Source organism: Manacus candei, unplaced genomic scaffold (genome assembly GCF_025592945.1).
Source record: "Manacus candei isolate 608988 ecotype Guabito, Panama unplaced genomic scaffold, ASM2559294v1 h1tg000214l, whole genome shotgun sequence".
In the NCBI taxonomy this organism is placed as follows: Eukaryota; Metazoa; Chordata; class Aves; order Passeriformes; family Pipridae; genus Manacus; species Manacus candei.
The window spans coordinates 111,777-164,578 of record NW_026138262.1 but is presented as its reverse complement, the minus strand read 5'-3'; the positions used below and the strand labels follow the sequence as shown (position 1 = coordinate 164,578).

Here is a 52,802-nt window from a genome sequence, read left to right as displayed (position 1 = left end):
GGGGCTGTGGGACCCCCGGGGCACAGGCGAAGGGAGGGGGCACAGGGGGGGCACCTGGGGGGACCTGGGGTCTCCCCCTGCGTGTGGGGACACTGGGGGGGCACTGGGGGGGCACGGGGAGCTCGGGGTGTCCCTGGTGGTCCCTGACTGAGCCCCCTCCCCTCACTGCAGGCTGCCCCAGGCCCTGCTGCTGGTGCTGACCCCTGGGGTGTCCCTGTTCCTGGGGGTCTCTGGGTGGTCTCAGGGGTCTCTGGGTGTCCCTGGGTGGTCTCTGACCCCCCCAATCCATTCCAGGCTGCCCCAGGCCGTGCTGCTGGTGCTGACCTCCCCAGGGGTGTCCCTGTTCCTGGGGGTCTCTGGGGGTCTGTAGGTGGTCTCAGAGGGTCTGTAGGGGTCCCTGGGTGGTCTCTGACCCCCTCCCCAATCCCTTGCAGGCTCCCCAGGCCCTGCTGTTGGTGCTGACCTCCCCGGGGGTGTCCCTGTTCTTGAGGGGTCTCAGGGGATTTGGGGGAGTCTCAGATGATCTCTGGGTGTCCCTGGGTGGTCTCTGACCCCCTCCCCAATCCATTCCAGGCTGCCCCAGGCCGTGCTGCTGGTGCTGACCTCCCCAGGAGTGTCCCTGTTCCTGGGGGTCTCTGGGGGTCTCTGGGTGGTCTCAGGGGTCTCTGGGTGTCCCTGGGTGGTCTCTGACCCCCCCAATCCATTCCAGGCTGCCCCAGGTGGTGCTGCTGGTGCTGACCTCCCCGGGGGTGTCCCTGTTCCTGGGTGGGCTCTGGGGGTCTGTAGGTGGTCTCAGAGGGTCTGTAGGGGTCCCTGGGTGGTCTCTGACCCCCTCCCCAATCCATTCCAGGCTGCCCCAGGTGGTGCTGCTGGTGCTGACCTCCCCGGGAGTGTCCCTGTTCCTGGGGGTCTCTGGGTGGTCTCAGGGGATTTGGGAGGATCTCTGGGTGGTCTCTGACCCCCCCAATCCCTTGCAGGCTGCCCCAGGCGGTGCTACTGGTGCTGACCTCCCCGGGGGTGTCCCTGTTCCTGGGGGGTCTCTGGGTGGTCTCAGGGGATTTGGGAGGATCTCTGGGTGGTCTCTGACCCCCCCAATCCCTTGCAGGCTCCCCCAGGCCCTGCTGCTGGTGCTGACCTCCCCGGGGGTGTCCCTGTTCGTGGGTGGGCTCTGGGGGTCTGTAGGTGGTCTCAGGGGTCTCTGGGGGTCCCTAGGTGGTCTCTGACCCCCTCCCCTCATTTCAGGCTGCCCCAGGCCCTGCTGCTGGTGCTGACCTCCCCGGGGGTGTCCCTGTTCTTGGGGGGTCTCAGGGGATTTGGGGGAGTCTCAGATGATCTCTGGGTGTCCCTGGGTGGTCTCTGACCCCCTCCCCAATCCATTCCAGGCTGCCTCAGGCCGTGCTGCTGGTGCTGACCTCCCCAGGAGTGTCCCTGTTCCTGGGGGTCTCTGGGGGTCTCTGGGTGGTCTCAGGGGTCTCTGGGTGTCCCTGGGTGGTCTCTGACCCCCCCAATCCATTCCAGGCTGCCCCAGGTGGTGCTGCTGGTGCTGACCTCCCCGGGGGTGTCCCTGTTCCTGGGTGGGCTCTGGGGGTCTGTAGGTGGTCTCAGAGGGTCTGTAGGGGTCCCTGGGTGGTCTCTGACCCCCTCCCCAATCCATTCCAGGCTGCCCCAGGCCGTGTTGCTGGTGCTGACCTCCCCGGGAGTGTCCCTGTTCCTGGGGGGTCTCTGGGTGCCCTGGGGGTCTCTGGGTGGTCTCAGGGGTCTGTGGGGGTCCCTAGGTGGTCTCTGACCCCCTCCCCTCATTTCAGGCTGCCCCAGGCGGTGCTGCTGGTGCTGACCTCCCCGGGGGTGTCCCTGTTCCTGGGGGTCTCAGGGGATCTCTGGGGGGTCTCAGATGATCTCTGGGTGTCCCTGGGTGGTCTCTGACCCCCTCCCCAATCCATTCCAGGCTGCCCCAGGCCGTGCTGCTGGTGCTGACCTCCCCAGGAGTGTCCCTGTTCCTGGGGGTCTCTGGGGGTCTGTAGGTGGTCTCAGGGGGTCTGTGGGGGTCTCTAGGTGGTCTCTGACCCCCCCAATCCCTTGCAGGCTGCCCCAGGCGGTGCTGCTGGTGCTGACCTCCCCGGGGGTGTCCCTGTTCCTGGGGGTCTCTGGGTGGTCTCAGGGGATTTGGGAGGATCTCTGGGTGGTCTCTGACCCCCCCAATCCCTTGCAGGCTGCCCCAGGCGGTGCTGCTGGTGCTGACCTCCCCGGGGGTGTCCCTGTTCGTGGCCGTGCTGCTGGAGCGGGAGCTGCTGGAGGCCCCGGCGGGGCTGGGCGAGGCCTGGCAGCGCTTCCTGGGGGTGCTGGGCCAGGGGCTGCTGCAGGACCACCTGCACGGGGCCCTCCTGAGCCCCCTGCTCGCCCTGGGGGCCTATCCCTGCTGGCTGCTGCTCTGGAACGTGCTCTTCTGGAAGTGAGGGACGGACACACGGATGTGGGATGGACACACGGACACGGGATGGACGCATGGACGGGGCCCCCCCCAGACCCCTCCTGAGCCCCCCCTGCTCACCCTGGGGGCCCTTCCCTGCCGGCTGCTGCTCTGGGAGGGGCTGTGCTGGGAGTGAGGGACCCATGGACGGACATGGGATGGACACACGGACACACCCACGGACACACCCAGGACAGACTCAGGGATTCCTGGGGTGACACCCCTGATCCCCTCCAGTTCCAGGACCCCAAACTGGGGTTGGGGGGACACTGTTGGGACCCCCTCGGGGAGGAGGCGGGGCCTGAGGAAGGGGCGTGGCTTTTCTCCGTGAACGTGGGGCGTGTCCCTCGCTTCGTCTCGGTCCTCCCGGCCGCCAGGGGGCGCCGCAATAAACGGGCTCTCCGGCGATCGCGCGTGCTCCGTGACGTCGCTCCCCCACGCGGCTACGTCATTTCCGGCCGGTGCGGCGCGTCCCCTCGACCTCGGCGATGGCGGCGCTGCGGGGCCTGCGGGGCCTGCCGGGGCTGCGGCGGCTCCCGGCGCCGGGCGCGGCCCCTCGCCCGCCGCTGCTGCTGCCGCGGGGCCGCCCCGCCGCCGCCCCGAGCGCCGTGAGTCACCCAAAGCCCGGCCGCCGCGGGAAGGTCACGGGGGCGGGCGGGGGGAGCCGCCCCCTCAGCGCCCGGCGAGGGCCGCGGGGACCCCCCTCAGGCCCGCCCGGTGCTCCCGCTGCCCTCCTCGGGCCGTCCCCGCCCTGCCCCGCGGTGTCCCGGGTTCCCGGTGTCCCCCATCCCTCCCCGGGCCCTCCCCGCCCTGCCCCGCGGTGTCCCGGGTTCCCGGTGTCCCCCGTCCTTCCCCCGTTCCCCTCCGGCCCCGTGTCCCGGTGCCCGTCCCTGCCCGGGTTCCCCTGCCCTGCTCGGCCCGGTGCCCCCCGCTTCCCTCCCCGGTTCTTCCCCGTCCTGCCCCCCGATGTCCCCCGTATCCCGCCGGTTCCCGGTGTCCCTGCCCGGGTTCCCCTGCCCGGGTTCCCCTGCCCTGCTCGGCCCCGTGTCCCCGCTTTCCCCCCCCCGGCCCCGGTGTCCTTTGCCCGGTGCCGCCGGTCCCGCCCGTGCCCGGCGGGTGCGCTCCCGGCCTTCCCTCTTCCCGAATTCCCGGTGCCCTCTCGGTGTCCCCGGGGTCTCCAGCCCCCCCCCGAGTACCCCCTGACCCCCGTGTCCCCCCCAGGTGTCCCTGTCCTCGGCCCCCCCCGGCTCCGGGGGCCGTTCCCGGCGGGCTCTGGCTGCTCTGGGGGTCCTGGCAGCGGCGGCGGGGGGGTCCCTGACCCTGGCCCTGTCGCTGGGGGGGAGCCCCCTCAGCGCGGGGGAGCTGGAGCTGCACCCCCCGGCCTTCCCCTGGAGCCACGGGGGGCCCCTGCAGGCCCTCGACCACGCCAGGTACGGGGGGGGGGACATGAGGGGGGCACACGGGGGGGCTCCTGCAGGCCCTGGACCACCCCAGGTACATGGGGGGCACATGGGGGGGCTCTGGTAGCCCTGGAGCACCCCAGGTATGGGGGGGGACATGAGAGGGGGGCCCGGAGGGGACATGGGGGGCACACGGGGGGGCTCCTGCAGGCCCTGGAGCACCCCGTGTATGGGGGGGGACATGGGGCAGTCCTGGGGGGACTCGGGGGGACCCCGGACCACCCCAGGTATGGGGAGGGGGTTCTGGGGGTCTCCAGGGTGTTCTTGGGGGGCCGCAGCTTCCAGCCCCCACCCCTCAGTCCTGAGCCCCCTCTGCAGGGGCTGGAGGGGGTTCCAGGGGTCCCACCAGGCATTCTGGGGGGTTTTGGGGGTCCCTGAGCCCCCCTTGCCCCCGCAGTGTGTGCAGGGGGTTCCAGGTCTACAGGGGGTGTACAGGGGGTGTTTTGGGGGTCCCTGAGCCCCCCGTCCCCACAGTGTACACAGGGGGTTCTGGGGGGTGTTTTGGGGGTCCCTACCCCCCCCATGTCCCCACAGTGTGTGCAGGTAGTTCCAGGTGTACAGGGGCTGGTGTGGGGGGTGTTTTGGGGGGTCCCTGAGCCCCCCCGTCCCCCGCAGTGTGCGCAGGGGGTTCCAGATGTACAGGGGGTGTTTGGGGGTCCCTGACCCCCCCCCTTGTCCCCCCAGTGTGCACAGGGGGTTCCAGGTGTACAGGGGGGGCCTTGGGGGGGTGTTTGGGGGTCCCTGACCCCCCCCCCTCCCTGCAGTGTGCGCAGGGGGTTCCAGGTGTACAGGGGGTGTGCAGGGGAGTGTTTTGGGGGTCCCTGAGCCCCTCCATCCCCACAGTGAGCTCAGGGGGCTCCAGGTGTACAGGGGGTGTACAGGGGGTGTTGTGGGGGGTGTTTTGGGGGTCCCTGACCCCCCCCTACCCCCCCAGTGTGCGCAGGGGGTTCCAGGTGTACCGCCAGGTGTGCTCAGCCTGTCACAGCCTGGAGTACGTGGCCTTCAGGAACCTCATCGGGGTCACCCACACCGAGGCCGAGGCCAAGGCTCTGGCTGAGGAGGTGAGACCCCCCCAGACCCCCCCTGAGACCCCTGGGGGACAGGCCCCCCTCCTGGGGTCACCCTGTGCCCCTCCCTCCTGCTGTGCCCAGTGTGTCCCAGTGCCCCCTCCTGCCATACCCAGTGTCCTGGTGCCACCCTCCTGCTGTCCCCAGTGTGTCCCAGTGCCCCACTCTGCCATCTCCAGTGTGTCCCAGTGCCCCATCCTGCCATGCCCAGTGTCCCACTGCCCTGGTGTCCTGGTGCCACCTCTGGTGCCACCCTCCTGCTGTGCCCAGTGCCGATGTCCTGCCACACCCAGTGCCCCCTTCTGCCATCTCCAGTGTGTCCCAGTGCCCCATCCTGCCATGCCCAGTGTCCTGGTGCCACCCTTCTGCTGTGCCCAGTGTGTCCCACTGCCCCACTCTGCCATCTCCAGTGTGCCCCAGTGCCCCATCCTGCCATGCCCAGTGTCCTGGTGCCACCCTCCCACTGTGCTCAGTGTGTCCCAGTGCCCCACTCTGCCATCTCCAGTGTGCCCCAGTGCCCCATCCTGCCATGCCCAGTGTCCTGGTGCCACCCTCCCACTGTGCTCAGTGTGTCCCAGTGCCCCACTCTGCCATCTCCAGTGTGCCCCAGTGCCCTGTCCTACCATGCCCAGTGTCCCACTCTCCCAGTATCCTGGTGCCACCCTCCTGCTGTGCCCAGTGCCGATGTCCTGCCACACCCCGTGCCTCATTCTGCCATCTCCAGTGTCCCACCTTCCCAGTACCCCAGTGCCACCATCCTGCCATGCCCAGTGCCCCAGTGCCATTCCCGGTGCTCCAGTGCCCCCACCCTGTTGTCCCCAGTGCCCTGGCACCGCTGTCCTGCCCCCCCAGTGCCCTTGTCCTGCTCTGACTGGTGTCCCACTGCCCGTCCCGCTGTCCCCAGTGCCCTGCCTGGCCTGTTGGCCCTGCTGGCCTGGTGCCCCTGGCCTGTTGTCCCCAGTGCCCCAGTGCCACCATTCTTCATTCCCCGTGCCCTGCTGTTGCTGTCCCTGCTGTCAGTGTCCCACAGCCTCTGTGTGCCCTCCCTGGTACCCTGGCACGGCTGTCCTGTTGTCCCCAGTGCCCCAGTGCCACCATTCTTCCTTCCCCGTGCCCTGGTGTTACTGTCCTGCCATGCTCAGTGTCCCACAGCCTCTGTGTGTGCCATCCCTGGTGCCCTGGCACGGCTGTCCTGTTGTCCCCAGTGCCACCATCCCACTGTCCTGCTGTGCTCAGTGTCCCAGAACCTCTGTGTGCCATCCCTGGTGCCCTGGCACGGCTGTCCTGTTGTCCCCAGTGCCACCATCCCACTGTCCTGCCGTGCTCAGTGTCCCACAGCCTCTGTGTGCCCTCCCTGGTGCCCTGGCACAGCTGTCCTGTTGTTCCCAGTGCCACCATCCCGCTGTCCTGCCGTGCTTAGTGTCCCACAGCCTGTGTGCCATCCCTGGTACCCTGGCACAGCTGTCCTGTTGTTCCCAGTGCCACCATCCCACTGTCCTGCCGTGCTCAGTGTCCCAGAACCTCTGTGTGCCATCCCTGGTACCCTGGCACAGCTGTCCTGTTGTTCCCAGTGCCCCAGTGCCACCATCCCACTGTCCCTGCTGTCCCACCACTCCTGTCCCTCTGTCCCCAGCACCAGGGCCCGTTGTCTCCGTGTCCCACCACTCCTGTCCTCAGCACCCAGGGGCCATTGTTTTCCTGTCCCACCACTCCTGTCCCCCTGTCCCCAGTACCTGTTGTCTCCATGTCCCACCACCCCTGTGTTGGCATCCCTGACGTCCTGTGCCACCGTCCTGCCATCCCCACCCGTGCCCCGTGTCCCCATCCCACCATCCCCAGTGCCCCTTGTGCCGTCCCTGTCACTTTGGTGTCCCCACCCCGCTGTCCCTGGTGCTTTAGTGTCACCACCCCACTGTCCCTGGTGCCCTAGTGTCCCTGCCCTGTTGTCCCTGGTACCCCAGTGTCACCACCCCACTGTCCCTGGTGCCCTGGTGTCCCCACCCCGCTGTCCCTGGTGCCCCAGTGTCCCCAATGTCCCCTGACCTCACTGAGCCGTGTCCCCGCTGTCCCCTGGCCTGGCTGAGCCGTGTCCTTGCTGTCCCTGGTGTCCCCTGGCCTCACTCAGCCCTGTCCCCAATGTCCCCTGGCCTGGCTGAGCCGTGTCCCCACTGTCCCCTGGCCTCACCCAGCCCTGTCCCCGCTGTCCCTGGTGCCCCAGTGTCCCCACTGAGCCCTGTCCCCGCTGTCCCCTGGCCTGGCTGAGCCGTGTCCCCGCTGTCCCTGGTGCCCCGGTGTCCCCACTGAGCCGTGTCCCCCGCTGTCCCCTGGTGTCCCCTGGCCTGGCTGAGCCGTGTCCCCGCTGTCCCGGGGCAGGTGGAGGTGCAGGACGGGCCGGACGAGAACGGGGAGATGTTCATGAGGCCCGGCAAGATCTCCGACTACTTCCCACGGCCCTACCCCAACCCCGAGGCTGCCAGGGCGGCCAACAACGGGGCACTGCCCCCTGACCTGTCCTACATCGTCAATGCCAGGTTTGGGGGGCCCTGGGGGGTCCTGGGGGGTCAGGGGGGATTGGGGATCCAACAACGGGGCACTGCCCCCCGACCTCTCCTACATCGTCAATGCCAGGTCTGGGGGGCCTGGGGGGTCAGGGGGGATTGGGGTCACACAACGGGGCACTGCCCCCTGACCTCTCCTACATCGTCAATGCCAGGTTTGGGGGGTCACTGGGGATTGGGGGGTCAGGGGGGATTGGGGATCCAGCAACGGGGCACTGCCCCCCGACCTGTCCTACATCGTCAATGCCAGGTTTGGGGGGCTTGGGGGGGTCCTGGGGGGTCAGGGGGGATTGGGGATCCAGCAACGGGGCACTGCCCCCTGACCTGTCCTACATCGTCAATGCCAGGTCTGGGGGGTCCTGGGGGGTCCTGGGGGGTCAGGGGGGATTGGGGATCCAGCAACGGGGCACTGCCCCCCGACCTGTCCTACATCGTCAATGCCAGGTCTGGGGGGTCACCAGGGACTGGGGGGGTCACGAGGGACTGGGGGGGTCACTGGGGATTGGGGGGTGCTGGGGGGTCAGCAGGGATTGGGGTCACACAACAGGGCAGTGCCCCCCAACCTCAACTACATCGTCAGTGCTGGGTCTGGGAGGTCCTTGGTGGGTTGGGGGCTCCCGGGGGTTTTGGGGTGTCCCCATTTCCCGCTGACCCCACTGACCCCACAGGTACAGGGCTGTTTGGGGGTCCCATCCCTGTGTCCCCGTTTCTCGCTGACTCCACTGACCCCACAGGCACGGGGGGTGTTTGGGGGTCCCATCCCTGTGTCCCCATGCCCTCACTGACCCCACAGTCACGGGGGGTGTTTGGGGGTCCCAGCCCCATCTCCCCATGCCCTCACTGACCCCACAGTCACGGGGGGTGTTTGGGGGTCCCATCCCCGTCTCCCCATGCCCTCACTGACCCCACAGTCACGGGGGGTGTTTGGGGGTCCCATCCCCGTCTCCCCATGCCCTCACTGACCCCACAGTCACGGGGGGTGTTTGGGGGTCCCATCCCCGTGTCCCCATGCCCTCACTGACCCCACAGTCACGGGGGGTGTTTGGGGGTCCCATCCCTGTCTCCCATGCCCTCACTGACCCCACAGTCACGGGGGGCTGTTTGGGGGGTCCCATCCCCATCTCCCCGTGCCCTCACTGACCCCACAGTCACAGGGGGTGTTTGGGGGTCCCATCCCCGTGTCCCCATGCCCTCACTGACCCCACAGTCACAGGGGGTATTTGGGGGTCCCATCCCCATCTCCCCGTGCCCTCACTGACCCCACAGTCACAGGGGGTGTTTGGGGGTCCCAGCCCCGTGTCCCCATGCCCTCACTGACCCCACAGGCACGGGGGGTGTTTGGGGGTCCCAGCCCCGTGTCCCCATGCCCTCACTGACCCCACAGGCACGGGGGGTGTTTGGGGGTCCCATCCCCATCTCCCCATGCCCTCACTGACCCCGCTGTGCCCCCGCAGGCACGGGGGTGAGGATTACGTGTTCTCTCTGCTGACGGGGGTACTGTGACCCCCCCGCGGGGGTGTCGGTGCGGGAGGGGCTGCACTACAACCCCTACTTCCCGGGCCAGGCCATCGGCATGGCCCCGCCCATCTACGACGAGGTGCTCGAGTTCGATGACGGTACGGGGGGGCCGGGGTCGGGGGGGGGGTCCAGGGGGTGTCCCGGGGGTCTGGGGGAGGGTGTCCCGGGGTCTGGGGGGTGTCCCAGGGTCTGGGGGGTGTCCCGGGGGTCTGGGGGGGGTGTCCCGGGGGTCCAGGGGGTGTTCCGGGGGTCTGGGGGGGGTGTCCCGGGGGTCCAGGGGGTGTCCCGGGGGTCTGGGGGGGGTGTTCCGGGGGTCTGGGGGGTGTCCCGGGCTCTGGGGGGGTGTCCCGGGGGGTCTGGGGGGGTGTCCCGGGCTCTGGGGGGTGTCCCGGGGGTCTGGGGGGTGTCCCGGGGTCTGGGGGGGGGGTCCCGGGGTCTGGGGGGTGTCCCGGGGGTCTGGGGGTTGTCCCGGGGGTCTGGGGGGGTGTCCCGGGGTCTGGGGGGGGTGTTCCGGGGGTCTGGGGGGTGTGTTCCGGGGGTCTGGGGGGGGTGTTCCGGGGGTCTGGGGGGGTGTCCCGGGGGTCTGGGGGGGTGTCCCGGGGTCCGGGGGGGTGTCCCGGGGTCTGGGGGGTGTCCCGGGGGTCTGGGGGGTGTCCCGGGGGTCTGGGGGTGTTCCGGGGTCTGGGGGGTGTCCCGGGGTCTGGGGGGGGGGGGGTGTCCCGGGGTCTGGGGGGTGTCCCGGGGGTATGGGGGGGGGTGTCCCGGGGTCTGGGGGGTGTCCCGGGGGTATGGGGGGTGTCCCGGGGTCTGGGGGGTGTCCCGGGGGTCTGGGGGGTGCTGACCCCCCCCGTGTGTCCCCCCCCCCCGCAGGGACCCCCGCCACCATGTCCCAGATCGCCAAGGACGTTTGCACCTTCCTGCGCTGGGCGGCCGAGCCCGAGCACGACCACCGCAAACGCATGGGGCTCAAGGTGGGCTGGGGGCTCAGGGGGGGCTCAAGGTGGGCTGGGGGCTCAGGGGGGGCTGGGGGGGCTCAAGGTGGGCTGGGGGCTCAGGGGGGGCTCAGGGGGGGCTCAACGTGGGCTGGGGGCTCAGGGGGGGCTCAAGGTGGGCTGGGGGCTCAGGGGGGGCTCAACGTGGGCTGGGGGCTCAGGGGGGGCTCAACGTGGGCTGGGGGCTCAGGGGGGGCTCAACGTGGGCTGGGGGCTCAGGGGGGGCTGGGGGGGCTCAAGGTGGGCTGGGGGCTCAGGGGGGGCTCAGGGGGGGCTCAACGTGGGCTGGGGGCTCAGGGGGGGCTCAAGGTGGGCTGGGGGCTCAGGGGGGGCTCAACGTGGGCTGGGGGCTCAGGGGGGGCTCAACGTGGGCTGGGGGCTCAGGGGGGGCTCAACGTGGGCTGGGGGCTCAGGGGGGGCTGGGGGGGCTCAAGGTGGGCTGGGGGCTCAGGGGGGGCTCAGGGGGGGCTCAACGTGGGCTGGGGGCTCAGGGGGGGCTCAAGGTGGGCTGGGGGCTCAGGGGGGGCTCAACGTGGGCTGGGGGCTCAGGGGGGGCTCAACGTGGGCTGGGGGCTCAGGGGGGGCTCAGGGGGGGCTCAACGTGGGCTGGGGGCTCAGGGGGGCTCAAGGTGGGCTGGGGGCTCAGGGGGGCTCAAGGGAGGCTGGGGGCTCAGGGGGGCTCAAAGTGGGCTGGGGGCTCAGGGGGGGCTCAAGGGGGGCTGGGGGCTCAGGGGGGCTCAAAGTGGGCTGGGGGCTCAGGGGGGGCTCAAGGTGGGCTGGGGGCTCAAGGTGGGCTGGGGGCTCAAGGTGGGTTGGGGGGCTCAAGGTGGGCTGGGGGGCTCAGGGTGGGCTCAAGGTGGGCTGGGGGCTCAGGGGGGGCTCAACGTGGGCTGGGGGCTCAGGATGGGCTCAAGGTGGGCTGGGGGGCTCAAGGTGGGTCGGGGGGGCTCAAGGTAGTCTGGGAGGCTCAAGGTGGGGCTGGGGGCTCTGGGAGGGGCTGGGGGCTCTGGGTGGGGCTGGAGGGCTCAAGGTGGGCTGGGAGGGCTCAAGGTAGGCTGGGGGGCTCAAGGTGGGTGTCCCCTGTGCCCCCCTGACCCGCTGCCCCCCAGATGCTGCTGCTGTCGGGCCTGCTGGTGCCCCTGGTGTACTACATGAAGCGGCACAAGTGGTCGGTGCTCAAGAGCAGGAAGATGGTCTATCGGCCCCCCAAGTAGGGGGGGGCCACCCCCGCTCCATCGGCCCCCACCCCCCCAAACAGGGGGCAGGGGCCCCCCCTCGGTGTGCCAGCCCCCCCTGAACGGGGGGTGAAGAGCAGGGGGGGGTCTGTTGGCCCCCCAGGGAGGGGTGGGGGGGTCTCTCCATCCCCACCGTGTATTTAAAGCCGAGCCCCGGCCCCGGGGGGGCTCCAGGCACGGGAATAAAGGCTCGGGGTTCCACGGGAACACGGACTGTGGGGCTGGAGCTGGGAGGGATGGTTCTGGGAACTGGGGCTGGAGCATTCCGGGATGTGGGGATGGAGCTGGGGATGGATCATTCCAGGACGTGGGGCTGGATCTGGGACTGGATCATTCCAGAATCTGGGGCTGGAGCTGGGGCTGGAGCGTTCCAGGATGTGGGGATGGAGCTGGGGATGGATCATTCCAGGACGTGGGGCTGGATCTGGGGCTGGATCGTTCCAGGATGTGGGGCTGGAGCGTTCTGGGATGTGGGGCTGGATCTGGGACTGGATCATTCCAGAATCTGGGGCTGGAGCTGGGGATGGATCATTCCAGGATCTGGGGCTGGATGTGTCTGTGGTGTGGGGCCAGTTGTGCCCCCGTGGAACGGGTCTGGCTGTGCCCAGGGGCAGGTCTCGTACCCATGGAGTGGGTCTGACTGTGCCCAGGGCAGGTCTGGCTGAGGGTCAGGTTTGTGCCCAGGGCAGGGTCTGGTTGTACCCAGGGAGTGGGGCTGGGCATGGGCCAGGTTGTGCCTGTGGGGTGGGTCTGGCTGTGGGTCTGACTGTGCCCGTGGGGTGGTCCCAGCTGTGCCCACAGGTGGGTCTGGCTGTACCTGCGTGGGTCTGGGTCTGGTACCAGTGGGGTGGGTCTGGTTGTGCCCAGGGAGGGGTCTGGGCTGAGGGTTGTGCCCATGGTGGGGGTCTGGTACCAGTGGGGTGGGTCTGGTTGTACCCATGGACAGGTCCAGTTGTGGGTCAGGTTGTGCCCAGGGAGGGGTCTGGGCAGGGCTCAGGTTGCGCCCATTGTGGGTCTGGCTGTGCCCGTGAGGTGAGTTCGGCTGTATCTGGGGCGGGCCTGGCTGTGCCCGTGGCTCGTTATGGGGCTGGATGTGGGGCTGGCTGTGCCCTTGGCTCTCGTTATGGGGCTGGGTGTGGGGCAGGGTGTGCCCGTGGCTTTGGTTATGGGGCTGGGTGTGGGGCAGGCTGTGCCCATGGGGCAGGATGTGCCCGTGGCTCTCGTTATGGGGCTGGATGTGGGGGCTGGGTGTGCCCGTGGCTCTGGTTATGGGGCTGGATGTCCCCAGCTGTGGCTCAGGCTGTGCCCATGGGGCAGGGGTGTGCCCGTGGCTTTGGTTATGGGGCTGGATGTGGGGCTGGGTGAACCCAGCTGTGGCTCAGGCTGTGCCGGTGCCACGTGCCCGCTGCAGCCCCGGCTGTTTTTGGGGTCTCATTCAGGGCTGGTTCCCCACAGCCCCACCCCAGGCTGTGATCCCATGTCCGTGTCCCCATCCTGGGTGGTGAACACTGTCCCCATCTCCGTCCCTGTCCCCACCCCTGTCCTGGCAGCCGGGTCACTCAGGTGGTTTATTGGCCCCCTGTCCCTGTCCCCTTCCCTGTCCCCGTCCCTGTCCCCATCCCTATCTCCGTCCCCATCCCCATCCCTGTCCCATCCCTGTCCCCAGCCCTGTCCTGGCAGCCGTGTCACTCAGGTGGTTTATTGCCCCCCCGTCCCCATCCCTGTCCCCATCCCCATCCCCACCCCTCTCCTCGCAGCCGTGTCACTCAGGTGGTTTATTGCCCCCCCCCGTCCCCATCCCTGTCCCCGTCCCCATCCCCGTCCCTCTCCTCGCAGCCGTGTCACTCAGGTGGTTTATTGGCCCCCCCGGGCCGTGCTGTGCCCACCGTGGGGCCCCCCCCTGCGGGCAGAGCCCCCGGAGCTGTCCCGGAGCTGTCCCGGTGCCCGCGGCTCCTCCCCACGCCGTGTCCGTCCCTCTGTCCATCCACTCCGTCCCTCTGTCCATCCGCTCCGTCCCTCTGTCCATCCGCTGTCCCCGTGTCCGTCCTCGCTGTCCCCGTGTCCGTGGCGCTCCCCTGTGCCCGCGCTCAGCCCCGGGCCCGGCCCCGTCCGTCCCTCGGGGTCCCCGGGGGTCCCTGTGCCCGTCCCGTCCCCACGGGGGTGGCCCGGGGGGGGTCAGTGGCAGTTCTGGCACCGGGGGTGGCACCTCTGCCCGTTCACGTTGCAGCGACACCCGGCACTGGTGTCCCCGGGGCCCTGGGGGGGACAGGGGGCAGAGGTCAGAGCCCCCCCCGGGGTCACTCCGTGCCCCCCTCACTCCCCCCGCAGTCCTGGGGTCCCCCAGCCCCCTCCAGACCCCCCCACCCCAGCCTCCTTTGGTGACCCCCGGGGGTCCCCCAGACCCCCAGGGACCCCCCCTGACCTCGGGGTCCCCCCCAGTCCCCCCCAGTCCCCTCTACTGACCCTGGGACCCCCCCGGTGTCCCCCCAGCCCCCCTCACCGCCGGCCCCCAGTGCTGCCCCTCGGTGACCCAGCAGATCTCAGTCTGGCACAGGGGGATCCCCAGTGTCCCAAGGACTCCCCCTGACCCCGGGACCCCCCCGGTGTCCCCCCAAGGACCCCCCTCACCCCGTGACCCCCCCTGGTGTCCCCCTAGCCCCCAAGGACTCCCCCCGGTGTCCCCCCAGGACCCCCCCTCACCGCCGGCCCCCAGTGCTGCCCGCGGGTGACCCAGCAGATCCCTGTCTGGTACAGGGGGATCCCCAGTGTCCCAAGGACTCCCCCTCACCCCAGGACCCCCCCGGTGTCCCCCCAAGGACCCCCCTCACCCCGAGACCCCCCCGGTGTCCCCCCAGCCCCCCCAGGACCCCCTCAGTGTCCCCCCAGCCCCCCTCACCGCCGGCCCCCATCGCGGCCCGCGGGTGACCCAGCAGATCTCAGTCTGGCACAGGGGGATCCCCAGCCCCCCTAGGACCCCCCCAGGACCCCCCTCACCGCCGGCCCCCATCGCGGCCCGCGGGTGACCCAGCAGATCTCTGTCTGGCACAGGGGGATCCCCAGGACCCCCCCAGCCCCCCAGGACCCCCCCAGGCCCCCCCTCACCGCCGGCCCCCATCGCGGCCCGCGGGTGACCCAGCAGATCTCTGTCTGGCACAGGGGGATCCCCAGGACCCCCCCAGCCCCCCAGGACCCCCCCAGGCCCCCCCTCACCGCCGGCCCCCATCGCGGCCCGCGGGTGACCCAGCAGATCTCCGTCTGGCAGACGGTGCAGCGGATCCAGTCGCACCCGTCCTTCTTCTGCACCACGATGCGGCACGTGGGGCAGTGCATGGCCTCCCCCCGCTGCACCAGCGTCTGGGGGGGGCGCACGGAGGGGGGTCAGGGGCGCGGGGACCCCCCGGTTTCCCCCCCCCCGAGCCCCCCGAGCCCCCCAGACCTGCAGCATGTCGCTGGTTTGCCGCGCGGCCGCGTCGTGCTGCGCCCGCAGCTGCAGCTCGTCCTGGTACTGGCGGCAGTTCTGCCCCTCGTGGATGGCCTGGGGGGGCGAGGGGTCAGTGCTGACGCCCCCCGGGACCCCCCCGAACCCCCCCCGGGCTCACCTTGCACAGGAGGCAGTTGAGGGCCCCGCACACGGGACACGGGAACTCGTTCACGGCGTCCTCGTAGAAGCACCAGCCCGGGCAGTCCCGGCCCCGGCAGTGGAAGCTGTTCTGGCTGCGCCGCTCGGCCAGGGCCAGGCCCCGCTCCAGGAACCGCCGGTGCTCCTCGGGGGACACCAGCTGCGGATCGGGGACATTGGAGTGGGGCTGCCGGGACCCCCGGGCCACCGACACCAACCCCGGGCCACCCGCACCCATCCCCGGGCCACCCACAACCACCCCCGGGCCACCCACACCAACCCCCGGGCCACCAAACCCCGCTCTGGGACCCGCCGGTGCTCCTCGGGGGACACCAGCTGCGGATCGGGGACATTGGAGTGGGGCTGCCGGGACCCCCGGACCACCCACACCCACTCCCGGGCCACCGACACACACCCCCGGGCCACCAAACCCCGCTCCAGGAACCGCCGGTGCTCCTCGGGGGACACCAGCTGCGGATTGGGGACATTGGAGTGGGGCTGCCGGGACCCCCGGGCCACCAAACCCCATTTGGGGACACCAGCTGCGCGTTGGGGACATTGGAGTGGGGCTGCCGGGACCCCCGGGCCACCCACACCCACCCCTGGGCCACCGACACACACTCCGGGCCACCAGACCCCACCCCCGGGCCACCAAACCCTGCTCCAGGACCCGCGGGTGCCCGGGGGGACACGGGCTGTGACACGGGGACATCGGGGTGGGTGGGTGGGGCTGCCGGGACCCCCCTCTCACTGACACCCACCCACGGGATCAGTGACACCCGTGGGTGTCACCCACCCCTCCAGGACCACCCACCCACCACCGGGATCTCCTGCAGGTAAGTGGGAACACCCCAGTGACCCCCTGTGACCCCCCCAGTGACCCCCCCAGTGCCCCCCCCAGTGCCCCCCATCCCCACGCACCGCTCGGATCTCCCTCTCCTGCAGGTGACTGTCACAGGTGTAGGTGACAGGGACCCCCAATGACCCCCCCCAGTGACCCCCCTGTGACCCCCCAATGCCCCCCCCGTGCCCCCCATCCCCACGCACCGCTCGGATCTCCCTCTCCTGCAGGTGACTGTCACACGTGTAGGTGACAGGGACCCCCCCAATGACCCCCCCAGTGCCCCCCCAGTGCCCCCCATGCCCACGCACCGCTCGGATCTCCCTCTCCTGCAGGTGACTGTCACAGCTGTAGGTGACATCCCGGAAGGGACACCCCAATGACCCCCCCAATGACCCCCCAGTGCCCCCCAGCCCCACGCACCGCTCGGATCTCCCTCTCCTGCAGGTGACTGTCACAGCTGTAGGTGACATCCCGGAAGGGACACCCCAATGACCCCCCCAATGACCCCCCAGTGCCCCCCAGCCCCACGCACCGCTCGGATCTCCCTCTCCTGCAGGTGACTGTCACAGGTGTAGGTGACATCCCGGAAGGGACACCCCACCAGCGGCTCCTCGCTGTAGTTGATCACCTGGCGCAGGCACTCCCTGGGAAAGGGGGGGTCACCGGGGGGGTCTCGGGGCCGGGGGGGCTCAGGGGGGGTCACCACAAGGGTGGGGGACTCAGGGGGGGTCACCACAAGGGTGGGGGGCTCGGGGGGGTCACCAGGCCGGGGGGGATGGGGGAGGGTTGTGGGGGCCACTCCCTGTGAGGGTGGGGGGCTCTGAGGGCTGGTCACAGTTTTGGGGGGGTCTGGAGCTGTGCTGGGGGCTGAGGGGGTGTCACTGTTTGGGGGGGCTCTGAGGGCAGGTCACAGTTTTGGGGGGGTCTGGAGCTGTGCTGGGGCTGAGGGGGTGTCACTGTTCATGGGGGGGGTCAGGGCTGGTCACAGTAATTGGGGGGGTCTGGAGCTGTGCTGGGGGGTGAGGGGGTGTCACTGTTTGGGGGGGGGTCCTAGGGCTGGCCATGGCAATGGTGGGGGGGGTCCCAGGGCTGGGGGGTCCCAGGGCTGGTCACTACAAGGTGGGGGGGTCCCAGGGCTGGCCATGGCAATGGTGGGGGGGTCCCAGGGCTGGGGGATCCCAGGGCTGGCCATGGCAGTGGGGGGGGGGCTCAGGGTTGGTGACCGTGAGGGTGGGGGGGTTTTAGGGTTGGTCAGGACAGTGAGGGGGGTCCAGGGCTGGTCACTGGGGGGAAATGGGGGGGGTCTCAGGGCCAGTCATGGGGAGGGGCTCAGGGTGGTCCTGGTGATGGTGGGGGGGTCTCAGGGTTGGTCACTGTGATGGGAGGGGCTCAGGGCTGGTCACTGTGACAGTGGGGGGGTCTCAGGGCCGGTCACTGTGATAGGGGGGGGTCACTGTGATGGGGGGTGGTGTAGAGGGGGTGCTGTAGGGAGGTCAGGGGGTGCTGTAGGGGGGTCAGGGGGTGCTGTAGGGGGGTCTGGGGGTGCTGTAGGGGGGTCTCAGATGCTGTAGGGGGGTCAGGGGGTGCTGTAGGGGGGTCCCAGGTGCTGCAGGGAGGTCTCAGGTGCTGTAGGGGGATCTCAGGTGCTGCAGGGGAGTCTCAGGTGCTGTAGGGGGGTCTGGGGGTGCTGTAGGGGGGTCAGGGGGTGCTGCAGGGGGTCTCAGGTGCTGTAGGGGGTCTCAGGTGCTGTAGGGGGGGTCAGGGGGTGCTGCAGGGGGGTCAGGGGGTGCTGCAGGGGGTCTCAGGTGCTGTAGGGGGGGTCTCAGGTGCTGCAGGGGGTCCCAGGTGCTGTAGGGGGTTCAAGGGGTGCTGTAGGGGGGTCAGGGGGTGCTGTAGGGGGTTCCCAGGTGCTGCAGGGGGTCCCAGGGCCGTCCCCAGGGTGCCCCCGGGGTACCTGCAGAAGCTGTGCAGGCAGTCCCGCAGCAGCACCCCCTGCCCCGCCGGCACGTCCTGCAGGCAGATCCCGCACTCCAGAGCCTCCGGGTTCGGCACCACCCCCGACTCCTCCGCCCGCAGCAGCTGCTGGAAGTTCTGCTGCCGCTCCGCATCCAGAGCCTGCGGGGAGCGAGAGGCAGTGGGGATGGGAACGGGGATGGGAACGGCAGAGGGATTGGGAACGGGAGTGGGATTGGGAGTGGGAGTGGGATTGGGGATGGGAGTGGGATTGGGAATGGGAGTGGGAGTGGGATTGGGAATGGGAGTGGGAGTGGGATTGGGAATGGGATTGGGAATGGGGATGGGAGTGGGATTGGGAATGGGAGTGGGATTGGGAATGGGAATGGGAGCGGGAATGGCAGATGGATTGGGATTGGGGATGGGATTGGGAGTGGGATTGGGAGCGGCAGAGGGATTGGGAATGGGAGAGGATTAGGAATGGGATTGGGAATGGGAGCGGGATTGGGAATGGCAGCAGGATTGGGAATGGGAGTGGGATTGGGAATGGGATTGGGAATGGGAGCGGTATTGGGAATGGCAGCGGGACTGGGAATGGCAGAGGGACTGGGAATGGGAGTGGGATTGGGAACAGAGTGGGATTGGGAACGGGAACTGCCTCGCTGGGAATGGGGACGGGAAGAGCCCCAGTGGGAACAGGAACGGCACCAGAGAGAGCAAGAACGGTGAGGGACAGACCCAGCAGGGATGGGAACGGCCCCAGTGGGAATGGGAACGGCCCCAGTGGGAATGGGAACGGTCCCAATGGGAATGGGAACGGCGAGAGACAGACCCAACAGGGATGGGAACGGCCCCAGTGGGAATGGGAACGGCCCCAGTGGGAATGGGAACGGTCCCAATGGGAATGGGAACGGCGAGAGACAGACCCAGCAGGGCTGGGAATGGTCCCAGGACAAAACAGGAATGGCACTGCCCGTGGAACAGCCCAGCAGGGCCACTGGGAATGATCCCATCAGGAATGGGAACAACTCTGGTAAGAGGCAGGAACAGCCCCTTGGGGACGGGAACAGCCCCACTGAGGAGCAGGAATGGCACTGGCCATGGGACAGTCCCAGTAGGGAACAGGAACAGCCCCTCGGGGATGGGAACAGCCCCACTGAGGAGCAGGAATGGCACTGGCCATGGGACAGTCCCAGTAGGGAACAGGAACAGCCCCACTGAGGAGCAGGAATGGCACGAGGAGCAGGAATGGCACTGGCCATGGAACAGTCCCAGCAGGGAACAGGAACAGCCCCTCAGGAACAGGAACAGCCCCACTGAGGAGCAGGAATGGCACTGGCCATGGGACAGTCCCAGCAGGGAACAGGAACAGCCCCTTAGGAACAGGAACAGCCCCACTGAGGGGCAGGAATGGCACTGGCCATGGGACAGCCCCAGTAGGGAACAGGAACAGCCCCTCGGGAGTGGGAACAGGAATGGGAACGGCCTGTCAGGGACAGGAATGGCCCCAGTGGGAATGGGAACAGCGAGGGACGGAACTGTCAGGGTTTGTGGGATGAGAACAGTCCCTGTGGGAACGGGAACAGTCCCTGTGGGAACGGGAACAGCCCCTGTGGGAACGGGAACAGCCCTGCTGGGTTGGGAACAGCCCCAGGCAGGATGAGGCCCGTAAGGAACGGCCCCAGTAAGGAACAGCCCAGTCAGGACTGGGAATGGCTCCAGTCGTGGAAGGGGAATGAGCTCGTCAGGGACAGAACGGTCTGTCAGGGACAGGAATAGCCTGGCCAGGAATAGCAACAGACCCTTCAGGAATGGGAACAGACCCCTCAGGAATGGGAGCAGACCCTTCAGGAATGGGAACAGCCCTGTCAGGAATGGGAATGGCTCCAGCAAGGACGGGAATGCCCTGGGCAGGGAATGGGAACGGCCCCGGGCAGGGAATGGGAACAGCCCCGGGCAGGGAATGGGAACAGCCCCGGGCAGGGAATGGGAACAGCCCCGGGCAGGAACTGCCCCATGAGAGGAATCCTGGTCATGGACTGGGAACTGTAAGGAATGGCACCAGTCACGGGATGGGAATGGCCTGGGTAGGGACAGCCTGGGCAGGGACAGCCTGGGCAGGGAATGGGAATGGCCTGGGCAGGGAATGGCCCTCGTTAGGAATGGGAATGGCCTGGGCAAGGAATGGGAATGGCCTGGTTAGGAATGGGAATGGCCTAGGCAGGGAATGGGGATGGCCTGGGCAGGGAATGGGAATGGCCTGGGCAGGGAATGGGAATGGCCTGGGCAGGGAATGGGAATGGCCTGGGCAGGGAATGGCCCTGGTTGGGAATGGGAACAGCCCCGGTCAGGGACACCCTGAGGGTCCCCAGGGACATTCTGGGGGCACTTTCCCATATTTTGGCCCTGGAGATGCTGCAGGGGAGCCCCAGGATCGGGCTCTGCCCTGCTGGGAACAGGTTACCCCCCTGCTGTTGCCCCCCAGTCACCCCCCCAGACCCCCCCAGTCACCCCCCCAGACCCCTCAGACCCCCCAGTCACCCTCAGACCCCCCCAGACCCCCCCCAGTCACCCCCCAGACCCCCCCAGCACAAGGAGCCGGCGGAGCCACGTGGGTGGGACGAGGCTTTAATGGGGGCACAGGAACCGGGGACCCCAAACCGGGGCCATGGCTCGGCCAGGACCCCCCTCACCCCCCACTCCCGTTCCCTCAGTGCCACAGGGCTGAGACCCCCCGAGCCTCAGAGACCCCCAAAGTACAACCCCCCCAATGTGAGACCCCCAGAGCTCAAACCCCCCAACCTGAGACCCCCCCTGAGCCTCAGAGACCCTTAAAGTACAACCCCCCAATGTGAGACCCCCCGAGCCTCAGAGACCCCCAAAGTACAATCCCCCCAATGTAAGACCCCCAGAGCACAAACCCCCCAACCTGAGACACCCCCCGAGCCTCAGAGACCCCCAAAGTACAACCCCCCCAGTGTGAGACCCCCCCCAAGCCTCAGAGACCCCCAAAGTACAACCCCCCCCAACCTGAGACCCCCAGAACACAGTCCCTCAATGTGAGACCCCCCCGAGCCTCAGAGACCCCCAGAACTCAACCCCCCCCAACCTGAGACCCTCAGAGTTCAACCCCCCCCAGCTGAGCCCCCCAAGCTGCGATTCCCTGAGTTCAGCCCCCCACCCGTGGTACCCCCAGCACGGCCCCCCCCAACATGAGACCCCCAGAGCTCAACCCCCCCCAATCTGAGACCCCCCCAAGCCTCAGAGACCCCCCAAGCTCAACCCCCCCCAGCTGAGCCCCCCAAGCTGCGATTCCCTGAGTTCAGCCCCCCAACTGTGGTACCCACAGCACGGACCCCCCAACATGAGACCCCCCCAAGCCTCAGAGACCCCCCCAGAGCACAACCCCCCCCAGCTGAGCCCCCCCCAGGCTGCCATTCCCTGAGTTCAGCCCCCCCACCCGTTGTACCCACAGCACGGCCCCCCCCTGCCCTCCCCAGGCCTGAGACCCCCTGAGCTGCCCCCCATGAAGGGGGAGTGCTGGGACTGACCCCACTGACCCCACTGACCCCCCTGACCCCACTGACCCCCCTGCCCTCACCCCGGGGGGGTGGGACCCCCCTGTGAGCCCCCCCAGCGAGGGGCACATCCCACCCCCCTCCCCCGGCAGAACATTCCAGAACCCACCCGGGGCTGGGCATGGGGGAGCCCGGGGGGGTCCCGGGGGTCTGCGGGTTGCCAGGGGTCCAGAGGGGTCCCGGGGATCCAGAGGGGTCCCGGGGGTGTCCCTGGGGGTTCTGGGGGGCCGGATGGGTCCCGGGCAGAGGTCGTGGGGATCCCAGGAGTCCAGAGGGGGCTCTGGGGGTCTCGTGGGTCTGGGGGGGTCCCGGGGGTCCCCTGGGGGTCCCGGGGGTCCAGGGGGGGTCCCGTGGGTCCCCTGGGGGTCCCGTGGGTCCGGGGGGGTCCCGGGGGTCCCCTGGGGGTCTCGTGGGTCCAGGGGGGTCCTGGGAGTCCCCTGGGGGTCCCGGGGGTCCAGGGGGGGGTCCCGTGGGTCCCCTGGGGGTCTCGTGGGTCCAGGGGAGTCCCAGGGGTCTGGGGCATTCCCAGGGGTCCCCTGGGGGGCTCGTGGGTCCGGGGGGGTCCCGGGGGTCCCTTGGGGGTCCCGGGGGTCTGGGGGGTCCCGTGGGTCCGGGGGGGTCCCGGGGGTCCCTGGGGGGTCCCGGGGGGTCCCGGGGGTCTGGGGGGTCCCGTGGGTCCGGGGGGGTCCCGGGGGTCCCTGGGGGTCCCGGGCACTATCCGAACTCGGAGCAGAGGTGGATGAAGTCCTCCAGGGACCCGGGGCCGTCCTGGCTCCGGGGCTGCTCCCGGCGGGATCCGGCACGGGCAGAGGGAAGAGAGAGGAGAAGGAGCCGTCAGTGCCGGGCCCGGAGCCCCCCCGGGTCCCAGGGGAGCCCCCCCCACGGGGCTGTGGAATGGGGATGGATCCCGGGGCTGGGAACGGATCCTGGGAATGGATCCTGGGAACAGATCCTGGGGCTGGGGACAGATCCTGGGGCTGGGAACGGATCCTGGGGCTGGGAATGGATCCTGGGAACAGATCCCAGGGCTGGGAACGGATCCTGGGGCTGGGAACAGATCCCAGGGCTGGGAACGGATCCTGGGGCTGGGAACAGATCCCAGGGCTGGGAACGGATCCTGGGGCTGGGAACAGATCCCAGGGCTGGGAACGGATCCCGGGGCTGGGAAAGGATCCTGGGGCTGGGAACGGATCCTGGGAACAGATCCTGGGGCTGGAAACAGATCCTGGGGCTGGGAACGGATCCTGAGGCTGGGAATGGATCCCGGGGCTGGGAACAGATCCTGGAGCTGGGAACAGATCCTGAGGCTGGGAATGGATCCTGGGAACAGATCCTGGGGCTGGGAATGGATCCTGAGGCTGGGAATGGATCCTGGGGACAGATCCTGGGGCTGGGAACAGATCCCGGGGCTGGGAACAGATCCCAGGGCTGGGAATGTGCGGCCTGATGGCTCCTCAGGGCAGGGGAGGGAAGCGAGGAGAGAGGGACCCCCTGATCCCACGGGGATACTGCTGGATGCTGCTGGATCCCCCTGATGCCAGCACTGAGAGACCCCCTGATCCAGCACTGACAGATCCCCTGATCCAGCACTGACAGATCCCCTGATCCAGCACTGACAGATCCCCTGATCCAGCACTGAGAGATCCCCTGATCCAGCACTGAGAGACCCCCTGATCCAGCACTGAGAGACCCCCTGATCCAGCACTGACAGACCCCCTGATCCAGCACTGACAGATCCCTGATCCAGCACTGAGAGACCCCCTGATCCAGCACTGACAGATCCCTGATCCAGCACTGAGAGACCCCCTGATCCAGCACTGACAGATCCCTGATCCAGCACTGACAGATCCCTGATCCAGCACTGAGAGACCCCCTGATCCAGCACTGAGAGATCCCTGATCCAGCACTGACAGATCCCTGATCCAGCACTGAGAGATCCCCTGATCCAGCACTGAGAGATCCCTGATCCAGCACTGACAGATCCCTGATCCAGCACTGAGAGATCCCCTGATCCAGCACTGAGAGATCCCCTGATCCAGCACTGACAGATCCCTGATCCAGCACTGACAGATCCCTGATCCAGCACTGACAGACCCCCTGATCCAGCACTGAGAGATCCCTGATCCAGCACTGAGAGACCCCCTGATCCCAGCACTGACAGATCCCTGATCCAGCACTGACAGACCCCCTGATCCAGCACTGAGAGATCCCTGATCCAGCACTGACAGATCCCTGATCCAGCACTGACAGATCCCTGATCCAGCACTGACAGATCCCCTGATCCCAGCACTGAGAGACCCCCTGATCCAGCACTGAGAGATCCCTGATCCAGCACTGACAGATCCCCTGATCCAGCACTGACAGATCCCTGATCCCAGCACTGAGAGACCCCCTGATCCAGCACTGACAGATCCCTGATCCAGCACTGACAGATCCCTGATCCAGCACTGAGAGATCCCTGATCCAGCACTGACAGATCCCTGATCCAGCACTGACAGATCCCCTGATCCAGCACTGAGAGACCCCCTGATCCAGCACTGACAGATCCCCTGATCCAGCACTGAGAGATCCCTGATCCAGCACTGAGAGACCCCCTGATCCCAGCACTGAGAGATCCCCTGATCCCAGCACTGAGAGATCCCCCTGATCCCAGTTCTGATAGACACCCTGATCCAGCACTGACAGACCCCCTGATCCCAGCACTGACAGATCCCCTGATCCAGCACTGACAGACCCCCCTGATCCCAGCACTGAGAGACCCCCCCAAATTCCAGCACTGTTGGATCCCCCAATCCTGGCACTGCCACATCTTCCCAGTACTGGTGGATCTCCCGATCCTGGTACCTGTCCCTGGGGGTGTCACAGCCCCTCCCCTGTCCCCGGGGGTGTCACAGTCCCCACCCTGTCCCTGGGGGTGTCACATCCCTGCCCTGTCCCCGGGGGTGTCACATCCCTGCCCTGTCCCCGGGGGTGTCACAGCTCCCACCCTGTCCCCGGGGGTGTCACAGCCCCCACCCTGTCCCCGGGGGTGTCACAGCCCCCACCCTGTCCCTGGGGGTGTCACAGCCCCTGCCCTGTCCCCGGGGGTGTCACAGCTCCCACCCTGTCCCTGGGGGTGTCACAGCTCCCACCCTGTCCCTGGGGGTGTCACAGCCCCTGCCCTGTCACAGCTCCCACCCTGTCCCCGGGGGTGTCACAGTCCCTGCCCTGTCACGGCCCCTCCCCTGTCCCCGGGGGTGTCACAGCTCCCACCCTGTCCCTGGGGGTGTCACAGCCCCTGCCCTGTCCCTGGGGGTGTCACAGCCCCTGCCCTGTCACAGCTCCCACCCTGTCCCTGGGGGTGTCACAGCCCCCACCCTGTCCCCGGGGGTGTCACAGCCCCCACCCTGTCCCCGGGGGTGTCACAGCTCCCACCCTGTCCCTGGGGGTGTCACAGCCCCTCCCCTGTCCCCGGGGGTGTCACAGCTCCCACCCTGTCCCCGGGGGTGTCACAGTCCCTGCCCTGTCCCCGGGGGTGTCACAGTCCCTGCCCTGTCCCCAGTCACCACCAGCCCCTTCCCGGGCAGATCCCGGTGCTGGATCCCCTACCCCAGCAGAGCCACAGCACCAGCTGGGTCTGGGGGTGTCTGTGTGACCCCCCCCCGTGCCCCATCCCCTTCCCTGGAGCGGCGCAGGATCCAAACCCCTCCCTGCAATCGCCGGATCCATCCCCTACTGCCGGACCCCCGAGCCAGTGAGGTCACATCCCTGATCCCAGGACTGCCAGATCCCTCCCTGATCCCAGGACTGCCAGATCCCTCCCTGATCCCAGCACGGCCACATCCCTCCCTGATCCCAGTACTGCTGGATCCTCCCTGATCCCAGTACGGCCACATCCCTCCCCGATCCCGGCACTGCTGGATCCCCCTGTGATCCCAGTACTGCCCCATCCCTCCCCGATCCCAGCACAGCCACATCCCTCCCTGATCCCAGGACTGCTGGATCCCCCTGTGATCCCAGTACTGCTGGATCCTCCTGTGATCCCAGTACTGCCCCATCCCTCCCTGATCCCAGCACGGCCACATCCCTCCCTGATCCCAGGACTGCTGGATCCCCCTGTGATCCTGGTACTGCTGGATCCCCCTGGCACTGCCCTGTCCCTCCCTGATCCCAGCACTGCCCTGTCCCTCCCTGATCCCAGCACAGCCACATCCCTCCCTGATCCCAGCACTGTCCCATCCCTCCCTGATTCCAGCACAGCTGGATCCTCCCTGGCACTGACACATCCCTCCCTGATCCCAGCACAGCCACATCCCTCCCTGATCCCAGTACTGCCAGATCCCCCTGTAATCCCAGTACTGCCCCATCCCTCCCTGATCCCAGCACTGCTGGATCCCCCCTGGCACTGCCCCATCCCTCCCTGATCCTGGCACTGCCACATCCCCCTGTGACCCCGGTACCACTGGATCCCCCCTGGCACTGCCCCGTCCCTCCCTGATCCTGCCAGATATCCCCCAGCCCTGTCCCTGCTGGCACTGCCAGGTCCCCACAATTCCAGTACCACTGGATCTGCCCCAGCCCTGTCCCTGCTGGCACTGGCAGCTCTGCCCTGTGACCCCAGTACCACTGGATTCCTCCTGATCCTGTTCCTGCAGGTCCAGTCCCAATCCCATTGGATCCCTGTGACCCCAGTACCACTGGATCCCCCAGTCCTGTTCCTGCAGGTTCAGTCCCAATCCCATTGGATCCCTGTGACCCCAGTACCACTGGATCCCCCTGATCCTGTCCCTGCAGGTTCAGTCCCAATCCCATTGGATCCCTCCAATCCCAGTACCACTGGATCCCCCTGATCCTGTCCCTGCTGGCACCGGCAGATCCCCATGATCCCATACCCACCCACCAGAGCCCCCTGCCCCGATCCCACACTCCCTGGATCCCAGAGATCCCACATGTGCTGGCACTGCCTGGTAGATCCCCCTAGTCCCAGTACCTGCTGGCACTGCCATGCCCTGTCCCGTTCCCTCTGCAGCCACTCTCTGATCCCATACCCATGGATCCCATACCCCATGTATCCCCTGGGATCCCATACCCCATGGATCCCATGTGATCCCATACCCCATATCCCATACCCGATGGATCCCATACCCCATGGATTCCCTGTGATCCCATACCCATATCCCATACCCCATGGATTCCATATCCCATGGATTCCCTGTGATCCCATACCCATATCCCATACCCCATGGATTCCATATCCCATGGATCCCCTGTGATCCCATACCTGCTGGCACTGCCGTGCCCCGTCCCGCTCCCTCTGCAGCCGCTGTCTCTCTATGGGGTCAGGTTGGTGCCCCCCCGGTACCCGGTACCCCATACCCCATACCCCATACCCCATATCCCATATCCCATACCCCATATCCCACATCCCATATCCCACAGATCCCATATCCCATATCCGATTACCTGCTGGCACTGCCGTGCCCCGTCCCGCTCCCTCTGCAGCCTCTGTCTCTCTATGGGGTCGGGTTGGTGCCCCCCCGGTACCCCATATACCCCACAGATCCCATATCCCATACCCCATATACCCCACAGATCCCATACCCCATATCCCATACCTGCTGGCACTGCCGTGCCCCGTCCCGCTCCCTCTGCAGCCTCTGTCTCTCTATGGGGTCGGGTTGGTGCCCCCCCGGTACCCGGTACCCCATATCCCATATCCCATACCCCATACACCCCACAGATCCCATACCCCATATCCCATACCTGCTGGCACTGCCGTGCCCCGTCCCGCTCCCTCTGGAGCCGCTGTCTCTCTATGGGGTCGGGTTGGTGCCCCCCCGGTACCCGGTACCCCATATACCCCACAGATCCCATATCCCATACACCCCACAGATCCCATATCCCATATCCCATATCCCATACCTGCTGGCACTGCCGTGCCCCGTCCCGCTCCCTCTGGAGCCGCTGTCTCTCTATGGGGTCGGGTTGGTGCCCCCCCGGTACCCGGTACCCCATACCCCATATACCCCACAGATCCCATATCCCATATCCCATATCCCATATCCCACAGATCCCATATCCCATACCTGCTGGCACTGCCGTGCCCCGTCCCGCTCCCTCTGGAGCCGCTGTCTCTCTATGGGGTCGGGTTGGTGCCCCCCCGGTACCCGGTACCCCGCAGGGCGGGCACAGCTGCACATCTCACACCCGGGACGGGTCGGCTTGTTGATGAACGTGCACGTGGGGCACGGCCAGCCCTGCAATGGGAACAGGGAATAATGGGAATGGGAATGGGAATGGGGCACAGCCAGCCCTGGGAACAATGGGAATAATGGGAATGGGGCACGGCCAGCCCTGGGAACAGGGAATGGGAATGGGAATGGGAATGGGGCACAGCCAGCCCTGGAATGGGAACGGGAATGGGAACGGGAATGGGGCACAGCCAGCCCTGTAATGGGAACAGGGAATAATGGGAATGGGAATGGGGCACGGCCAGCCCTGGGAATAATGGGAACAGGGAATAATGGGAATGGGAGTGGGAATGGGGCACAGCCAGCCCTGGAATGGGAATGGGAATGGGAGTGGGAACAGGAATGGGAATGGGGCACGGCCAGCCCTGGGAACAGGAACAGGAATGGGAATGGGGCACGGTCAGCCCTGGAATGGGAACGGGAATGGGAATAGGAATGGAGCATGGCCAGCCCTGGGAACAGGAATGGGGCATGGCCAGCCCTGGGAATGGGAACAGGAACAGGAATGGGGCACGGCCAGCCCTGGGAACAGGGAATGGGGATGGGACCCCTCAGGCCCCCATGGGATCCCTCAGGCCCTGTGGGATCCCTCAGTTCCCCATGGGATCACTCAGGGGATCACTCAGGCCCTGTGGGATCCCTCAGCCCCCATGGGATCCCTCAACCCCCGTGGGATCACTGGGACCCCCTGGGATCCCTCAGCCCCCGTGGGATCCCTCAACCCCCATGGGATCCCTCAGGCCCCGTGGGATCACTCAGGGGATCCCTCAGCCCCGTGGGATCACTCAGGGGATCCCTCAGCCCCCATGGGATCACTGAGGGGATCCCTCAGCCCCCGTGGGATCACTCAGGGGATCCCTCAGCCCCGTGGGATCACTGAGGGGATCCCTCAGCCCCCGTGGGATCACTGAGGGGATCCCTCAGCCCCGTGGGATCACTGAGGGGATCCCTCAGCCCCCGTGGGATCACTCAGGGGATCCCTCAATCCCTGTGGGATCACTGAGGGGATCCCTCAGCCCCCGTGGGATCACTGAGGGGATCCCTCAGCCCCCGTGGGATCACTCAGGGGATCCCTCAATCCCTGTGGGATCACTGAGGGGATCCCTCAGGCCCCGTGGGATCACTGAGGGGATCCCTCAGCCCCCGTGGGATCACTCAGGGGATCCCTCAATCCCTGTGGGATCACTGAGGGGATCTCTCAGCCCCCGTGGGATCACTGAGGGGATCCCTCAGCCCCCGTGGGATCACTGAGGGGATCTCTCAGCCCCGTACCTGCTCGGGCTCGGGCGGTCCCGGCGCGGGGGTCCCGGGAGGGGTCCCGGTGCCGTCCCGGAGCTGCAGCGAGTCCAGGTGGTGCTGGATCGTCCCGATGTCCAACCGGTCCCCCGGGTCTGGGACACGGCCTGGGGGGAACACAGTGAGGGACGGGAGGGAGGGAGGGAGGGGAGGTTTGGGAAGGTTTGGGAAGGTTTGGGAAGGTTTGGGAAGGTTTGGGAAGGGAAGGGAAGGGAAGGGAAGGGAAGGGAAGGGAAGGGAAGGGAAGGGAAGGGAAGGGAAGGGAAGGGAAGGGAAGGGAAGGGAAGGGAAGGGAAGGGAAGGGAAGGTTTGGAGGAGTAGGAAAGAGCAGGAGAAGGAGCAGGAGGAGGAGGAGGAGCAGGAGCAGGAGGAGGAGCAGGAGGAAGGAGCAGTAGCAGGAAGGAGCAGGAGGAGGAAGGAGGAGGAGGGGGAGGAGGAGGAGGAAGGAGCAGCAGGAGGAGGAGGAAGGAGTAGGAGGAGGAGGAGGAGCAGGAGCAGGAACAGGAGGAAGGAGCAGGAGGAGGAGGAGGAAGGAGCAGGAAGGAGCAGGAAGGAACAGGAGGAACAGGAGGAAGGAGCAGGACGAGGAAGAGGAGGAGCAGGAGGAGGAAGAGGAGCAGGAAGGAGCAGGAAGGAGCAGGAGGACGAGTAGGAGTAGGAGGAGCAGGAGGAAGGAGCAGGAGCAGGAGGAAGGAGCAGGAGGAGGAGGAAGGAGCAAGAGCAGGAGGGGGAACAGGAGCAGGAGGAAGGAGCAGGAGCAGGAGCAGGAGGAGCAGGAGGAAGGAGCAGCAGCAGGAGCAGGAGGAAGGAGCAGGAGGAGGAGGAGGGAGGAGCAGGAGCAGGAGCAGCAGGAGCAGGAGGAAGGAGCAGGAAGGAGCAGCAGGAGTAGGAGGCCGTGTGCCCGTACCCCGTTGAGGCGCCGCGGGCCCCGCGTGGCTCCCTCGGTTCTCGGTGGTTGCCCCGTGGCCGGGCAGGGCCCGCAGCAGCGCCTGGGCCTGCTCGTGCCGGGTGAGCCCCGCCACCCCCGCAGACAGCAGGTACAGGAACGCGGGGTCCCTGTCCCGCCGCACCCCGTACGAGCCCACCGAGCGCCCGTCCGAGCACAGGCACTGCCCGATGATCCAGCGCTGCACACGCGGGTGGAAACCCAGCTCCTGGAACACCTGCGGGGACAGACAGGCGTGGGGACAGATCCTGGACATGGGGACAGCTCCTGGGAGAGACAGGGACATGGGAACAGCTCCTGGAACACCTGCGGGGACAGGGGAGACAGGGATATGGGGACAGATCCTGGACGTGGGGACAGCTCCTGGACATGGGAACAGCTCCTGGAACACCTGCGGGGACAGGGGAGACAGGGATATGGGGACAGATCCTGGACGTGGGGACAGCTCCTGGACATGGGAACAGCTCCTGGAACACCTGCGGGGACAGAGGAGACAGGGATATGGGAACAGATCCTGGAACACCTGTGGGGAGAGACAGACGTGGGGACAGATCCTGGACATGGGGACAGCTCCTGGGACAGGAGGGACAGACATGGGAACAGCTCCTGGACATGGGCACAGCTCCTGGAACACCTGCGGGGAGAGACAGACGTGGGGACAGATCCTGGACATGGGGACAGCTCCTGGGAGAGACAGGGACATGGGAACAGCTCCTGGAACACCTGCAGGGAGAGACAGACGTGGGGACAGCTCCTGGACATGGGGACAGCTCCTGGAACACCTGCGGGGACACACAGACATGGGGACAGATCCTGGACATGGGAATAGCTCCTGGGACACCTCCGGGGACAGGGGAGACAGGGATATGGGAACAGCTCCTGTGACAGCTGGGACAGGAGGGACAGGGATGTGGGAACAGCTCCTGGGAGAGACAGGGATATGGGAACAGCTCCTGGAACACCTGCGGGGACAGGAGGGACAGGGAGATGGGAACAGCTCCTGGACATGGGAACAGCTCCTGGAACACCTGTGGGGAGATAGGAGGGACAGGGATATGGGAACAGCTCCTGCAACAGCTGGGACAGGAGGGACAGGGATATGGGAACAGCTCCTGGAACAGCTGGGACAGGAGGGACAGGGATATGGGAACAGCTCCTGGACATGGGAACAGCTCCTGGACATGAGAACAGCTCCTGGAACACCTGTGGGGAGACACAGACATGGGAACAGCTCCTGGGACAGGAGAGACACAGACATGGGAACAGCTCCTGGGAGACCTGGGACAGGGATATGGGAACCACCTCCTGGGACAGGAGAGATGGACACGAGAACAGCTCCTGGACATGGGAACAGCTCCTGGGACACCTGGGACAGGGACAGGAGGGACACGGACATGGGAACAGCTCCTGGGACAGGAGGGACAGGACAGACAGACATAGGAACAGCTCCTGGACATGGGAACAGCTGCTGGGACACCTTGGGGAGAGATGCAGGTGAGATCCTGGGTGAGCTCCGAGGTGATCTCCGGGAGAGCCCCCCAGGTGAGATCCCAGGTGAGCCCCGTGACCCAGGGGACACCCCAGGTGAGCCGGGGATCCCATTCTCCCCCAGGTGAGCCCCAGGTAAGATCCAGGTGAGCCCCAGGTAAGATCCAGGTGACACCCCAGGTGAGCCAGGGCTCCCTTTCTCCCCCAGGTGAGCCCCAAGTAAGATCCAGGTGAGACCCCAGATGCCCCCAGGTGAGCTCCCAGGTGAGTTCCAGGTGCCCCCAGGTGAGTTCCCAGGTGAGTTCCCAAGTGAGATCCCAGGTGAGTTCCCAGGTGCCCCCAGGTGAGATCCCAGGTGAGTTCCCAAGTGAGTTCCCAGGTGAGTTCCCAGGTGCCCCCCCCCGATGAGATCCCAGGTAAGTTCCCAGGTGAGTTCCCAGGTGCCCCCCAGGTGAGTTCCCAGGTGCCCCCCAGGTGAGTTCCCAGGTGAGTTCCCAGGTGACTTCCCAGGTGAGATCCCAGGTGAGTTCCAGGTGCCCCCCAGGTGAGTTCCAGGTAGGTTCCCATGTGCCCCCAGGTGCCCCCAGGTGCCCCCCGGTGCCGCCGTACCTGCTCCTTGAGGGTGCCGATGGTGAGGTGGGGCCGCACCCGCAGGGTGATGTTGGCCGAGGACGTGGCATCTTCCACCCACACGGCCATGCTGGGAACGACACCGGGACACGGGATAACGGGATAATGTGGGATAGGGGGACAATGACACCGGGACACGGGATAACGGGGGGCACGGGGCACCGGGACACGGGATAATGGGATAATGTGGGATAGGGGGACAACGACACCGGGACACGGGATAACGGGATAACAGGATAACGTGGGCTACGGGGCACCGGGACATGGGATAACGGGATAACGGGGGGCACGGGGCACCGGGAGAACGGGATAATGGGATAATGTGGGATAGGGGGACAACGACACCGGGACACGGGATAACGGGGGGCACGGGACACGGGATAATGTGGGATAGGGGGACAATGACACCGGGACACGGGATAACGGGGGGCACGGGGCACCGGGAGAACGGGATGGGGGGCACCGGGACATGGGATAACGGGATAACGGGGGGCACGGGGCACCAGGACAATGAGAGAAGAACATGGGGTAACGGGATAATGTGGGGCACGGGGACAACGACACCGGGACATGGGATAACGGGGGGCACGGGGCACCGGGAGAACGGGATGGGGGGCACCGGGATAATGGGATAACGGGGGGCACGGGGCACCAGGACACAGGATAACGGGATAATGTGGGGTACAGGGCACCGGGACATGGGATAACGGGATAACGGGGGGCACGGGGCACCGGGATAACGACACCGCAACACGGGATAACGGGGGGTACGGGGCACTGGGACATGGGATAATGGGATGGGGGGCACTGGGATAACGACACAGGGACACGGGATAACGGGGGGTATGGGGACAACGACACCGGGACACGGGATAACGGGATGTGGGGCACCGGGATAACAACACAGGGACATGGGATAACAGGATAATGTGGGGCACGGGGACAACGACACTGGGACACGGGATAACGGGATAAGGTGGGGCACGGGGACAATGACACTGGGACACGGGATAACGGGATAAGGTGGGGCACGGGGCACCGGGATAACGACACCGTGACACGGGATAACGGGGGGTATGGGGCACCAGGATAACGACACAGGGACACGGGATAACGGGGGGTATGGGGCACCAGGATAACAACACAGGGACACGGGATAACGGGGGGCACGGGGCACCAGGATAACGACACAGGGACACGGGATAACGGGGGGTATGGGGCACGGGGATAACGACACAGGGACACGGGATAACGGGGGGTATGGGGCACCAGGATAACAACACAGGGACACGGGATAACGGGATAAGGTGGGGCACGGGGACAATGACACAGGGACACAGGATAACGGGATAACGGGGGGTATGGGGCACCAGGATAACGACACAGGGACACGGGATAACGGGGGGTATGGGGCACGGGGATAACGACACAGGGACACGGGATAACGGGGGGTATGGGGCACGGGGACAATGACACAGGGACACGGGATAACGGGGGGTATGGGGCACCGGGACACGGGATAACGGGATAACATGGGGTAGGGGGACAATGACACTGGGACACGGGATAATGGGATGGGGGGAACGGGATACTGGGACACGGGATACTGGCGTACAGAGATACTGGGATACAGAAATACTGGGATACAGGGACACTGGGACATGGGATACTGGCATACAGAGATACTGGGATACAGAAATACTGGGATACAGGGACACTGGGATGCAGGGATACTGGGATACAGAGATACTGAGGTACAGGAATACTGGGCTACAGGGATACTGGGATACAAGAGTACCGGGATAGAGAGATACTGGGATACAGGGATACTGGGATACTGGGATACAAGGACAGTGGGATATAGGAATACTGGGATACAGGGATACTGGGATAGTGGGATACGGGGATATTGGGATACAGAGATACTGAGATACTGGGATACAAGAGTACTGGGATACAGGAATACTGGGATACAGGGACATTGGGATGCAGGGATACTGGGATACAGAGATACTGGGATACTGGGATACAAGAGTACTGGGATACAGGGATACTGGGATACAGGAATACTGGGATACAGGAATACTGGGATACAGAGATACTGGGATACAGGGATACTGGGATACAAGAGTACTGGGATACAGAGATACTGGGATACAGGGATACTGGGATACAGGGATACTGAGATACTGGGATACAGAGATACTGGGGTACAGGAATACTGGGATACAGGGATACTGGGATACAAGAGTACCAGGATAGAGAGATACTGGGATACAGGGATACTGGGATACTGGGATACAAGGACAGTGGGATATAGGAATACTGGGATACAGGGATACTGGGATAGTGGGATACGGGGATATTGGGATACAGGGATATTGGGATACAGAGATACTGAGATACTGGGATACAAGAGTACTGGGATACAGGAATACTGGGATACAGGGACATTGGGATGCAGGGATACTGGGATACAGAGATACTGGGATACTGGGATACGAGGATATTGGGATACAGAGATACTGAGATACTGGGATACAAGAGTACTGCGATACAGGGATACTGGGATACAGGAATACTGGGATACAGGAATACTGGGATACAGAGATACTGGGATACAGGGATACTGGGATACAGGGATACTGAGATACTGGGATACAGAGATACTGAGGTACAGGAATATTGGGATACAGGGATACTGGGATACAAGAGTACCAGGATAGAGAGATACTGGGATACAGGGATACTGGGATAGTGGGATACGGGGATATTGGGATACAGGGATACTGGGATACTGGGATACTGAGATACTGGGATACAAGGATATTGGGATACAGGGATACTGAGATACAAGGATATTGGGATACAGGAATACTGGGATACAGGAATACTGAGATACTGGGATACTGGGATATTGGGATACAGAGATACCGGGATCGGGGTGCAGAGAATGGAGGAGAGAGAGAAGGAGAGGGACCCAGAAAGTGAAAAAAGAAACAGAAAGGAAAAGGGAAGGAGGCAAAAACAAAAAGAGGAAGAAAAAGAAAGGAAAAAAAGGAGAAGAGAAGAGAAAAGTAGGGAAGGAAGAGGAAGAGGAGGCAGAGGAGGATGAAGGCTCACCTGACACCCCCCCAGGGATTGGGGATCTCCCACATGCAGAGGATGAGCAGGAGGGGTGAAGAAAAGGAGAAAGGAGGAGGAGGAGGAGGAAGGAGGAGGTAGGGGATGAAGGAAGAGGGAGGAGGAGGAGGAGGAAGGGGATGAAGGAAGAGGGAGGAGGAGGAGGAGGAGGGGGATGAAGGAAGAGGAAGGAGGAGGAGGAGGAGAGGGATGAAAGAGAAGGAGGTAGGGGATGAAGGAAGAGGGAGGAGGAGGAGGAGGAGGGGGATGAAGGAAGAGGAAGGAGGAGGAGGAGGAGAGGGATGAAAGAGAAGGAGGTAGGGGATGAAGGAAGAGGGAGGAGGAGGAGGAGGAGGGGGATGAAGGAGGAGGAGGTAGGGGATGAAGGAGGAAAAAGAGAGAGACGAAAGAGGAAGAGGCAGGAGAGGAAGCAGAAGGATGAAAAAGGAGGAGGGGGATGAAGGAAGAGGAAGGAGGAGGAGAGGAGTGAAGGAGGAGGAGGCAGGGGATGAAGGAGGAAGAAGAGAGATGAAACAGAAAGAGGTGGGGGAGGAAAGAGGAGGAAGAGAAAGGAAGAGGAGGAGGGGGATGAAGGAGGAGGAGGAGGGGGATGAAGGAGAAGGGGGATGAAGGAGAAGGGGGCTGAAGAAGGAGAAGGATGAAGGAGGAGGAAGGGGATGAAGGAGGAGAAGGAGGGGGATGAAGGAGAAGGGGGATGAATGAGGAGGAGGATGAAGGAGGAGGAGGATGAAGGAGAAGGAGGATGAAGGACAAGGAGGGGGATGAAGAATGAGAAGGCAGAAGGAGGAGGCAGGGGACGAGGGACAGGAGGAGGGGGCTGAAGGAGGAGGGGGTGGAAGGAGGAGGCAGGGGATGAAGAAGGAGGAGGAGGGGGCTGAAGAAGGAGAAGGCAGAGGCTGACTGAGGAGGAGGAGGGGCTGAAGGAGGAGGAGGAGGGGGCTGAATGAGGAGGAGGGGGGGCTGAAGGCTGACCTGAGCTCCCCCCCGGGGTAGTTGGTGTCCCTCAGGCTCACGCTCAGCTCCGTGTGGTGCCGCGCCAGGGACGCCGCGCTCTGAGCGGCCACTGCCTCGTCCCCCACTGAGATGGCCTCGGCCAGGCGAAGGCACAGCTCCTCTGGGGACAGGGGGGACACTGAGGGACAGCACTGACAGCACTGACAGCACTGACACCCCACACACACCCCACACACCCCATGGCCTCGGCCAGGCGAAGGCACAGCTCCTCTGGGGACAGGGGGGGACACTGAGGGACACTGAGGGACAGCACAGCTCCTCTGGGGACAGGGGGGACAGGGGGGGACAGGGGGGACACTGAGAGACAGCACTGACACCCCACACACCCCACACACCCCATGGCCTCGGCCAGGCGAAGGCACAGCTCCTCTGGGGACAGGGGGGACACTGAGGGACAGCACTGACACCCCACACACCCCACAGCCCCCCATGGCCTCGGCCAGGCGAAGGCACAGCTCCTCTGGGGACAGGGGGGACAGGGGGGGACAGGGGGGACACTGAGGGACAGCACTGACACCCCCACACAGCCCACAGCCCCCCATGGCCTCGGCCAGGCGAAGGCACAGCTCCTCTGGGGACGGGGGGGACACTGAGGGACAGGGGGGACACAGGGGGACAGCACTGACACCCCACACACCCCCCAGCCCACCCAGAGCAGGAAGGGCCCGGCCTGGGGACACCACAGGGACAAGAGGGGACAGGAGGTGACACTGGGGGGGAAATCGGGCTCTGCCCCCAGGGAACAGGGACAGGACGAGGGGAAACGGCCCCAAACTGGGCCAGGGGAGGCTCAGGTGGGATTTTGGGAAAATCCCTCCTGGAAAAGGCTGCCCAGCCCTGGGGGACGGAGCATCCCTGGGGAGGTGGCACTTGGGGACCCGGGCAGGGCTGGGGGGGGCACTCAGGGGTGTTTCCCCGCTCCGGGATCCCCAGATTTCCCGGGATACCTCTCTCTGCCAGCTCCAGGGTCTGCAGCTCCTCCGGGTCCTGCTCCGGGTCCGCCGTGGGCAGGGACGGGGGCGGGGCCTCCGGGGCTGTCCCGGTGTCCCCCGGGGCTGTCCCGCTGTCCCCCGGGGCTGTCCCCGCGTCCCCCGGGGCCGTCGCTGGGCCCTCCGAGGCTGTGGGGGCACGGCAGGGCTGGGACCGGCCCCGCTGTGCCCAGGGGGCCCTCCCAGAGGGGAGGGGACACCCCCGGGAATGGTGTCCCCCCCCTGGGAATGGTGTCCCCCCCGGGAATGGTGTCCCCCCCTGGAAATGGTGTCCCCAGCCCGTGTCCCAGGGCACAGCCACCCCCGAGGCCCCTGTCCAGGACATGGGGAGGGGACACCCCCTGGGAATGGTGTCCCTCCCGGGAATGGTGTCCCCCCCGGGAATGGTGTCCCCCCCTGGAAATGGTGTCCCCAGCCCATGTCCCAGGCACAGCCACCCCCGAGGCCCCTGTCCAGGACACGGGGAGGGGACACCCCCTGGGAATGGTGTCCCCCCCTGGGAATGGTGTCCCCCCTCTGGGAATGGTGTGCCCCCCTGGGAATGGTGTCCCCAGCCCGTGTCCCAGGCACAGCCACCCCCGGGACCCCCGAGTGTCCAGGACAGGAGGAGGGGACACCCCACGGACCTTCCGGGGTCACCCGAGGGATCAGCTCCCTCCTGGCACCAGGGTGGGACTGTCACCCCTGTCCCCGTGTCACTGCCCCGGCTGTGTCACCCAACCCCATGTCCCTGTGCCCAGCCCCATATCCCTGTCCCCAGTCACAAATCCCTGTGTCCCAGCCCCCAGCCCCAAATCCCCGTCCCCATCCCCATACCCCTGTCCCCAACCCCCTATCCCTACCCCCAGCCCCAAATCCCTGTCCCCAGTCCCATATCCCTGTTCCCAGCCCTGTGTCCCTGTCCCCAGCCCTGTGTCCCTGCCCTTGTCCCCATATCCCTGTCCCCATCCCCATATCCCTGTCCCCACTCCCAAATCCCTGTTCCCAGCCCCCATCCCCAGATCCCTGTCCCCATCCCCAGATCCCTGTCCCCAGCCCCAAATCCCTGTGCCCAGCCCCATATCCCTGTCCCCAGCCCCAAATCCCTGCCCCCATTCCCATATCCCTGTCCCACCACCTTGGCTGCGTCCCCCAGCCCCGTCCCCCTGTCCCCGTGTCCCCCTGTCCCCAGCCCTGTCCCCGCGTCCCCGTGTCCCCCTGTCCCCAGCCCCGTCCCCCTGTCCCCGTGTCCCCCTGTCCCCAGCCCTGTCCCCGCGTCCCTGTCCCACCTCTCCGGGCCTCCCTGAGGGAGCTGCTCAGCACCGTCCACCACTGCTGTGCCTCCCGCTCCTCGGGGAACCGCAGGGTCACCGTGGCCGGTCCCGTCCCCGGTGCCGTCCCTGTCCCTGTCCCTGTCCCTGTCCCTGTCCCCGGTCCCGATCCCGGTCCCGATCCCGGTCCCGGCAGCTCCAGCTCGTGGCTCGCGGGGCCCCGCACGCGGTAGGACACGTCCCGCAGGTCGAACTCTGCCAGGGGCTGGGACAGAAGGACAGACGGACACGGGGACAGAGGGACACGGGGGGGGGGGTGGAGTCACGACACGGCCCCTGTCGCGACAGCGCCGCGACACAAACCCCGCCCCCAACGCCATCAGCTCCGCCCCCCCCCCCGGCGCCCCCCGGGACGTTCCCTCGATGGCAATTCCAGGGGCTCCCGGGGGCGATCCCGGAGCCTCCGGATCCCGAATTCCGGGCGGGAATTTCGCGGGAATTCCGCGGGAACGGCACCGAACCCACCGGCCCCCCCCCCAAACCCACACCCGCGGAGCCCCCTGAGGGTCCCTCCGCCCCCCGCCCGCCCCCCGCCCGCCCTCACCGCGCCCCCGCCCGCCCTCACCGCGCCCCCTCCCGCCTCCGGCAGCCTCAGCCCGAGGCGGAAGCGGCGGCGGCCGCCGGGGGCCGGTTCCACGCTGAGCTGCAGGCGGAGCGCGGCGCCGGCGGCGGCCGCGGGCAGGAGGCGGGAGGGCGCGGCGAGCTGCGCCCGCGCCGCCATCAGCACGGTGGGAGGCAGCGGGAGCGGCGGTGGGAGCGTCCCCGGGGCAGGAGGCGGGAGAGAGCTCGGGGCAGAGCCCGCGGCAGAGCCCGGGGCAGGGCCCGGCCCGGGCGCTCCGGGCGCCGCCATAGCGGCCCCGCCACTTCCGCCCTCCCGCCCGGTCCGGCAGCGAACCGGCACCCCCCGGGGGCTGAGGGGGGCGGGGAGAGGGAAACGCGGCTCCGCGCGCGGCAGTTCCGGGATCGAACGTTCCGCCCGTAACCACGCCCCCTGATTGTGCTGATCACGCCCCCCCTCCCCGCGCGCGCCCCGGCCCCGCCCCCCGCGGTGATTGACAGCCGCCCCCCGTCTTTGTCCGCGCCAGCCAATCGGAGCGCCGAGCGCCCCCGCGGGGGGAGGGCCCGCTGAGTGACGTCGCTGTCGGCCAATGGGAACGCGGGTCTCCGATGATGGACGGGCCTACCCGCCAATGGGCGGGCGTGCCGCGGGCGCCGCCGGGGCGGGGCGGGCGGGGCGGCGCCGCTGTTGCCTCCCGGTCGGTGCCGCAGGAGAAGGTCGCCCCGCTCGCTCTCTCGCCCCGGGGGAACTCCCAGGTCTCGCTCAGCCGCTCGCGCAGTCCCGAGCACTCGGGGACATGTCGAGGTGGGCGGACGCCCGGTGGGCCGGCGCCAGACGGCGGGCGGCGGCCGCGGCACGAGCGCCCTCCTCGAGCTTTCCCCGGAGACGCCTCCTCTTACACGCGCCCCGAGCCTGAAGGCGCTGCCGCGGCGAGGAGGCCCCGCGGCACCGGGAGCGAGACGCGCCGGTAAGTCCGCTCGCCGCCCCCTCCCCTAAGTTCCCGGAGCCCCCGCGGACTACAGCTCCCAGCGTGCCGCGCGCGGCTCAGGAGCGGCCGGGTACGGGGCACGCCCGCGGGGCACCGTGGGCGCTGTAGTCCGCCAATGGCAGCGCCGAGCCCGCCGCGCGGGGCACGCCGGGAGCTGTAGTTCGCCAATGGGTCTGTTTGAGGCGCCGCGCGGGGCATGCCGGGAGCTGTAGTGCGCCGCGCGGGGCACGCCGGGAACGGCACTTCCGGGGCGCTCCGGTCCCGGGCGCCGCTTCCGCGTTTCCCTCTTTTCCTGCTCCTTTTTCTCCTCTTTCCCCTCTTTCTGCTTCTCTCTCCGCTCCTTCTTTATCTCCCGCCTCCATTTCCCCCTTTGTGGTGCCGCCGGCAGCTCCCCTCGAATCTCCTGTTTTCCTGTTCCCTCTTTCGCTTGGTTTTCCTCCTCTCTTGTTTAGTTTTTCTCCTCCTTTTCCCGTTTCCCGTTTTCTGCGTTTTCCTTTTCCTCTTCTTCCTTTTCCTCCCCCTTTTCTCGTTTCCCATTTTTCCCTTCCCCCTTTTCCCTTCCCGTTTCATTCTTTTCTTCCCCTTGTTTGCATTTTCTACTTTCCCCTTTTCCTTCCCCTTTTCGCTCCCCCTTTCTCCTCTTCCTTTCTCTTTTCTTCTCTTTCCTTTTACTTCCCTCTCTCCTCTGCCCGTTCCCGGTTTTCCCGCTCCCCTCCCGCTCCCAGAGTCTCCCCCGTTCCCCCCGCAGGACCCTGAGCTGCAGCCCCGGGAGCTGCTGTGGGAATCGCGCCGGGAGCCGCTGCGGGGAGGATGAAGCTGCTGGAAAACTCGAGCTTTGAAGCCATAAACTCCCAGCTGACGGTGGAGACGGGGGACGCCCACATCATCGGCAGGTCAGGGAACGCGGGAACGCCGGGAACGCCGGGAATGCCGGGGCTGGGAAGGGCCTGGAGCCCCCCGCGGGGTGTCCCGGCATCCCCCCGGGAATGGGCTGGGTGGGAAGGGGCTCGGGAGGCAGCGGGTGGGCAGGGGCACTGCCCACTGCCCTCGGGCACTGCCAGGGATCCAGGGGCAGCCACGGCTCCTCTGGGAATTCCAGCCCAGCCCCTCCCCGCCTTCCCATGGAACAATTCCTTCCCACTCTCCCCCCTGACCCTGGGAAGCCATTCCCTGTGTCCTGTCCCTCCATCCCTCGCCCCCAGTCCCTCTCCAGCTCTCCTGGAGCCCCTCCAGGCCCCGGGATGGGCTCCAGGGTCTCTGCCCGGAGCCTCCCTCCCTCATTCCCGGCTCCTGGAGCGTCCCCGTCCCCGCAGGATTGAGAGCTACTCGTGCAAGATGGCCGGGGACGACAAGCACATGTTCAAGCAGTTCTGCCAGGAGGGGCAGCCCCACGTGCTCGAGGCCCTGTCCCCACCCCAGACCTCGGGGCTCAGCCCGGGCAGGTGAACGGGGGGCACTGGGAGGCCACTGGGGGGGCTGGGCAGGCACTGGGAGGGGAACTGGGGGCACTGGGAGGCCACTGGGGGGGCTGGAGGGCACTGGAGGTGAACTGGGAGCCACTGGGAGCTGCTGGGGGAGACTGGAGGGCACTGGAGGTGAACTGGGAGCCACTGGGAGCTGCTGGGGGAGACTGGAGGGCACTGGGGGGACTGGGGAGGCACTGGGAGGTGAACTGGGAGGCACTGGGAGCTGCTGGGGGGCACTGGGAGGTGAACTGGGAGGCACTGGGAGCTGCTATGGGGCACTGGGAGCTGCTGGGAGAGACTGGAGGGTGCACTGAAGGGGAACTGGGAGCCACTGGGGTGCAACTGTGTTGCCCGTAACAGACACAAACCAGCAGAGTGCCGGTTCATGCGGTGCTTTATTCGGGGCCCGGGAACCTGAGGACTGGCGTCCCGAGTCAGGATTCCCAAAGACCCCCCCCATTCTCAGCTCGGCTTTTATACACAAACGAGTTGAGGTGCAGTTTCCACGGCAAAACAGTTCCATTCAGTCACAGACAAGCTCGTACTTCATACTGGTCACAATTGATAATCATCTGCTCTAATCGTAAATCTTCTTGAGCTGTCTGACCCCTAGGAACTGATTAACAGACCCTTCCCACATCCCGGGTAACAAATCATTATATACATGCTTGACTAACTCCTTTGATTGTTGTTGCCACTTCTTCAGCACAGTCCACGCTCACAAACAAGGTTGCTAGCTTACTACTTTGGAGCGTTGCTTTCTAGGCCTACTCTCCTACTAAGCCTTAGCCATTCTACTACTAAATTTAAATTGCTCTGTAACAACTGGGATAGACTGGGGAGAACTGGGATGGACTGGGGTGCGACTGGGAGGTAACTGGGGGGCTGGGAGCTGACAGGGAGGCTGGGACAGGTACTGGGATTGACTGGGAGGAAGCTCTGGGGGTCATGGGATGGGTTGGGAAGGACCTTTGGGGTCAGAACCACCATCCCCAGGAGTCACATCCCCAGGGATCCCAAATCCCTGTGGGGATCCAAAATCCCTGGGGGGATCCCTGGGGGATCCCAAATCCCTGGGGGGATCCCTGGGGGAAAGGTGCCTCCCCCCAGCCCTGGGCAGCCCCTCCCCTGCCCAACCCCACCCCCCCCTCCGTGCAGGAACCCCCCCAGATCCCCCCAGGGCCTTGTCCCGGTGTCCCCCAGCCAGTCCCATGTCCCTGACCCTGTTATCCTGTTCCCTGACCCTGTTCCCTGTCCTTGACTCCGTTCCCATGTCCCTAATTCCATTCTTGTATCCTTGACTTTGCTGTCCTGTCCCTGTCCCCGATCCCATATCCCTGAGTGCCCTGTCCCCATTTTTGTTTGTCTGACCCCATTAATGTGTGCCTGACCCTACTGCCCTGTTCCCATATCCCTGACCTCATTACTGTATCCCTGTCCTTATTCCCTGTCCCTGACCCTATTCTCATATCCCTGAGCCCTCTGTGCTCCGTTTCCATATCCCTGACCCCACTGTGTCCTGTTCCCCCATCCCTGACCCCATCCCCATATTTTTGACCCCTCTGTGCCCTGTTCTGATGTCCCTGACCCTGTTCCCATATTTCTGATCTCACTGTCCCTGTTTCCTGTCCCTGACCCCATTCCCATATCCCTGACCCCATTCCCATATTTCTGTCTCCTCTGTGCCCCGTTCCCACATCCCTGCCCACATTCCCATATCCCTGACCTCTCTGTGCCCTGTTCCCATATACCTGCCCGCATTCCTATATCCCTGACCCCATTCCCGTATCCCTGACCCCATTCCCGTATCCCTGACCCCATTCCCACCTCCCCGACCCCGTTCCCACATCCCCGACCCCGTTCCCACATCCCCGACCCCGCTCCTACATCCCTGACCCTATTCCCACCTCCCTGCCCCCATTCCCACCTCCCTGCCCCCATTCCCACCTCCCCGACCCCGTTCCCACCTCCCCGACCCCATTCCCACATCCCTGCCCCCATTCCCACATCCCTGACCCCGTTCCCACATCCCCGACCCCATTCCCGTATCCCTGACCCCATTCCCACATCCCCGACCCCGTTCCCACATCCTCGACCCCGTTCCCACCTCCCTGCCCCCATTCCCACCTCCCCGACCCCATTCCCCCATTGCTGACCCCATTCCCCTATCCCTGACCCCATTCCCACATCCCTGACCCCATTCCTGTATCCCTGACCCTACTGTGCCCCGTTCCCACATCCCCGACCCCATTCCCACATCCCCCACCCCATTCCCACATCCCTGACCCCATTCCCCCATTGCTGACCCCATTCCCCTATCCCTGCCCCCATTCCCACCTCCCTGCCCCCATTCCCACCTCCCCGACCCCGTTCCCACATCCCCGACCCCATTTCCACATCCCCGACCCCGTTCCTGTATCCCTGCCCCCGTTCCCACACCCCTGCCCCCATTCCTGTATCCCCGACCCCGCTGTCCCCATTCCCACGCCCCCCGTGTGCCCCAGGCTGGGGAAGAGCCAGAGTGGGGACGAGGAGGGTCCCCTGAGCGACACGTGCAGCCGCAAGACCCTCTTCTACCTGATCACCACCCTCAACGAGTCCTTCCGGCCCGACTACGACTTCAGCGCCGCCAAGAGCCACGAGTTCAGCCGGGAGCCCAGCCTCAACTGGGTACGGGGCAGCCCTGGGAGCAGCCCCCGGGATCGGGGGAGCATCCCCTGGGATGGTGGGAGCATGCCTTGGGATGGTGGGAGCATCCCCTGGGATCGTGGGATCATCCCCTGGGATCGGGGGAGCAGCCCTTGGGATGGTGGGAGCATGCCTTGGGATGGTGGGAGCATCCTTTGGGATCGTGGGATCATCCCCTGGGATCGGGGGAGCAGCCCCTGGGATCGTGGGATCACCCCTTGGGATGGTGGGATCATCCCTGGGATCGTGGGATCCTCCCCGGGATGGTGGGATCCTCCCCTGGGATTGTGGGATCAGCCCCTGGGTTTGTGGGATCATCCGCTGGGATCATGGGAGCATCCCTTGGGATTGTGGGATCATCCCCTAGGATTATGGGATCCTCCCTTAGGATTGTGGGATCATCCCCTGGGATTGTGGGATCATCCCTGGGATGGTGGGAGCATCCCTTGGGATTGTGGGATCCTCCCCCGGGATCATGGGATCATCCCTTGGGATCATGGGATCCTCCCCGGGATAATGGGATCCTCCCCTGGGATTGTGGGATCATCCCTTGGGATCATGGGATCATCCCTTGGGATCATGGGATTCTCCTCTGGGATCGTGGGATCATCCCCTAGGATTGTGGGATCATCCCTTGGGATCACGGGGTCCTCCCCTGGGATCGTGAGATCCTTCTCTGGGATTATGGGACCCTCCCCTGGGATCATGGGATCATCCCTTGGGATCATGGTATTCTCCTCTGGGATCGTGGGATCATCCCCTAGGATTATGGGATCCTCCCCTGGGATCGCAAGATCATTCCCTGGGATCGTGGGATCCTCCCCTGGGATCATGGAATCACCCCTTGGGATCGTGGGATCAACCCCCGGGATTGTGGGATCCTCCCCTGGGATTGTGGGATCACCCCCTGGGATCATGGGATCCTCCCCTGGGATCACTATCCCAGAGTGCTCCAACCTGGCCTTGGACACTTCCAGGGCTGGAGCAGCCACAGCTCCTCTGGGGAATCTCTTCCCATGGTGGCTCCCGTTCCCGTTCCGTGTTCCCATGGTGGCTCACATTCCTGTTTCCTGTTCCAGCGGTGGTTCCCATTCCCATTCCCTGTTCCTGTGATGGCTCACATCCCATTCCCTGTTCCCATGGTGATTCACGTTCCTATTCCCCATTCCCACGATGATTCCCGTTCCCATTCCCGCGGTGATTCCCATTCCCCATTTCCATTCCCTGTTCCCATTCCCATTCCCGCTGTAATTCCCGTTCCCATTCCCATTCCCTGTTCCCATTCCCCATTCCCGTGCTGATTCCCGTTCCCATTCCCTCTGTAATTCCCGCTGCCGCCCCCAGGTGCTGAACTCTGTGAACTGCAGCCTCTTCTCGTTCCCATTCCTTGTTCTCGTTCCCATTCCCATTCCTGCTGTAATTCCCATTCCCAGGTGCTGAACTCTGTGAACTGCAGCCTCTTCTCGTTCCCTTTCCCTGTTCCCGTTCCCATTCCCATTCCCATTCCCGCTGTAATTCCCATTCCCAGGTGGTGAACTCTGTGAACTGCAACCTGTTCCCATTCCCATTCCCATTCCCATTCCCAGGTGGTGAACTTGGTGAACTGCAGCCTGTTCTTGTTCCCATTCCTGCTGTAATTCCCATTCCCATTCCCGTTCCAAGGTGGTGAACTCCGTGAAGTGCAGCCTGTTCTCGTTCCCATTCCCATTCCCATTCCCCCTGTAATTCCCATTCCTATTCCCATTCCCAGGTGATGAATTCCGTGAACTGCAGCCTGTTCTCGTTCCCTGTTCCCATTCCCGCTGTAATTCCCGTTCCCATTCCCGTTCCCAGGTGATGAACTCCGTGAACTGCAGCCTGTTCTCGTTCCCATTCCCATTCCTGCTGTAATTCCCGTTCCCATTCCCACTGTAATTCCCGTTCCCAGGTGATGAATTCCGTGAACTGCAGCCTGTTCTCGTTCCCTGTTCCCATTCTCGTTCCCATTCCCGTTCCCATTCCCAGGTGATGAACTCCGTGAACTGCAGCCTGTTCTCGTTCCCATTCCCATTCCCACTGTAATTCCCATTCCCAGGTGATGAACTCGGTGAACTGCAGCCTGTTCTCGTTCCCTGTTCCCATTCCCGTTCCCATTCCCACTGTAATTCCCATTCCCAGGTGATGAATTCCGTGAACTGCAGCCTGTTCTTGTTCCCATTCCGGGTGTAATTCCCATTCCCATTCCCAGGTGGTGAATTTCGTGAACTGCAGCCTGTTCTCGTTCCCATTCCCATTCCCATTCCCCCTGTAATTCCCATTCCCATTCCCATTCCCAGGTGATGAACTCCGTGAACTGCAGCCTGTTCTCGTTCCCATTCCCATTCCCCCTGTAATTCCCGTTCCCATTCCCATTCCCAGGTGATGAACTCTGTGAACTGCAGCCTGTTCTCGTTCCCATTCCCATTCCTGCTGTAATTCCCGTTCCCATTCCCATTCCCAGGTGATGAACTCCGTGAACTGCAGCCTGTTCTCGTTCCCTGTTCCCATTCTCGTTCCCATTCCCGTTCCCATTCCCAGGTGATGAACTCGGTGAACTGCAGCCTGTTCTCGTTCCCTGTTCCCATTCTCGTTCCCATTCCCACTGTAATTCCCGTTCCCAGGTGATGAACTCGGTGAACTGCAGCCTGTTCTCGTTCCCTGTTCCCATTCCCGCTGTAATTCCCGTTCCCATTCCCATTCCCAGGTGATGAACTCCGTGAACTGCAGCCTGTTCTCGTTCCCTGTTCCCATTCCCGTTCCCATTCCCACTGTAATTCCCATTCCCAGGTGATGAACTCGGTGAACTGCAGCCTGTTCTCGTTCCCTGTTCCCATTCCCGGTGTAATTCCCGTTCCCATTCCCATTCCCAGGTGATGAACTCGGTGAACTGCAGCCTGTTCTCGTTCCCTGTTCCCATTCCCGTTCCCATTCCCACTGTAATTCCCATTCCCAGGTGATGAACTCCGTGAACTGCAGCCTGTTCTCGTTCCCTGTTCCCATTCCCGGTGTAATTCCCGTTCCCATTCCCATTCCCAGGTGATGAACTCGGTGAACTGCAGCCTGTTCTCGTTCCCTGTTCCCATTCCCACTGTAATTCCCATTCCCAGGTGATGAACTCTGTGAACTGCAGCCTGTTCTCGTTCCCTGTTCCCATTCCCGTTCCCATTCCCACTGTAATTCCCATTCCCAGGTGATGAACTCTGTGAACTGCAGCCTGTTCTCGTTCCCTGTTCCCATTCCCGTTCCCATTCCCACTGTAATTCCCATTCCCAGGTGATGAACTCCGTGAACTGCAGCCTGTTCTCGTTCCCTGTTCCCATTCCCATTCCCATTCCCAGGTGATGAATTCCGTGAACTGCAGCCTGTTCTCTGCCGTGCGGGAGGATTTCAAGGCGCTGAAGCCGCTGCTCTGGGACGCGGTGGACGAGGAGATCTGTCTGTCCGAGTGTGACATCTACAGGTACCGACCCTTCCTGTACATCTGTCTGTCCGAGTGTGACATCTGCAGGTACCGACCCTTCCCACGGGACAGGGGTTATCCCATGGGAGAGGGTCTATCCCACGGGAAAAGGCCTATCCCATAGGAGAGGGGCTATCCCATGGGAGAGGAGCTATCCCATGGAAGAGGAGCTATGCTACTGGAGAGGGGTTATCCCACAGGAGAGGGGCTATCCCACGGGAGAAGGGCGTTTGGGGTCTGGGACCGGTGTGGGGCTGGTGTGTCCTCACCGGAGCTGCCCTGGAGGGGAACGTCCCTTGCCACCCCCCTGGAGTTCCCACCCCCCGGAGTTCCCCCTGCCTGGGAATTCCTGCCCCCTTGAAATTCCCACCTCCTGGAATTCTCTCCAGCCCTCTGCTTTTCCCACCCTTTGGAATCCAGCCCCCCGTGGTTGGGGGTTTGTGACCCCCCCTGCTCCCGCTCCAGCTGGGTTTTTGGGATTTGGGGTGGCTGCCGAGGCTCTCTCCGGACTTCCCCCGTTCCCCCTTTTTCCCGGCCCATCCGTGCCCTCCGTGCCCCCCATTCCCGGCGTTCCCCCCTTCCCCCCGCAGCTACAACCCGGACCTGGACTCGGATCCCTTCGGGGAGGACGGGAGCCTCTGGTCCTTCAACTACTTCTTCTACAACAAGAGGCTCAAGAGGATCGTCTTCTTCACCTGCCGCTCCATCAGGTGAGGCCCCACGGCCTTCCCCACCTGGGGATTCCTCCCTGGAATTCCTGCCGGGAGCTGAGGTCCTGCTGTCCTTGTTCCCCAGGATTCCCCCCCAGAATTCCAGCCGGGAGCTGAGCCCTTGCTGTCCTTGTTCCCCTGCCAGGAGCTGAGGCCCCGCTGTCCTTGTTCCCCGGGGATTCCCCCCGGAATTCCAACTGGGAGCTGAGGCTCTGCTGTTCTTGTTCCCTGTCCTTCCCCACGGATTCCCCCCCAGGGATTCCCCCCGGAATTCCGGCCGGGAACTGAGGCCCCGCTGTCCTTGTTCCCCGGCCGGGAGCTGACCCCCGCTGTCCTTGTTCCCTGGGATTCCCCAGGGATTCCCCTGGAATTCCTGCCAGGAGCTGACCCCCGCTGTCCTTGTTCCCTGGGATTCCCCAGGGATTCCCCCCCAAATTCCTGCCGGGAGCTGACCCCCGCTGTCCTTGTTCCCTGGGATTCCCCTGGAATTCCGGCCAGGAGCTGACCCCCGCTGTCCTTGTTCCCTGGGATTCCCCCCAGAATTCCTGCCGGGAGCTGACCCCCGCTGTCCTTGTTCCCCGGGATTCCCCTGGGATTCTCCTGGAATTCCTGCCGGGAGCTGACCCCCACTGTCCTTGTTCCCTGGCCTTCCCCAGGGATTCCCCCTCAGGGATTCCTCCCGGAATTCCTGCCGGGAGCTGACCCCTGCTGTCCTTGTTCCCTGGGATTCCCCTGGAATTCCGACCGGGAGCTGACCCCCGCTGTCCTTGTTCCCTGGGATTCCCCAGGGATTCCCCCCCGGAATTCCGGCCGGGAGCTGACCCCCGCTGTCCTTGTTCCCTGGGATTCCCCTGGAATTCCTGCCGGGAACTGACCCCCGCTGTCCTTGTTCCCCGGGATTCCTCTGGAATTCCTGCCGGGAGCTGACCCCCGCTGTCCTTGTTCCCTGGGATTCCCCAGGGATTCCCCTGGAATTCCAGCCTGGAGCTGACCCCCGCTGTCCTTGTTCCCTGGGATTCCCCAGGGATTCCCCTGGAATTCCAGCCTGGAGCTGACCCCCGCTGTCCTTGTTCCCTGGGATTCCCCAGGGATTCCCCTGGAATTCCTGCCGGGCGCTGACCCCGCTGTCCTGTCCCCGCAGCGGTTACGCCTACACCCGGCCGGACACCGGGGCCGAGCTGGACATGGACCTGGGAGAGGGGGACACCGGGACGGGCGACAGCGGAGACCCCGAGGGAGGGGGCATCGAGGGGGACAGGTGGGGGTGGGGCTGGGGGGGGTCAGGGGGGTCACGGGAGGGTGTGGGGCTGGGAGGGGTCAAGGGGGGGTCACAGGGGGGTCATGGGGGGGTCACGGGGGGTCACGGGGGAGTGTGGGGCTGGGAGGGGTCACAGGGGGGTCACAGGGGGGTGTGGGGCTGGGAGGGGTCACAGGGGGGTCACAGGGGGGTGTGGGGCTGGGAGGGGTCATGGGGGGTCACGGGGGAGTGTGGGGCTGGGAGGGGTCACAGGGGTGTCACAGGTGGGTGTGGGGCTGGGAGAGGTCACGGGGGGGTCACAGGGGGGGTCACAGGTGGGTGTGGGGCTGGGAGGGGTCACGGGGGGGTCACAGGGGGGTGTGGGGCTGGGAGGGGTCACGGGGGGTCACAGGGGGGTCACAGGTGGGTGTGGGGCTGGGAGGGGTCACAGGAGGGTCACAGGTGAGTGTGGGCACAGCTGGGTGTGGGGACAGGGGGTCACAGGTGGGTGTGGGGACAGGGGGTCACAGGTGGGTGTGGGGCCAGGGGTGAGGTCACAGGGGGGTCACAGGTGGGTGTGGGGCTGGGAGAGGTCACGGGGGGGTCACAGGGGGGGTCACAGGTGGGTGTGGGGCTGGGAGGGGTCACGGGGGGGTCACAGGGGGGTGTGGGGCTGGGAGGGGTCACGGGGGGTCACAGGGGGGTCACAGGGGGGTGTGGGGCTGGGAGGGGTCACAGGAGGGTCACAGGTGAGTGTGGGCACAGCTGGGTGTGGGGACAGGGGGTCACAGGTGGGTGTGGGGCCAGGGGGTCACAGGTGGGTGTGGGGCCAGGGGTGAGGTCACAGGGGGGTCACAGGTGGGTGTGGGGGCAGGGGGGTCACAGGGGGGGTCACAGGGGGGTGTGGGGACAGGAGTGAGGTCACAGGGGGGTCCCCCGGGGGTCAGGTGACCCCGTGACCCCGCTGCCCTCCTTGCAGGCTGCAGGTGATGTGCATGTGAGGGAGATCCCAGCCCCATCTGAGGCCACACAGTGGCACCAGGAACAGACTGGGAATGAACCAGTAACAGGACTGGGAATGGAACCAGTAACAGGACTGGGAATGGACTGGGAACCAAACCAGCATCAGAACCGGGAGTGGGACCGAGATGGGAACTGGGAATGGAACCAGTAACAGGACTGGGAATGGAACCAGTAACAGGACTGAGCATGGACTGGGAACCAAACCAGCATCAGAACCGGGACCGGGATGGGAACCGGGAATGGAACCAGCACCGGGACTGGGAATGGAACCAGGACTGGGAATGGAACCAGCACTGGGACTGGGAACGGAACCAGCACCAGGATTGGGAACGGAACCAGCACCTGGACTGGAAATGGAACCGGGACTGGGAACAGAACCAGCACCGGGACTGGGAATGGAACCAGCACCGGGACTGGGAATGGAACCAGCACTGGGACTGGGAATGGAACCAGCACTGGGACTGGGAACTGAACCAGCACCTGGACTGGGAACCAAACCAGCGCCGGAACCGGCCCTGAAACCAGCCACGAACTGGGAATGGAACTGAGGACAGACCCGACCCCAAAGCAGGAACAGGACTGGGAACAGGGCAGGGGATGGGAGCGGCCCCAAAGCAGGACCAGGACCGGGAACGGGGCCGGGATCGGCCCTAAAGCCGAGGAACAGACCCGGAAAAGGAGCGGGACCGACCCCAAAGCGGGAATGGATCCGGGCTGGGCTCCAGCCCCCCCGTCCCGTCCCACAGTGCCGTGTCCCCCGGACTGTGCCCTGTCCCCATCCCGGTGTGTCCCAGCCCCCCCATCCCACACTGCCGTGTCCCCCGGACTGTGCCCTGTCCCCATCCCGCTGTGTCCCAGCCCCCCCATCCCACACTGCCGTGTCCCCCGGACTGTGCCCTGTCCCCATCCCGCTGTGTCCCGGCCCCCCCGGACACTGGAGCCCCCCCGGGCACCCGGAGCCGCCCGAGCCGGGCCCCCCCGGCCCCCCCGAGCTCCGGGAAGCTTTGCTGCACTTTATGGCTCCTCGGCTGCACTGACCCCCCAAATCCCCCTTCTCCAACCTCCTGACCCCCCCGTCCGTCCTGGCACCGGCACTGCCGGGGGGACCCTCCGGCCCCCCAAAAACTGCCCCCCAAACCCACCCCCCCCCCCCGAGTCCGTGTGTTTCAAGAGTTCGGCTTCGCTCTCCTCCCGCTCCAGGCTCTGATTTTGGGGGGTTGGGCTGGGACAGGTGAGCTGGGACAGGTGATGTGGGACAGGTGTCCTGGGACAGGTGACCCTGGGACAGGTGATCCTGGGACAGGTGATCTGGGACAGGAGATCTGAGACAGGTGATCCTGGGACAGGTGATGTGGGACAGGTGACCCTGGGACAGGTGACCCTGGGACAGGTGATCCTGGGACAGGTGATCTGGGACAGGAGATCTGAGACAGGTGATCCTGGGACAGGTGATGTGGGACAGGTGACCCTGGGACAGGTGATGTGGGACAGGTGACCCTGGGACAGGTGACCTTGGGACAGGTGATGTGGGACAGGTGATGTGGGACAGGTGAGCTGGGACAGGTGATGTGGGACAGGTGATGTGGGACAGGTGATCCTGGGACAGGTGATCTGGGACAGGTGATCCTGGGACAGGTGACCCTGGGACAGGTGACCCTGGGACAGGTGATCCTGGGACAGGTGATCTGGGATCTGGCACTGCTCTGGAATGGGAGGGTCCCACCTGCCCTTCCCATGGGAATCAGGCTCTGGAGTGGGGGGGGTCCGACCCCATCCTGAGGGGGTTCAGAGCAGGGGGGGGGGGTCCCACCTGCACCCCCGAGGGGGCTCTGGAGCAGGAGGGGGTCCCACCCCCACCGCAAAGGGAACCAGCTCTGGTTTGGGGGGTCCCCCCAGCCCCCCCTGCCTGCTCCAGGCTCTGCATTCCAGGCTCTGATTCCGGCCATGTCCCCGCTCCAGATCAGGGGTCCAACTGCCCACGCACAGCAAGGGGGCCCCTGAGCCCCCCCCAAACCCCTCAAGCCCCCCAGGAGTGGGGCAGGGGCCACTGACCCCCCCCAAAGCCCTCGAGCCCCCCAGGAGTGGGGCAGGGGCCCCTGAGCCCCCCCAAACTCCTGCAGCCCCCCAGGAGTGGGGCAGGGGCCACTGACCCCCCCAAACCACTCGAGACCCCCAGGAGTGGGGCAGGGGCCCCTGAGCCCCCCCAAACTCCTGCAGCCCCCCAGGAGTGGGGCAGGGGCCACTGACCCCCCCAAACCACTCGAGACCCCCAGGAGTGGGGCAGGGGCCACTGACCCCCCCCCCCAAACCCCTCA

At 65.6% G+C, this 52,802-nt stretch overlaps 5 protein-coding genes and 6 long non-coding RNA genes across 13 annotated transcripts; 7 read left to right on the top strand and 4 right to left on the bottom strand.

Moving 5' to 3' along the window:
- Nucleotides 1–2,933: 2,933 nt before the first annotated feature.
- On the top strand, nucleotides 2,934–11,504 carry LOC127464388 (cytochrome c1, heme protein, mitochondrial). The gene is given in 8 exon segments (XM_051774676.1): nucleotides 2,934–3,075; nucleotides 3,689–3,897; nucleotides 4,862–4,988; nucleotides 7,368–7,525; nucleotides 9,007–9,043; nucleotides 9,045–9,168; nucleotides 9,941–10,041; nucleotides 11,172–11,504. Coding segments are annotated over 8 exon segments (981 nt in total). The 5' UTR covers nucleotides 2,934–2,955; the 3' UTR covers nucleotides 11,277–11,504.
- Nucleotides 5,001–7,228, top strand: LOC127464387 (uncharacterized). Of its 2 annotated transcripts, XM_051774674.1 has the most exons (3): nucleotides 5,015–5,109; nucleotides 5,142–6,191; nucleotides 6,566–7,228. In XM_051774674.1, coding segments are annotated over exons 1-3 (1,410 nt in total). In that variant the 5' UTR covers nucleotides 5,015–5,108; the 3' UTR covers nucleotides 6,925–7,228. The 2 variants fall into 2 exon arrangements, with proteins under 2 accessions (XP_051630635.1, XP_051630634.1); XM_051774675.1 differs by having other exon boundaries at nucleotides 5,001–6,283.
- Nucleotides 11,505–13,136: 1,632 nt separating the features above from the next.
- Nucleotides 13,137–39,280, bottom strand: LOC127464377 (ranBP-type and C3HC4-type zinc finger-containing protein 1-like). The gene is made up of 14 exons (XM_051774666.1): nucleotides 38,904–39,280; nucleotides 38,297–38,543; nucleotides 36,987–37,157; nucleotides 35,998–36,139; nucleotides 31,861–31,951; nucleotides 29,725–29,980; nucleotides 28,794–28,924; nucleotides 27,357–27,527; nucleotides 17,715–17,875; nucleotides 16,293–16,404; nucleotides 14,897–15,076; nucleotides 14,734–14,832; nucleotides 14,508–14,651; nucleotides 13,137–13,553 (listed from the first exon to the last, which is right to left on the bottom strand). The coding sequence occupies exons 1-14, from the start codon at nucleotides 39,186–39,188 to the stop codon at nucleotides 13,473–13,475; spliced, it is 2,271 nt and encodes a 756-aa protein (XP_051630626.1). The 5' UTR covers nucleotides 39,189–39,280; the 3' UTR covers nucleotides 13,137–13,472.
- On the bottom strand, nucleotides 20,326–20,720 carry LOC127464380 (uncharacterized). The gene is made up of 2 exons (XR_007901332.1): nucleotides 20,643–20,720; nucleotides 20,326–20,515 (listed from the first exon to the last, which is right to left on the bottom strand). It is a non-coding gene; the product is annotated as an uncharacterized LOC127464380 (long non-coding RNA).
- Nucleotides 30,084–31,396, bottom strand: LOC127464378 (uncharacterized). Its single transcript, XM_051774667.1, has 4 exons — nucleotides 30,704–31,396; nucleotides 30,487–30,673; nucleotides 30,174–30,397; nucleotides 30,084–30,126 (listed from the first exon to the last, which is right to left on the bottom strand). Coding segments are annotated over exons 1-4 (930 nt in total). The 5' UTR covers nucleotides 31,221–31,396; the 3' UTR covers nucleotides 30,084–30,124.
- LOC127464381 (uncharacterized) lies at nucleotides 31,313–31,603 on the top strand. The gene is made up of 3 exons (XR_007901333.1): nucleotides 31,313–31,375; nucleotides 31,460–31,503; nucleotides 31,537–31,603. It is a non-coding gene; the product is annotated as an uncharacterized LOC127464381 (long non-coding RNA).
- On the top strand, nucleotides 33,601–34,736 carry LOC127464379 (uncharacterized). The gene is made up of 3 exons (XR_007901331.1): nucleotides 33,601–33,635; nucleotides 33,980–34,299; nucleotides 34,612–34,736. It is a non-coding gene; the product is annotated as an uncharacterized LOC127464379 (long non-coding RNA).
- Nucleotides 39,281–39,562: 282 nt separating the features above from the next.
- Nucleotides 39,563–51,675, top strand: MAF1 (MAF1 homolog, negative regulator of RNA polymerase III). Its single transcript, XM_051774663.1, has 10 exons — nucleotides 39,563–39,864; nucleotides 40,634–40,778; nucleotides 41,199–41,327; nucleotides 43,856–44,021; nucleotides 46,519–46,556; nucleotides 46,902–46,927; nucleotides 47,331–47,517; nucleotides 48,108–48,227; nucleotides 49,369–49,485; nucleotides 50,444–51,675. Exons 2-10 carry the CDS (start codon nucleotides 40,696–40,698, stop codon nucleotides 50,463–50,465), a joined length of 888 nt encoding a protein of 295 aa, XP_051630623.1. The 5' UTR covers nucleotides 39,563–39,864; nucleotides 40,634–40,695; the 3' UTR covers nucleotides 50,466–51,675.
- On the bottom strand, nucleotides 43,044–43,626 carry LOC127464373 (uncharacterized). The gene is made up of 3 exons (XR_007901328.1): nucleotides 43,539–43,626; nucleotides 43,319–43,458; nucleotides 43,044–43,178 (listed from the first exon to the last, which is right to left on the bottom strand). It is a non-coding gene; the product is annotated as an uncharacterized LOC127464373 (long non-coding RNA).
- LOC127464371 (uncharacterized) lies at nucleotides 45,296–45,940 on the top strand. The gene is made up of 3 exons (XR_007901325.1): nucleotides 45,296–45,472; nucleotides 45,568–45,701; nucleotides 45,873–45,940. It is a non-coding gene; the product is annotated as an uncharacterized LOC127464371 (long non-coding RNA).
- Nucleotides 51,676–51,799: 124 nt separating the features above from the next.
- On the top strand, nucleotides 51,800–52,204 carry LOC127464372 (uncharacterized). Of its 2 annotated transcripts, none has more exons than XR_007901327.1 (3): nucleotides 51,800–51,818; nucleotides 52,051–52,122; nucleotides 52,168–52,204. It is a non-coding gene; the product is annotated as an uncharacterized LOC127464372 (long non-coding RNA). The 2 variants fall into 2 exon arrangements; XR_007901326.1 differs by lacking the exon at nucleotides 51,800–51,818 and adding an exon at nucleotides 51,902–51,920.
- Nucleotides 52,205–52,802: the final 598 nt, after the last annotated feature.

Excerpts from the sequence above, each read along its gene's own strand:
- LOC127464378 (XM_051774667.1), bottom strand. The coding sequence starts at position 31,220 with ATGTCCAGGAGCTGTTCCTATGTCTGTCTGTCCTGTCCCTCCTGTCCC. Across the intron at positions 30,674-30,703 it reads GTTCCAGGAGCTGTTCCCAT|ATCCCTGTCCCTCCTGTCCC; the intron begins ATCCCTGTCTCT and ends AGCTGTTCCCAC. Across the intron at positions 30,398-30,486 it reads ACGTCTGTCTCTCCCTGCAG|GTGTTCCAGGAGCTGTGCCC; the intron begins GTGTTCCAGGAG and ends CTCTCCCCGCAG.
- MAF1 (XM_051774663.1), top strand. The coding sequence starts at position 40,696 with ATGAAGCTGCTGGAAAACTCGAGCTTTGAAGCCATAAACTCCCAGCTG. Across the intron at positions 41,328-43,855 it reads TCGGGGCTCAGCCCGGGCAG|GCTGGGGAAGAGCCAGAGTG; the intron begins GTGAACGGGGGG and ends CGTGTGCCCCAG. Across the intron at positions 49,486-50,443 it reads GGGGGCATCGAGGGGGACAG|GCTGCAGGTGATGTGCATGT; the intron begins GTGGGGGTGGGG and ends CCCTCCTTGCAG.
- LOC127464387 (XM_051774674.1), top strand. Across the intron at positions 6,192-6,565 it reads CCTGGCACGGCTGTCCTGTT|TGCCCCAGTGCCACCATCCC; the intron begins GTCCCCAGTGCC and ends TGTTGTTCCCAG.
- LOC127464377 (XM_051774666.1), bottom strand. The coding sequence starts at position 39,188 with ATGGCGGCGCCCGGAGCGCCCGGGCCGGGCCCTGCCCCGGGCTCTGCC. Across the intron at positions 36,140-36,986 it reads CCTGGAGCTGGCAGAGAGAG|AGGAGCTGTGCCTTCGCCTG; the intron begins GTATCCCGGGAA and ends CCCTGTCCCCAG. Across the intron at positions 28,925-29,724 it reads GCCCGCGGCGCCTCAACGGG|GCCGTGTCCCAGACCCGGGG; the intron begins GTACGGGCACAC and ends TGTTCCCCCCAG.